The following is a 71,711-nucleotide window of genomic DNA, read 5'->3' as shown; positions in this document are numbered from 1 at the left end:
TCAAGGCCAGTAACAGAAGTACAAGGTAAGTCACTCTGCATAGTGAAGAGTAGCCAAAGCCAGTCAGGAGTCAAAAGCCAGAGAGACAAGCCAATTAGAAGCGGGTCCCTAGGACTGAAGCAGAAGGTGGAGCAGGTGAAGAATGGGAAGTCGGGCAGGGTCCAGAAGCGGAGGCAGGAGCACAGTGACAGGCAGAGTTTCCAGAAACAGGCTCTAGAAGGCACAGAGAGCTCCAACAACATCAAAAATCTTCATTGCTGAAGCAGCATCTGGAGGGACAAGCTGGTTCTTACATAGCTGTTCCTTCAGGGCTCCCAGGTGGTGCTCCTAACAATCCTCATAGCAGCAGTTGACTGTGGGCCCAGTCCCACAACCACCAGGGCTGCTATTCTGGTCTCTGGCCAGAAGAGGGAGCCCTGACACTGCCTTAGAACCTCACAGGGACCCTGGCTGCTGCCCTAGGATGCCTGTTGCTTGCACTGGCCCTGAACACCCCAAGAATCACTGCCAGAGACACCCCCTACTGGTCCAAAGACCTGAAGGGTCTGTTCCTTCTCCTGTGAAATTGCATCCCGATTTGCCTATTGAATTTTGCAGGGAAGGTAGGAAGGTGAATCCTCATGATTCAGGATGTACCAGAAATACCTATAATTGTCCTACTGTATTTTATCAGCAATGCTAGATTATACCTCCAAGCTGCAGTGTGAAGGGACAGGCTGATCAGTACATGACAGAAGTGCACACTTGCACACAAGTGCACTACAGAACATGAGTGCTGGCCCGTGGCATTTTGCTGCTTGAAGCAGAACCCAAATCATGCCCACTGGCTAGAGCAAGCAACTAAAATAAAGCAGCACTGCTCTGTTCAGTTTTCTTCATGGGCTGTTTGTGGCTAATAAGCCATGGCTTGTTAGCGCAGCCAGTTCAGACAACACATTAACCCATGGTTCAACAACAACCCACACTCAACCATACTCAACCATTGGATGCAGGTTATCGTGTTGGCTGTACCCAGTCAATGTGTGTACGTGTGAGGGAGAATTTGTCACCTGCAGCTGCTTGCATGCCAGCTCAAAGGGCCAAACCAGATGCTTCAAGAGGAACATGGGTCTCCCAATCCTGCCTTTCACATTAAAGTCAAGGTGGGGACTTGGAATGCATTTGAAGGACAGAACCATCATGAAGTAGTGGTGGGTTTCACCCTTCCACCACCCACCATTCTGTCCTGAAAATGGTGTCTGGTCTGTTCTGAGGTTTTTCTCTGAAGCGTTTATCTGGAACAGGAAGCGATGATGTTCTGAGGTCTGGGAGCAATGCAACGGGAGAAGGAGCGACCACTGGAATTAAGGAATTTTCCTCCCTTCCCTTCCATCACCCCTCACAACCCTTCATTCCCCAGCATGTTAAGAAATGGAAGTTCATATGTTTCAGCTCACATCTCACATGTGACAATGCAGAAAGAGTCAATATTCAAAAACTGCAGTAGTCACTAATGCAAAATCCACCAGGGGGCAATATTGGACTACTAGATGGTTTATAACTATTTTCTCAGTATCTTTAAAGCACTGTAACTTTCACCTATATGGAGATTAAGACAAGAGGCAGTCCAATTAGGTAGAAGAAAATATTAGATTTCTATGACTTTACATACACGGGTACCTCTTAATTTGTCCGTTGTGTTTTCCTGGTTCAGAATCCCCTGCTGACTGTAGACTTCAGGTCTTTGACTTCACATTCCTGACTGGGTTCAGATGATATGATAATGCACACACATTAGTGTGGGTTCTCTCTGAACTGTGGGTTGGCATGTTGTTTGAACCCAGCCACACTAACAAACTATTGCAAAAAAAAAAAAAAAGACAAAAACAAAACAAAAAACCTCACTGCATACAATCCAACAACAAACCATGGGTTCTTGTTGTGGTTAACAAACCAGAGTTAGCACACCTGAATTCAGACAACACAATAACACATATTTCAACACCCAACCACAGTTCAATGAAAACCTACACACTTTCCTTAAATGTGGGTTATCACATTGAACAAATCCCTGTGTATTCAGCTGGAATTACTGTATTTCATTAAGGTTGCTACCTCTTTACAGGTTCCTCATTTCACATGCTAGCAATCATTTCACACACTAGCAAAGTTATGCTCAAAATCCTACAAGCTAGGCTCCAGCAGTATGTGGACCGCAAACTACCAGAAGTACAGGCAGGAGTTCGAAGAGGGAGAGGAACTAGAGATCAAATTGCCAACATACACTGGATCATGGAGAAAGCTAGGGAGTTCCATAAAAACATCTACTTCTGCTTCATTGACTATGCTAAAGCCTTTGATTGTGTGGATCACAACCAATTGTGGCAAGTTCTTAAAGAGATGGGAATACCAGACCATCTTATTTGTCTCTTGAGAAACCTATATGCAGGTCAAGAAGCAACAGTGAGAACTGGACACGGAATCACTGATTGGTACAAAATTGAGAAATGAGTTTGGCAAGGCTGTATACTATCATCCTGCCTATTTAACTTATATGCAGAGCACATCATGAGAAAGGCAGGGCTGGATGAATCCAAGAAATGAGTGGGAGGAAGGGATCAAGGGAAATGTCTTCCAGTTCCCTTTCGGTAAACTGAAATGGCAAATTCTTTCTGTCCTATTTATGAAGACATTTGCACATTTTGCTAACTCCTTATCAAATGAATGTCATTCTCACCTATCTGCACTAGCTAAATTCATTTGGTACAGCTCTTCCAAGCCTCAAAGCCAGGTCATTTCTTGGATGGCCTGGCTGAGGCAGAGGATAAATTTTCTAACAGGCATGATGCTTTTCTACAATCTTGAAAGAAAGGTACCTCCAAGTTCATTGTGCAAGTCCTGTTCTATTTTCATTCAGCTACCTTGGCAGGCAGGAAACCAGTGAGTGTGGGGAGCAGCATTTACTGGTGAAGCTAAATCATTTTGCAAGGCTGGGAAGTTTTCCAGAGTTGCCACAGGATGTCTTTGCTTCAAATATTTATCATGGGCAGACAGGAGTGCTGTAAAGATTGTCTCTATCCCTCATTCTTACTGGAAGGCTGTTTCAACATGTAGTGTAACTGGAAATGCTCCATGGTCAATGTGTCTGTGACTGTATAAGCCCACCCCTTTCTTTCTTTCTTCCCTTTCTTTCTTTCTTTAATGAGAAACAGCTGAAGGAAGCTCCAAATCTGGGAATGTAAGAAGCTGCCCAACATTGCTTTATGCATCCCTTCCAGTATTGCCTACTGCGGCCACTGCACAGTGCCTGATACTTGGTCTTCTTTTAAAGCTGCAGGGATGCCAAGGGCACGTGCAGAGAGATCATCCCCAGGCTGAGGTCCCTCGTGCCCACATGCTCGCTCACACGTGCTGCTAAACCGAAAAAGACACTGCATACTTTAGAAGGGAGGGCTCAGCCTGGGGATGGGGATGGGGCTCGCTGGAGACGTTGCTGCGTCAGATGAGCCCTTTCTTGTCCCTGCTGTCAGGTTCCTCCCACCGTAGCATCTCTGTTGTCACACCCCACCTTTGGAATTCCCTTCTAAGACACTCTCTTTATCTTGCTTTCAGCCCCAAGTCAAGACTTCTTTATTTAGTACCTGTTTTTAGATTTGACTGTTGGTTTGCTGCTGGTTTGTTGTTTGTTTATTGGTTTTATTATGGTTTTATTGTTGTTTTATTGATTATATTGTGTTTATTTCCTCCTGTTTTATTTATATGGTTGTATTATATCGCATTTTTATTCTTTTATGTTTTATGGTTTTACTTGTTATTGTTATTATTTTTATCTGTATTTTTATTATTGCTCTATGAGCTGTTCAGATAGCCTCTGGCTATGGGGTGGCATACAAATGCAATTAATTAATTAATCGATTGATTGATCTTGCTCATAAACCTACTGTGGACATATGACAAGGAGCTACAGCCAACTCTGGTCCACCCCATAGCTCATAACACAAGGTTCCAGCACAGTGCCTATATAGAGGCCCCTCATGTCGGATCCTGGGCAATTTCCCCCACAGAATACACACACACACTTGCATGAAGTATATTCATCTCTCTAGCAATTATACAAAGACTTCAAAAAAGAAACCAATAAGTGTCCATTAGAAAATGGCACCTCTATGCCCTCCATTCATAACCCGAAAGAGCTGAATGGCTATTCCATTAGAGGAGGTGAGTACTTATCCTTCCAATTTTGCAATATTAGTCTTCAGGCTGCCAAATGGGTGTGGAGAACCTATTCGTGCTGACCATTTGTTAATTTCCCTGAATCAGGTAAATAATTTAAGAGGACATGGACAGCAGTGACTGTTAATGACTGTTCCAGCACAAACTTATAACCTTCCCTACAAAAGAAACAGCTTCTTATACGTGCATATTTTGGACATTGACAAGCCATGTATTAAAAAAGAAGCAGGAGCTGTTAGAGACTGTGGTGTCCAATAGACCTGCAACAATGGTTTTGCTGAACAAGACACAGCCTACGGTCTTTAGACGTGGGAGGAGGGTTGGGCATTTCCCAGTGGTGCCCACAGCCGTTTCTCACATTCCAGAATGTGCCCATGATTACCGAAAGGTTAGAAGCCCTTGCCATAACAGTTGCAAACAGGCAGACTCCATGGCACACTTTGGTGTTTGCTATCACCATCATGGTAAATGTACTTGTGGCATGAAGTGATAATTGACCATCAGTTAATCCATCTTTGCATTTCATGGGGCGGTTGATGCAATCCTAAAATCTTTTGTTCCTGATAAGAAGTATATCTGCAACAGCAATGTGTTAGTACAACAACTGCATCATTTAAAGCCCTACAATATAAACAGTTAAAGATAACTGCATAATCTATGCAGAAATCTAATGCATAAATGCATAAGCCCTCTACAACTATACATGTTAAAAACTCTAACCTACCCACCCCTCTTAAGCTTTTCAAGACATTAATCTTTTATTAAGATGTTATCTTAGTTGCCAAAGCAAATTTCATTACTTGGGTGTTAATGGATGCATCTTTGCCTACAAGCAAAGTACCTATCTGGTTCAGTGGGGGTTTATTTGGCAGGGGCCAAAGAATACAAATAAGAATTATTTGCCTAAGACTCACCCAAGGAACAACTATATAAATAATGGGAAATGTCTTCAACCTCCCCAGAGTTACAAATACAAAGCCTTTGGTGAGCTGGGATGCTACTGATCTCCTTTTCAACAAAGTAGATGGCATATGCTCAGTCATCAAGACTGTGAATTATTTTTTAAAGGAACTCAGTGAAAGAATTATAAAATTATTCTCCAGGCCAAATGTCCTTTTATATAATGGATACCAATTAGAGCAAGACATTTGTGAAATTGAATGTAGATCTCACCACTTAGTGTAGGGATAAATTCTTCCTTCAAGCATCTGTTTATTAGATGGGAAAGTGAGTAAAGCCAGAGGATCAGTCCTGCAGCAATATAAATGGTTTTACCCTGAGTTAATCCAGGATGAAATTTATGGTTGTTTAGTGCAATGTTGCAAGCCCGTGTGCACCTCAGTGGGTCTGGGGTCCTTGTTCTATGCTTAGATCCAGCTGCTGTACCCCCAACAGGGAATCCGTGGCTGGGGGAAAGGGGGGCAGGAGAGCTGTGTGTGGGAATCGGAGGAACCAAGTGACCCAGATTTTGCCCATGGACCTGCTCAGAGGGTCACCTGTGCTTAGGGGCAATTAGGGTAACAATTCTAGGCACATTTAGACAGAAAAGTCCTACAGTTCCCAACTATCTGAACGTGCATATACTTGTACCCTAGATTCATTTAAATATTATGGTCACTCTTTTCAGTTTAGCTGTAGCAGCAATCTTGAATCCTCAAAGTATAATGTGGGAACAACACGCCCTATCATCTCTGCTAAGTATAATGTAAAAGGTTGCTTGTTCCTTATCCTTGGTACATATCCTAGGAACTCCTTCAAGCCTATCAACATCCTCAGTAAAAAATGGCTGGGATAAGAGATTCCCCACCAGTGTCTGCTTCAGATTTTTGCAGGTTTGGGCAAGACACGTTCCTTGGCCCTTTTCCTTCGGTGAGTCCACCATCTCACTGCCATGCCTGTACCTTGCTTTGGCTTCTCATCCTCTTGCTCACCGTTTGCTTGCTGGTTTGAGGTGCCGACTGCCAGTGGGCAACTAGACATTGGCATCTACAGCTTCTCCTTATTTCCAGGACTGTCTGAGCCAAAGCAAGAGGCATGTGGACAAGCAAAGTGCCCGGATGAGGAGAGGGAGCAAGTCCAGGAGTGCCCTGGCGGGGTGCGGCCCCCTTGGCAAGGTTCCACCCCTAGCTAACTGGGATGCCAGCCCTGTTGCCCAGCTTAGCTAGCACCAGGCCAACCAAGACAGATTTAAATAAAATAATAATACGTGCTTCTTCTTTACCTTATACTATAAAAGTCTTAGTTGATTAATGAAGCTAAGGAGCTAGGATTGCTTCTGTTTTTGTCTGAGCTAGAACAGCTGTGATTTGCAAATGCCGACATCATGACCCGAGGGGATGCACAGAGAAAGAAACAAATTTCATGCTTGTTTATTTGAAGGTGGAGAAAAGATACAGACCGTGTTCTATGTTCCTTTTCTGCAGTCTCACAGTTCTTGGATGGTGTTGAGAGTTGGTGTCAACAGCTCTCCATCCCATTGCTGTATAAACATCCAGAGGCCTGCACAACATGTTCCCCACGCTCAATCAAGTAACGGTCTTTCGTGCACAGCCACTGATATGGTTGATTTTATACTAATGAATTATCCCCTTCAGGAAATTAAGTGAGCTCCTGGCCATCTCTCCCTACACCTGTGCAAGAAGTTGGCCCTCATGTTGTCCCAGCACATGTCTCATAGGCCTCACTTGAACATATTGGAGCTCTTTGCTCTGCACTCTAAGATGTACTCTTACCATAAGGACACACGCTCAGGACTCAGGGTTGCCTGGTTCCATATTACTTCATTTAATCCATGCACCAAGCTGTTGTCTGATTGATGGGATGGGGCAGCTGGAGGGGCAGGCAGGGAAAATGTGAAGCTGTTGTGGATGTAACTGTTAGCCTAAGACTGTAAATTAGCCAGAACAAGATGTGATTTGAGACATCTAGGTTAAGTTATCCTTGCATCTTTTGAGTTATTTAAAAAGCAGTGCTGGGTGGGGATTGGGTCCGAGCCATGCATGTGACCACTTTTAGGACCACAACAGCGCTCTGGCCGCATCAGAACCACCCATGTGCGGTGGAGCTGAAAGCCTTGCTCGGTCTTACACTATCCAGGTGCGCCTCGGCTCAGGCATGCTCTCACAGCGTTCCCGACCAGGTATAGTCCACAACTTGTCTTTCAAGGCGAGTTTTTGTGTGTGTGTCTGTGTTTTATGATATATTTTACAAGCTGTCATTGAAACCATTTCTTTGAAGCAATAAGACATGAATTTTAATTACAGGTGGAGACACCATAGTTTTGTGTAATAAAGAAGTGTGAGTGAGAGGCTTGGATTACTGGTCTCTCTCTGTGAAAAGGAGTGTGCCTGTGAGACCACTGAAGGAGGTCAGTTTATGATCCTGTGTGTAGGGCCGGATGAACATGCCAGGTGATGCAGTGCTTCGGACCCTAGCCAAGCTGAGAGTAGCCCTTGGGCTCTGTGAGCAAGCTCAGCTGGGGCGTGATAAATGCACACATTTTGTGCCTGTCTAGAACTGCAAAAACAGGAAAGGCCACCATCCTTGGCTGACAGGCAGCACCTGGCCTTGAGTCTCCGACTTTGTAGGCCTGCCTCACTAGAGTGCTTTGGCCATTGGGTGGTATAGAAATACATACATGCATACATGCAAACATACATAATATACTGATGGGAGAAGCAGCAGCAGCCAGTGCTGAATATGACCTATATCTTTAAACTTGACTTTATGCCAGCGGTACAGAAAGGCAGGCTCAAAAACTTAATTCTAATCTCCTGACAGACCTAAGCCAGACCTTCATAGTTTCCCCCACTGAACACATCTATTTCTCCTAACCACTGACCATTTGGTGGTTCTCTATGTCTTGTGCAGATTTCCTTCACTTCTTGAAGGACAGGACAGGATGCCTCTCCTAAGACTCCTAGTTACTGGCAGCAAAAGTTTTAAGCTAAATTTTGTTGCCATTTTTTTGTATTCTTGTTTCTGCTCCTTTTGCCTTAGGCTCTACCCCTTTTGCCCTGTACACTGGTATACGGCCCCCGAGAGCTTCTTCCGGCCCTTAGGCTGAAAGAGGTCTGGCAGCCCTACTCTGAACTGCAGCTAATCTGAACCTGAGGGAGAAGCTTCTGCTCCTCTCACAGCCACACCAAAGGGAAATGGGGGAGTAAGGGGTGTACAAGTCTGAGGTCTGCTGCCTTTAGAAGGTTTAGTTAGCGGCGAGAAAAGCTTTAGGTTAAAATATGCTGGAATCCTGGCTTTGCCCCTTCTGCTTTTTGGCTCCACTGATCACCAGAATGCTGTCCCAGGAAGCTTTTCTGGAATGGAATGTGGCTCCTGGGCTGAAGAGATGCCAACACGCCTGTTCTGTGTCATAGCCAGGATCCAGGGCCAGGTTTATCCACACCTGTCAGTGCCTCTGGCTTTGTGGCTGCTGCGGTGGCAGCAGCACATACATTTTGTAAGGAATCCTGAAGATAATAATAAGCACATGAGAAGATCCCTGCTGGTCACAGCAAAGGACCATCTGGTCTGCCTTCTGTTGCGCAGTGGCCAACCAGATGCCTATGGGCTTCCCATAGGCAGGACGTGAGAAGTGGCCTTCTCTGGCTGTTGTCTTGGAGCAAGGTCAGTTCGGAGGAAAGCTGCCTCTGGTCATTGGAACAGCATATGGACACCATGTCCTGCAAGGATTAGTCAACCTTCATGTTAGACCCACCCAAGCTGGTGCCCCTCGTCAGCTCTTGTGGTACAAAATTCCTTTGTACTTAGAAGCTGTGTGAAGTAGTACTAACATAGTCTGTCCTGCACAATGGATGTGACGTTCTTTAACAAGTGCCATATGTAAGCTAAGTTTTGCAGTTACACTATTTACAAAAGCACTCGCATGTCTCCTTCTCCACCATGGATTTCTTAAAGCCAGCAGATGAATAACCTGACAGATGACATAATGCGAGGCTGCCAGTTGGCTTTGCTTACTTTTGTTGATCCTGTGTTTCTAATTGGCTACATGATGATGTCGCTAAGGACAAATGAAGGAAAAGCAAGAACAAGTGAGGGCAAAGTACATTAATAGGAGAATAGCACCAAAATACATACATGCATGAATGCATACATAAATTGGGGTGGGGGCACGTTTGCCAAAAATGGTAGGAGTTTCAGTTCAGCTCTATCAGAATCTTGTGCACTGATGAAGAATTAATTCTGACTTCTAACATCTGGCCCATCTGCTCCCAGTGTGTTGGCAACACATTTCGGCAATGTTTAATTTTAGTTTGAATTATAGCCTTTTGTTGTTGCTGCCGAATCTGATGTAAATACCCAGAACAGCTTGATCTGCTCCTGTGGAGCATCCCAGCAATGTCTCTTAACTTCTGCAACAGTGGAGAATTTACAAGTGGGAACCACAGGCCTGTCCTACTGCAAAAACAGCTGTCCATTGGACAAATGAGGCACAGCACACGTAACAGTAAGTGGGAAAGTTGCTGCAGGCTCAGGAACACGGTTTCCTTTCCATTTAGTCATCATCAGCTCTAGGCAAGCAACTGACTGGTAAGCTTGATGTTTCATTTTTAATGGTAGTGATGAGCTGGGGGTGGCACATGGCAGGGCTGAATAGGAAGCAGAACAAAATGTATGTCTATGTCAGATGCCCTCAGAGATGTCGTTAAAGAGTGAGGATCTGGGCCTGCCTCCAACTTCCACCTGCAAGGGAGGCTTGGTGAGTGGTAATGAGGAGGAGACCCTTCTCAGGGGCAGCCCCCCCCGCCCCCAGTTATGGAACATGCTTCCCACTAAGGACCACCTGGTGCCGACTTGACTGTCTCTTTGGCGCCATATTGAGGCTGCCCTCTATGACAGGCGTGAGTGAGCTTTAACAGGAAAAGGGGCTTTATGTCAGCTGCTTAACAGGTCTTGCCATTTAATCTGCATTAGGCAACATAGTGTTTTACATGTTATTTTATTTTTGAACTGTTGTGTCATTTTTATGTTTTTATTGTCATCTGTATTTATACTGTATTTCTGTTTCATTTTATGTGCTGTTGTAAATCAATGAGAGAGCTTTGGGTATTGGGTAGTGTGCAAATAAAATAATAACAATCATCATCATCGGTGATGATAATGATGATGGTGATTATAAACTTGGACATATTTCACCCTAAACGAACCTTGCATTCCCCTGATTTCCATTACAATGGACAGTATATGATGGACAGTATACAACAGACTCATATTTGCCTTTTGGCTTTATGGGATAATTAGTTTAGAAAACTGGATCTGTAAAGATATCACAGAACAGCAATTTTAAGCTCCACTCATTCCTTTAGAGAAGGTTGGTCAAGGGAAATGGAAAAACTGGGATATAAGCTGAGCAATGTCCCCGCTGACAATCAGGTCTGGGCCACCCGTCCAGGGCTGCAGAACAGGATTTACCTTGATGTATCCTAAATTATGCAGAACTGATCCATCCATCCCATGTTAAACATTTAAAAGTCCTGTTGCTTAACTTGTTTGTTTTTATACTAGGAGATTCCATAAGTTACTATCAGAGTGGCAATTTGTGCATTGCCCTCTGAAGGTGCAATGCATCCCACAACATTATCTGAGAGCCATAAAATAGGTTGCAGAGCCCCACTCCGACTCTAGCAGCCAGTTGTCCATACTATCCCCCAACTGTCTTTGGAGCGGCAGGGCAGTAGGGACTGAAGCACCACCATCTTCTGAGCACTCCTGCCAGTGGCTCAGCTGCTGCTCCTCATGAGGAAGGGAAAAACATTTAGATGGCATAAATAAATAAATAAATAAATAAATAAATAAATAAATAAGTATTTTTAAAAGGAACCCATTAGCAACATGTTCTCTGGGCTGCCATTGCAATACAACATTAGTAAAATAAAACAAACAAACCTTGGAGGGTGAGGGGAGAAATTCTTATCTCTGTCTTCTTCCCTGGATGCTTATAATCCTCCTAGTTTGGATTGGTGCCCTAAAGGTGCAATAAAACTAACTTTTATTAAATGAGATCGAGCAAGAGGACCAAAATTGGATCTGTTGTTTATATAGCCTGATGGTCATCTTGGTTGGTGGAGGCCACCCTAGATTCAACTCTTCTTCAGTGCAAACAAATTTTCCACCCCCTAAGATTAAATCCCTAAGACTGCAGTGCCCTTTCTAACCTGCCAGTTAGAAAGGACACTATGCTTATCATTTCATGAATGAATGCCATGCAATTAGCACCTTTCTACACTACAGCTGGATGGGGCACCAGCTGGAGTGATCAATTACACCTCCTTGGTTGATTTCCCAAACAGCCGATTGCATGCAGACAGCTTGCTGGATAGTCATGGATCTCATCCAAGCTAGGAAATGGTGCAACTGACATCAACTGTGGGGGGAAAACAATGTGTGTAATTTTTCACTGATGGTTTTCTAATCTCTCTCACTTGAAAAGAAAAATCCAAAAACAAATCATAATATATTGTGTTACTGCTGTGGAAGCTAGATGATCACAGAAGGTGTTATTAGATTTATGAAACATTACAGCAAATGAAGTTGGGATGATTCCAAGGAAATGGCTGCTTTATTCATCAAGGGGATTTCAAGCTGGGGTAGAATATCAGATCTAGCATTACTGCCTCACAGGAAAGTGATGTCAAATGTCCTTGCATTTTTAAGTACTCAGTTAACAGTGTGCTGTGACTCTGCCTCTTCTTATTAAAGATTATTAGTAAATTTACTTCTTTCTTTTTCAGGGGCAGATGCGGATTTTAATCATGTTTATGAAATCTTCTGGCTGTTTTATGGAAAGCTTGCTGTTGAAAGGTATAATTGATCTGAAATTTGATTCCCCTTCCTCTTTCTTTTGGATAATCCTTACCTTCTTCCTTCCTATTCTGTGGCTTGGTACCTGATAACTTGCTCCCAAGGAGGATGGCTGGAAAACAGGGGGATTCTACAGCTGCAACCTCAACCTGTAGCCCATGGGGGGCGGGGGGGGTGAGTTTAGGAGGACGGCATGAAACTATAGTATTTACCTTTCTCGGGGCTACCCTATTATTGTTGTTATAAGCTGTCAAGTCATCTCCATCTTATGGTGACCCTATAAATCGATGCCATCCTAAATATCTAAGTCTTGACAGCCCTGCTTGGCTGCTGTAAATTCAAAGCTGTGGTTTCCTTGATTGAATTGATCCATCTCATATTTGGCCTTCCCCTTCTTCTTCTGCCTTTGATTTCTCTCTCACAGAATGATAGAATAGTAGAGCTGAAAGTGGCCAGAAGGCCATCAGGTCTAACCGCCATTCAGTGCAGGCTTCCAAGTTAGACCATCCCCCTCAGATGGCTGTCCAGTTGCATCCTGAATGCTTCTAGTGTGGGAGAGCCCACGACCTCCCGAGGTCATTGGTTCCATTGCTGTACTGCACTAACAGTCAGGAAATTTTTCCTGATACCTAGCTGGAATCTGGCTTCCTGTAATTTGAGCCCATTATTCTGTGAAAGCTGTCACAAAGAGGAAGGCCAGGATCTCTTCTCAATCATCCCAGAGGCTAAACATGCCCAGTTCACTCAATTTCTCCTTACAGGGCTTTGTTTCCTTCCTGGAGCATCCTTATTGCCCTCCTCTGAACGCTTTCCAGCTTGTCTGCATCTTTCTTAGACTGTGGTGCCCAGAATGGGCACAGCACTCCTGATGAGGCCTAACCGGTGCTGAGTAAAGGGGAACTAATACTTCACAGGATTTGGAAATGGTACTTCTATTGATGCAGTCTAAAATTGCCTTTGCCCTTTTCGCAGCCACATCACATTGTTGACTCATAATCAGCTTGTGATCTTCGACAATTCCAAGTTCCTTCTCATTTGCAGTATTGTTGAGCCACGTATTCCCCATCTTTAATGATGCATTTGGTTTCTTTTTTCTAGGTGTAGAACTTGGCATTTATCCCTATTGATTTTCATTTTCTTGTTTTAAACCCAGCACACCACCCTATCAAGATCACCTTGAATCTTCTTTCTGTCTTCCAAGATTCTATCTATTCCATCCATTTTTCTGTCATCTGTAAATGCAATAATTGTTCTCTGAACTTCCCTATCCAATCCATTAATAAAAACGTTGAAGAGCCCTGGGTCCAGGACCGAACCCTGTGGTACCCTACTTGTTACCTAGGTTGAGAAGGTACCATTAAAGGTCACTCTTTGAGTCCCATTCTGTATATGTAGATCGTGTAGGAGATTATTGTCTGCTTCGGTCAGTCTTGCCTTTCATGATGTGCCCAAAGTATGGCAGCCTCAGTTCATGTTTTTTGCTTCTAGGGTAAGTTCTGTTTGGCTGATCAAAGACACACTCTTGGTCTTATTGTCAGTCCACGATATTCACAAAGCTCTCTTCCAGCACCACCTGTTGAATGCATTGGTTTTCCTCCTATCGGCTTTCTTCACTGTCCAGCTTTCACACCCATGCATAGTGATCAGGAATACAGCAGGGCAGATGATCTTGGCCTTGGTCCCCATCAATTCCGTGTACGTTTCTAGTTTCCATGTTTCGGTCTTCTAATTTCTTGGAGGCAGTCCCTGTTTAAATTGATGGTTGAGCCAAGTTATGCAAAGTCATTGACACTTGCCATTCCTTCATTGTTGGCATTAACATGGTTTGATTCTTCTGCAGTCATGATTTTTGTTTTCTTAATGTTTTGCTGCATTCCTATTTTCACATTTGTCCCTTTCATTTTAATCAGGAATCAGTAGCATGTGCATATCTTAAATTATTGATGAATCTTCTTCCAGTTTTCATTCCTTTTTCCTCTGAAGCTAATCCAGCATCCATACATCACTCAACCCTACAGTGAGTGTGCAGCGTGCACGTCATCCTGTTGTTTTGTTCTGTTTTGTTCTTTGTTTTGCTTTAGTATAAAGAAAGGGGAAAAATCCCCAATGTTTTGGGTTTCTTTTTGCGGGGTGGGGGTAGTTTTAGGAGGGAAAGCAGCAGGATAGGAAGGTCAATCCCACTACCCACATGCAGCAACCCTGATGCAGATCAGAGCCTGCACATGCTTGCACTGAACACACACACAATGTTAGAATCAGCTGTAGCCTGCGAACTGGATGTGGCGTGGAGAGTGGGAGTCTCTTTTAACTGGAGGGATGAATTCAGTTGCAGAGAACCTGTTAAAAGCCACATTTCGGAGGTGGGTGGGGCAAAGATGAAGTGGTGCGGCCAAACAGCAAATGCATTCCAGCATATTTTAACTTAAAGCACTTACTGCCTGTAACTAAGTCTTAGAAGATGCGTTCTTACTTTTTAGAGTGCAGGAAAGCCACCCAACAGTGAGTGGTTGGCAGGAAAATGTGTGGGGCTGGTGGAAGGGAGAACGGCCTTTGGTGAAATCCCAGAGGGTCTGACTGAAACCATGAACAGGCCAGGTTTGGTCCTCAGCCTGAGGCTCCCCGTGCCTCTCATAGAATGTAGACTAGCCATGAGTCCTCGGCTTGCCTTTGTCACGGATACAAGTTACTGGGAAGTCTATGAGCTGGACAAATAGAATATCACAGCTGTGTGCAATGAAAGATCCTCCAGCCCTTTGGAACATCCAAGCACAGTTGCAAACAGCATTTTGAAACTTCCTACCTCACATCCTTTCAGCAACACACAGGACTTTATCAAAGCCCTTTCAAGCCAATGGAAACTCATCTTTTGCCATCAACAAGCTATGAGTCAGATCTCTGGAAGGAGGGAAAAACTTCTCATTGATGATAACCCTTGTTTCTCTTTCTCGCTCCAGTTAAAAATAATTTATCAGTGTTGTTCCTCTGCTGCATATGGTCTGCTGAAATATCTAACCTGGCATTCTTAACTTGACCTCAGCCCAGCTGCCACTGTATTCTGTCTCCTGCCCTGACATGAAAGCTGCTTTCTCCTGGTTGTGCAATGATTACATGATGGAAGAGGCCACAGGATTCCTGGGATGTGAATAAACAAAGATCTTCATGATGGCTGAACGAGCCCATCTGTTCACCTTTCCGGACATTTAAAACTGACTTGTTCCAGGTGCTCCACATGACGGGAGTTTTGTAAGTCTGAAAAGCAGCTGCCTCCATCTCCTTGCATAAGTTGCCATAATGGCATAAGCTGCTTTAGGTGATGACCCTGCCAAGTATAAGAAGAGAATATACAAAAAGCCTTGCTTTTCGTCTAACCTCGGATTATGGATTGTAGTCTTCCAGTTGCTGTGGGACTCCAGTGCCCTCCATGTCATTGCCATTTATTTGTGGTGCCGGTGGATGGATCATGTGCAAGAGGATCATGGGGATGGGCCTGATGGTCCTATGGGCTCCCTCCAACTCTTCCTCTCCTCTCCTCTCCTCTCCTCCTCTATTCTATTCATTTCCATTCTCCAGCACTGTCTGGACAGATCAGCTTTCTGGATCAACTTACTCAAGTATGAGAAAAAGCGGCATGTCGCCTCCCCCACATTTCACCACTGCAAGACCCACCAGCCTGGGCCACGCTGGCCAGGCCTGATGGAGGTTGAGGTCAGAAACAACTGGAGAGCCACAGGCTCCTTGCCCTGTTCTAGAGGAAGTGAGTGGGGACAGACCACTGTCCACTTCGGAATTGTTTATCGCCCTCGTTGTGCTGCATCAGGTTGCTGAAATACCTGTCCTGTGCTTCTCTCTCTTGCGTCGCTTGGCCTCAGCCCGACTGCCATTGCGTTCTGCACTGCTGTCACTCGGTGCTCACTGAGTGACTTCTTTCACACCTTGTGCTGCAGATACTATTTGCCCTCTGCCTCCCACACACATCTTTTGGGGGGTAATTTGGGGACAGAAAGACCCACTTCAGGTGGGGGGCAATTTGTGGCAGAGAAATCCCAGACATCTCACTTACACATTGCTGAAGAAGAGGAAATGCATCACACATAAAAAGTAGGCATTAATGTGGATAGTTTTTGCATTCAGTAATATTTATATGCAAATTTGGAAATCATAACTATAATTTGACTGGCAATCAATTATATCTCCCCAGGGTGAGGAAGGCTGACCAAGTAACCTGTACCTACTCAATATGCTGTGTGGGTGATCACTCTTGACGAGTGATAGGTATATTCAAGGTTGTTCCCATTTACCTGTTGAGGAACCCCTTCAGTTGAAGCAGACGTGGGAGACAAGACAGTCCATCCAGGGAGATCAGATGCAAATGAGATACCAGGGCCTTTGTTTCCTCATTCTGCAAGTTCACTTGGACAAACAGGTGGTGGGGAACATGACCTCCCAGAGATTCAGGGCCCCAAACGAGGGATTTAGGGATCCAGCCTTATTGGCCCTCCCAAAACACCACCCCTGGTGGGATGGAGATCCAGGCAAATACCTTCATCTTCTTCTCATGACCCTCTCATGTTTTTTTACAAGCTTCTTCCATTTTTCCCTTTAATGCAGAGAATCATTAAGAAAAAAGGCAGAAGAACTTCCTGAGGACTTCTAAGTCTACCAGTAGGAATGGTCCATCTGGATACTCCCTAAAGCTTTGATAGATGGAATGCTAAAAAAAGCTTTTTTAATCCATCATTTCATTGGAAGAGTTTGGTTTACACGTAATGGTTGTGCTTAAGCCCTGCTTGCCATGTCATAGATGGTAATGACTTCAGCACTATAAACCAAGATAACCATGTTTATCAGAAAGGAATGCTGCATGGGACAGATTGTTTAGTCTTCATTCTTGGCAGTGTTAAGAGTCAGCTCATAGGCTGCTGCCTCTAGTAAACTGGGGTGTCTTTCTGGATAATTTTTTACATAGCACATCTGTCTTGCCTGAGCCAGGTCTTCAGTAATTACATGATTGTGCAATTGGGGAAAAACTGTGTAGTTTTTCAGGACTGACAAATAGTAATGCCAGCAGAATGCACAATTTTCCTCTTATAAGTCATGAACTTCAGGGACAGTGATGCTATGCTTCCCAGACAAGGTCTAAGGACCCATAAGATAATTTGGATTAACAGATCTGAGTTCAGAGACAAAACTTGGAGCTGGGAATCCATGATTCAATCCTCTCTTCCACCTTCTTGCAGCCAGCACGGAGAGAATGGCATTGGCCACCCCTCCAGGTCAGAAAATTGACCTCAGAGAGCAGATAAAGGGGCTGTCTCGGGGGGGGGGGGAGAGAACAGGGCACCAGGTATCGTGTCTCCTAGTGGTGCTGCAGCCTCTTTCCCTTCTCCTCTAAGTGCTAATGCCATCTAGCTGAGCCGCAGAGAAGAGGGACGGGGAGCCAGAAGGGGCAGGGAGACTGTTGTTCCTCCCACTTACTCTGGATGCTCTCAAGCCTCTGAATTCTGCAGTTTACAAGCATCAAGGATGCAATCAATAGGGCTGCACCCTAAATAAGGTCTAGAGAATGGACAGCCGATCTGAGTTCTAAGGAGAACAAATTTAGCATTACAGGATTGGGGTTTAAAGGAATAATCCTTTGTGGTTCACTTATAGCCCAGTCCCTCTCACTGCAGTGAGATCCAGATTGCTTTCAACTCCAGTAATCTGGATGCGCTAAGACAATACTCCAAGATCTGGCAAGAGACCATAGGGGAGTGGTAACATTCCAATGGTGTATGCAGTGAAAACTAGGATGTCCCCTGTAGGTGGCAGGGCTAGATCACACATATTGCTTTGTGCTGCTACACAAGGGTAGGAAGTAAGTCAGATCTCTCCATGTGTGTAGTACAGGGCTGGGCCTGCAACTCCCATCATCCCCAACCACAAATCCTCAGTACATCATGACTGGGTTCTGACAACATGATAACCAGCACTCAAGGGCTGCATATGGGTTGACTGTGGGTTGTCACTGAATCTTAGATTGTTCTTGAAGCATGTGTTAGTATGTGCACTGAGCCCAGCCAAGACAAGAAACCATGATGAACAACCTACATGTCACAACTCAACCATGTGTTGTCTTTAACGGTTGTTCATGGTTAAAATGCTATGGCTCGTCAGTGCAGCTAGGTACAGACAGCGTGATAGCCCACATTTCAGCAGCAAACCATGATTCAACAAAAATTCACACTGAACCCATGAGTAGGGTTGGGATGAACCCTTTCAGCATCCATCCGTCCAGAATCCACCAACTTCCTCTTGTGCTCTGCTTGGTCCAGCAAAGCAAGCAGAGCCAAGAGAAAGCCCACAAATGCCTGTGGGTCCCAGTTGCGCAGTCAGCAGCCTTCTACTACAGGAGTGGTTGGAGGACACAAAAGAGGGGAGCTGTGACCAAGCTTCTTCCCACGAGGTGCAGCCAGCAGGCATGCCGACTGCCACTTCCAAAGACCGGGACTTCTTCCCGGTCAAGTTCTTCCGTACTTGATGCTGCCAGTGGCAGTGGTGGACACGGAAGAAGGGCATTCCTTCTCCAACACATGTGGCGCCATTCTTGGCAAGTACCTTATGAGCACTGGACATCCTTGACAGGAACATGGAATGTGGGCTGCTCTGAAGTGGACCAGTGTCCAGGATGCTGGAGCCAGGGAATCCAACAGATTTCGTGCGCAGCCATTTCACAATCTCTTCTCTGTTGGCTCAGCCGCCCATTCCATTCCATTCTGGCCTCCTCAGTATGTTGCAGGAAAACCAACAAAGAGTCTTGTTGCACTTTAAAAGGCTTAAACTTTATCAGATTAACACTCCCTGCAGCAGATGAAGTGGGCAGTGTCCATGCAAACTTATGCCAGGATAAATGTTTTAGTGTTTAGAGTGCCCCCAGACTAAGAAAGCACAACAGAGAAGGGGGAAAGGACCTAGCAGCACTGTAGGTCCAAAGGAACATCATAACCTCCTCCTCCCACTAGTGAACAATAGTTCAACTGGTTTTGCATATTTGAATCCTGCAGTAGCCCACCAGGTACCAGTAGGATGCAGAAATGTGGTGGTACATTTTGCTCTGCTATGTGGGATGGGGTGGGATGAGATACAGTGCCCACCATGACGATTTCCATAGCCACCCCCCAAGGACCACAGGCTGCTATTTTGATCCATCTCAATAGACCTAGCTCGTGAATCTTTGCCAGGAACAGGTCTCTTGCACAGATAATGGGTCTTAATTGCCCATTTAAGAGCAAGCCACCTCAAAGTACTTTGCAGTACAACAAGGAATAATATGTCTGGGGAAATTGTCCCCAGTGCACCCTGCAGGGACTGTGAGGATTGCAGCTCGCATCCTTCCTGCCAATAAAGTGCCAGTTCTGTGTCCCTGCAAGGCTTGGGTCTTGTACATCACCACTGGAACGCCCCCAGGCATGACACAAGGACAGTGGCCCTCTCCAGCCGCGTCCTCAGCAAGCGGCATTAGAGCAATGCTGTCTCTGATGCCGCAAGTTCCGTATAATAATCTTGACTAAGAGGTATGCAATTTGTTTTTTCCCTATGAACATGACTAAGTTTTTTTTTAAAGCTGCCTAAGCTAGGCATGGTTGCTTCTTGTAGCAGCAAGGCCCAAAGCTCTTGCCAAACTGATAGAGGTTACAAAATTATGCTCAGTACAGAGAGAATGGAAGGATGTATTTTCTTCCACTCTCTTACATAGGTCTGAACAGAGCAGCCTTCCCCAAATTTGTGCCTTCTGTGTGCTGTTTTAAACTGTACTACTAATCATTCCTGACTTTTGGGAAGGCTGTCTGGAAGTCTATCATGTCCTCCCATGGCCACACTATTTTCTTTGGCTAGTGTGTGTAAAGTACTTCTTAGCACTGAGTAATCCCAGCCAGAATCCAGATGTCAGGAACCAAGGGGAACATCTCAGCAGGAGAATGCAACTGGATTTCATAGCAAGGATTCTTCCCTTTACATTAAAAGAATCACTGACAAACATTCCCCCGGAGAGACTCATAAGAAATCAGACTACAACAAAGCAAGCTGTGAAGTCTGTTCAGCTGCCCTGTTGGTGTTAGCTACAATTGAGGTAGAAGACTTCATATTCAAGAGATGTGACAGTGGGAAAGGAGCAGGCTGCCTTTCTCATCCACTCCGGAAATGGAAGCCACACATCAGTGGTGCCACCCACTGCTCAGGCACAGAAGGTTCTTAACTCGCCCAATGATGGAATAGTAGAATTGAGAGGGGTCTATAAGGCCACTGCGTCCCATCCCTGGTTCCATGCAGGATTCCAGGTTAAAGCATCCGTGACAGATGGCTGTCCAACTGTATCTTAAATGCCTCCAGTGTGGGAGGACCCATGGTAACTGGTTCCAGTGCAATACTGCTCTGACAGTTGGGAAGTCCTGATGTCCATCTGGAAGCTGGATTCCTGTAGCTTGAGCCTATTATTCTGTGCCTCGTACTCTGGCAAGATTGAGAAGAGATCCTGACCCTCCTCAGTGTGACAGGCTTGCAAGCATTTGAAAAGTGCTCTCATATCTCCCCTCCGTCTTCTCTTTGTCAAGCTAAGCATGCCTACTTCTTTTCATCTCTCTTCACAGGGCTTTGTTTCTAGTCTCCTGATCATCTTTGTTATTCTCCTCTAACTTTGCTAGATTTTCTGCATCTTTCTTAAGTGTGGTGCCTGGAATGGAATGCAGTACTCCAAATGGGGTATAACTAGTGTCCAATACTAAGGAACCAGTTCCTCAGGTGACTGGGAAGCTATACTTCTACTAGCAGCCCAAAATAACATTTGCATTTTTGTAGCCATATCACATTTTTGGCTCATATTCAGCTTGTGATCTGCAACAATTACAAATCAGTCTTGCTTGTGGTATTCTTAAGCCAAGTATTCCTCATCTTGGAACTGTGTATTTGGTTCCCTTTTCTCAGGTGTAGAACTTGGCAGTTGCCCCTATTAAATTTAATTCTGTTGCATTAAGCCCAGTGCTCCAGTCTATCAAGATCAATTTGAATTTTACTTCTGTTTCCCTCAAATATTAGGTATTCCACTCAGTTTTGTGCCATCTGAAAATTTGATCTGAATTACCTACACCTTCTTGTTCACATCATTAACAAAAATGTTGAAGAGCACTGGACCCAGAACTGAGACCTTACTTCTCCCCAGTTTGAGAAGATACCACCGATAAGCACGCCTGTGTCAAAAGCTTTACTGAAATCAAGATTGCTAATGTCATGGAATTTCCACAGTCTACCAGGGATATTATGCAGTGACAAAATAAGATCAAATTAGCCTGGCAAGATTTGTTCTTGATAAATCCACGCTGGCTTTTAGTCATTATGGCATCATCTTCAAAATGCTTACAAACTGACTTCTTTATTATCTGCTCTGGAATTTTCCCAGATATTGATGGCAGACTAACTGGTCTGTAATGCCCAAGATCCTCCTTTTTGCCTTTTTCGTTGCTAGGGGCAACATTTTTTGTAGTTAGGGATGGCCCTTCTCCAATCATCTGGCACCTCCCCTGTCCTCCATGATTTCTCAAAGATAAATCATGTAGTTCTGAGAGTTCTCCCAGATCCTTAATGACTCTAGCATGCAGTTCATCAGGCCCTGGAGATTGCAACTAATTCAAAGATATTAGGTGTTCCCTGACCATTTGTTTATTAATCTTAGGCTCCAATCCCGTTCCTTCATTTTGTACTTCATTTTTGTCACAGGGTTCATAGACTGGCTTTTGGGAGAAAAGTAAGACAAAGCAAGAATTGAGCTCTTCAGTCTTTTCTTTGTCATCTGTTATCAATGTATGCTCCTCGTTGAGAAGCTGAACCACCATTTCTTTCCTCTGTCCTCTACTGTGCATATACCTAAAAAACCGCCAAAACTTTTTTGTTTCTTTTAGCATCCCTTGCTAGTCTCAGAAAATTCTCAGCTTTAGCCTACTTGTTGTCATTCCTGCACTTCTGTGCTACCTGTCTGTATGCTTTGTTTGTAGCCTGGTCTTTCTTCCCTTTCCTATATATGTCCTTTTTGTTCTTAAGTCAACTCAATGCTTTTTGTGGAGCCACATTGCTTTCTCCTGTTGTTTCCTATCTTTTGTTTTCATTGGAACTGGTCATAATTGTGCCTTTAAAATTCCTTTTAAAAACTCCTACCCATCTTGGACTCCTTGTTTCCTTAGGGTCACTTGTCACAGACCTTTATTAAAATCAGCTTTTCCTAAATCTATAGTACAGATATGGCTACATTCAGTTTTTGCTTCCTTTAAAATCATGAACTCAAATATGGTGTGGTCACTTTCCCCAAGAGTTCCCATAACTTCCATTTTATCCACTAAGTCTTCCCTATTTTAGTCAGTATTAAGGATAGCCAATCTTCTAGTTCCTTCGTCTGCTTTCTGTAGAAGAAAGTTAACAGCCATGCATATCAAGAACATTTTGGAGGGTGCACCTTTGGCAGAATTTGTCTCCCAACAGATTGCAGAGTAGCTGGTCCCCCACTACTTCCACATCACAATTCCTTGAAATACTAGCAACTTGCTTACCATAAATTTCATTCTCAACTTCTCTTTGATTGAGTGGTCAGTAGTAGACTCAGACTATCACGTTCCTTGTATTCCTTGGAATATTTATTTTAACTCAGTATTACTCAATGTACTCAACGGGGCTACCAGACTCATCTTCCTGTATTTTTGTGCAGAAATAAGTAATTTAACACAGAATGCAAGTCTGCCTCCCTTCTATTTCCTCTGCTCTTTTTGAACAACTTATATGCTTCAATTGCTAAATTCAAGCCATGGGAGTCATCCCACCGAATTTCAATAATACTGATCAAGTCATATTTGCCTTAATATATTAAGAGTCCAAGTTAATTCTGCTTGTTTCCCAAACTTGGGGCATTAGTGTATTGGTATTGAAGCCCATGTGCTTTATGGTCTGGCTTCTTTCCTACATTATAGTGAAGACCATTTGGGGGCACTACTGGAGATCTTCTCTTTGTTATGGTGCATCAAACTTCATCTGCCGTAGCCTCCAAGTTCACATCTTCTTCCCCAGTCCTCCTGATGGAAGTTCATTATGCAGTGACCAAGACGTTCCCCAAGTCTTGTGAGGTGCAATCTGTCCCTTGCCAGCAGTCCATCTCCCTAAGGGCTTAATCTTTGACCCCGGAATCCAAAACTCTCATGTTGGTACCACCTTCAGAGCCAGTTGCCTACCTGGAACATTTTTCTTTCTCTTTCTATTCCTTTTTCAAAGTTCTTCAGATTCCCTTCCAGAGCTTTTAATCTGGTGTGATTTCTTTGTGACTCCATTTGGCAGTATCATTTGTTCGCATATTGAGAAAAAATATATGACAGTGGGTTCTCCTTCTAAGAATTCATCTGCTTTAAACAGTGAGTCAAACAGTATTGTATAAATAACCCAGCAAGCCATCTGTTCAGTAGTACTCAGTCAAGGCACTGTTTGAAGTGCATTTGTAAAGATGTTTTTGAAGTGTGATGCTAGAAGTTCAATGATGGATGGTATCAAAAAGGGATTTTCAAATGTTCTCAGCTGATTTTTGTACATTGCAAGAAGTTGGCTAGCTTGTTCTTTCAACTTGCTCTTTAGGTATTCCATGTTGATTTAGCAGAAGGGGTGAGCAGAAGTCCAGATGTTTGGACTTGCAACTCAGACAAACATCTGACAGCATGGACAATGGGAAGGAATTCAGGGAGTTGGTGTCCAAAAGATATGGACCCATTCCTGCTTTCTAGGAAACCTAGACAGGCCTTTCTTTGCTCATCTTTTGGGTATGCAGAAACTAGCACTGTCACCAATTCAAAACATTTTATGGCACAATCCTATGCAGGTTTAGAGAAACCTTCTACTCTCATAGCTGAGGAATACTGGGAGCTGAAGCATTTTTCATCTTGCCTAATCCCGTATAGCATTATACCCTTAGTCAAGCAAGTCTCCATAAATTCACACAGGAAAACAGAGCTAAAGAAAAAAAACCTTATTTTAGTTTTTGGATGATGCAGGCATGCTGTAAAAGGCATCATAACAAGAGATATCCTCCCTGCCCCCCATACAGCTCACTTGCCACTTAAAGGTTTTATATTAAATGTAATTAAATGTGTGCTTCCCAGTTAAAACTAGGAATAGCTTTTCAGTTACTTAAAATGTTTTTAATCAGCTATACTAAACAAACAGGGCATTCCCCGTGGGAACTGTAGAAATACAGCAGTTGATACCTGGGTACTAAGGAGCTGAGCCAGGAACCTCCCGGTATGATTGATGGTGGCTGCTTACATTTCAGAACAGCAAGCTCCCTCTTCAAGGGCGGTCTTATCCACTCTCATTCTGACAACAGGCTAAGTCAACTACAGACAAAGCAAGAGTTTCTCTTGCACCGCCAGTGCTGGGCTGCAGGCAACTTTTTCCCAATGACATATCTGGAAACCAGTTTCTTCTTTTGCATCCCTTCTGGCTTTGGTGCCCCACTTTTGTTCTGTGTTTGCTCTCTTGCAGGGTAAACTTCCTGACCCAAAACTTTGGCTGGGCTCACATGGCAAACAACACTTTGCTGTTTCCATGGCATGCAGATTTTTGCCCAAACTTACCGGTCAGACAATCATGTGGCTACCCAGGCAGCTCAGTTTCCATGCTCCCTGCTCTGCCTCCCAAGTTCTCATACATCCTGGCAGCTCCCACAAGTGAAATCCCCGTCCTTTCCCTATTCTTGCCAATGGACTGCAACAGCCTTCTCCTGGTTGGTCTACTGTGGTCTTTAGGCAGGTTCCCCCTTCCCCCTCTTGAGTGTACCTGCATGTAAAATAAATAAATAAAATAAAAAATAAATTCCAAGCCATTTCAATGCCCACAAAGAGTTTTGCAAATAAATAGTTTTGCCATGATTACTCTCCTTCTCCATGCATTTTTGCATCATCTCCCTCTCCCTAAAGATTAACAGGGCGATGGACACATCACTCGGCCAGTGGGAATAAAGGGAGCAACGATGCATCTGTTAATAATGTGCTGTGGACAGTAGAGACTGATGGCTAAACATGGCCACTCTTGGTGGTGTTCTTGCCAGTGGACTCTATGGTGCTTCCGTACTGACAATGGTAAAATGGTGATCCTGGGTCTGGATGACCAGAGAAGCCTCAGGGTAAAGTAGAAGCCTTAGAAGAGGCTGTGGACTCAAGAAACTAATGCTGCCATGCAAGAACCCCAAATGGGTCCAGCTGACACAACAGACCCACAACAGAAAGATTTCATCTTCACTTCTCATGCCATGCAAAGCTACCCTATTATTCTGCTCATACTATGGTAACACAATCCAGTCACACTAGCTTCCGTTCATACTGGCTTATATTTGGTTGCTGAGTCATCTGCGTCCAAAGAATTATTAAATTACAGCTTTACAACAGTGTGCTAGATTCTAATAGCAACTCCAGTTTGGCACTGTGCTCTTTAGTCTGGAAGTGCATTTATTTATGAACTCTTGGTTTATGTTCTGTGTTTGATCAACTACCAAATTTGGTTAAAACAAGCTTTTGCTATCTTACCTTCTTAAGCATTTATAGCACATAAAAATCATGGAGACATAAAATTATTCTGCAGTTTATTTATATCAAGTAACAGAGGCTATGCAGTTTCCAACACTAATTTCTCAGCCAAAGCCATTAAAATGTGTTGGCAGTAAGGTTATTTTCAAACCATACATCTAATTTAGGAGCTGGGGGACGCTGTGATTAACTGTGCTTGAAGAATAAGCAACTCTCTAATCTTGGTTGTCTATTTTTTTATTGTAGTTTCTGATCAAGCTACTCCTTTCTCCCTACAGAGGAGAAACAATCCTACACTGTGTTACAAGCCTACATTCAGGAAAGTGTTATTTCCTAACATCCCCACTTAGTTGTGATAGTCATACCCTGGGCATAGTTGGAAAGAAGTGACCAGCGGAAGCAGGGCACCTGCGTTCAGTGGCTGGATGCATGCGAACGTGGGGTGGGAAAATGTAGGGTGTCGGGGACAACATGCGGGCAGCAGAGCTCACATGCCAGCAGGAGCAGCCGCTAGCATGAGGAGCGTGTGGCCTGCGCCTCTCTCTGGCACAGCCACCCTTTCCCTGCCCCAAGCGCCCGTGATGCTGCGGAAATGGAGCCGTGCTTTGCAATCAGGGTGCGGTCCTTGCAAAGAGGGCTGGCGGTGGGGATGGGTCGAGAGGCAGTGGCAGAATGGGGTGCCCACAGCACAGCCTGGCACTGGGGGGGGGGCGGGTGCCAAGGCGAGCCAGCGCCACATGGGAGAGCATGCATGGTGGGGGAGGGGCTTCTGAGGGTGGCTGTGGCCGCAGCATGGGAGGGGGCGGGGCAGGGCAGGGCCTGTCTGCACTGCTGCCTTCCGTGGGCCAGACAGCAGGGAGAGCTGACCTGTCGTATTGCGTGTGCATCCCGTCACAAGGGAGTGTGGATGGGTCTACGGCGAGAGGACTGGGGAAGTGGTGTGGGCATGGAGCACGGCAGCACAGGAGGGGCAAAAGTGCTACTCTAGGGAGTAAGAGGAGAGCAATACAACAGGCACATCTGGCTGAAGTCATGCCAGGGGGCAGGGGGTGGATCAATGAGGCAATGTAGGCAGGAGCAGTGCACCCTGGGATTGAATTTCAGCCACAAAAACTGATGGGGTATCTGCTGCCACCTGGAGGGTTGAGGGAGGAGTGTGGAAACCGTGCCTGCTTGGAAACCACCTGAGTGTCTGACCACCTTAGGTAGGAAACCACAGGACATGGTCTAGCAGTATGTGTGAACACGGCCTCTGTTGAGCAGATCATGGTTTTAAAAAAAGAGCCATGGTAACCATGCAGAGTTGCTTGTCCTGCGGTGTGAGCACCACCTCTGCCTAAACATGTACAGGACTTTATATTAAGGGAACACTCCTGTTACTCTCAGACATCAACTAGGGGAGATCACATGAAGATTTGAAGCTTTGAGGTCAGAAGCAGAGCATTGACCTTGGAGCTGGGAGTCCACCTTTTGACACTACCCTTCCCCACCCTTCCCTCTGGCATGGAAAGAACACTAGCTGCCTCTCCAAGACTGTGGACATGACCTCAGAGAGGAGGTTCACACACGGTGGGCAGAGAGAGGAAGAAACTATGGCAGGCAGGCAGGCTGGCTTCAATATATCCACTTTCCTTTGCAGCGTCTTTCACTCCTGCACCAAAGTGCCCCAGCTAAATGGCCAAATACATCTGTCGAGCAAAACTGCTGAAGGGAGACACAGGGTGGCAACAATAATCTCTCCCACTCCTCCTGCTCTGCATAGGGTGCCCATAATCATCAGAGTTGGGAGGCTCGTGGTCACCCTGACTAGACTGGGCCCTACCGTTGGTGCTGCCCAATGGCATGTGCTTGATGATACAGGATTGGTTTAATTCCCCTGCCATAGTCCAGTTCTGCTAGGGAATTCTGTGGACAGTGATGCCTAAAGCAACTTGAAGTCTTCCCAAACTGTGGATTCCAATCCTAATGAGCAGACAGGGGCCAAGGGGCCTCTTTGATCTTTAGCTTACACAGCCCTTAAGGATAAGCTGTATCTAAGGAACTGCCACCAAAAACCAACTAAAAAGAAGATTTTCAGACTGAAGTCATATATCTAAATGGACCACTATCACTGCACACATTTTACAGCTCCTTTCAAATTATTTCTAATACATTTGACAATAAATTGCCGTACCTTACAAAATGATGATGTTCATTCCCCAGATGATGTGCATTGTCTGGCAGGAATCCTCCTACATAATTATCATCGAAGGCCTTCTAAGCAATGAGGGAGAAGGCCCTCTTGGGGGTGGCCCTTCAAATATGGAAGGATCCCCCCAGTGAGGCTCACCGGGCACCGGCCTTGTAATCTTTCTGGCACCAGGTTAAGGCCTCCTCCTTCCCTCAGACAGTGGGAAGCAGATCCCAATTAATCAGTTCTTGAATTTTTCTAGGCTTTTAAAGGTGTATGTACATTTCTGTGTTGCATGCCCTAAGGGTTGTATGTTGTATCTTTAAGGTAACCCCCTCTCCTAAGAGCTTTGGCTATTGAGTGGTAAAGAAATCCAATAAATGAAATTAAATTTTCACTATTCATTAGTTGCAATGACATACGGTCACCATACCCATGCTTTCTACACTATAGTGAGACAGCTAACAAGTAAGAACTATTTGAAGTTCTAGAATAGAGAGCTGAAAATTATAAGGAGACAACAAGTAGGTTTGGTACAGGATATTGATAATAGAGAATATACTATTTAACTGGTCCCATATTCAAAAAAGCATCTGGAGTCTAGCTCCTGTTATTTCCATTCACATCTGAAGACCATCTTCTAGACCCTAGAAAGAGCTTATCACCTTTCAAGTGGTCAGATGGTGCTTTTAGTGCACCTTGAAGTTAAGCTGCACCTAAATGCAATTAAATTCTTGTTATAAAAGCATTTCCATTTTCAAACCATCAGAAGTCAAACAGATGTAATGGCCAGGAGTCAAAGAACTGTGCAAAGAGCATCAGCCCCAGAGGGTACTGAAGTTGTTTTTGATCAGTCATTCTCTTTCCCAGAGGACAAATGACCTTAAAACTGAGGGCAATTGCAAAACAGTTGTGCTCTAACAAGGTGTCAGGTGTACAAGGAAAATAATCTGCACAGGTCCATAAAAAGAAACAAAGCAAAACCCATGTTCATTTGTATTTGTTTATTTTTCTTACCTCTGTATTCTGTACCATCTGGCCTTATGAAGAGTTCTGAACAATGCAAAAGCTTACATATACTTTTATGGAATTTTGGTTGGTCTTAATTAAAGGTATTGCCAACTGTAGACAGGTATACAAGGAAATTAAGAACACAGTCACTCTTGCTGCCAGTCACTAAGCTTCAGCAAAGTCAATTCAATGTTTTAGAAGGGAGAAAAACTGTACAAAAGCCAATAAAGCACCAAAGAACTGGGGGAAAGGAAGGAAGTGGGGCTGAAGGAAGGGGGAAAGGCTATCTGGGGAACCACAGAGTTGGCATCAGGACTTAGGCTCTAAATGCCTTGTTTAGGGTGCTATATGTCCCACCCACAAATTAACCTCTCAACTACCATTTGCTGAAACAAGCAGGCTTCATACCCTATGGTCTGAAGACAGAGTGTTTTAATAAATGGTAGTGACCGAGTGGTTGGGAGCAAAAGACACAAGTGAGAGCTTCGAAACACTTGCTTTGTGATTGTGCTGGAGGAGGAAATGCGCAAGCCTGAGGCTTGAAGCTACAGCTCACCCCCATAATGCTGAGCTATGGCTTAGTATGTGTGTGCAGATTCAGTATCTGGGAAACAGCAACCCGGAACAAAGCCATCTTAAAGCATACCCACTTGAAGCAAAGCCACACACACCATTGCCTCTTACCAAAAGATGCCATATCAAGAAGAGGCATGCTTTAGGTTACTACATGGTAAAGATGAAATAGCTCTGACCCATAACCCATACACTTTAGTTCAGGTTATTTAAATCCTATCCTTCTTCCAAAGCTCCCAGCAGTACATATGGGTTCCCATGCCATCCTCCTTGAGAGCAATTCTGTGAACCAATAGTACACTGTTCTAAGTTTAGTGATGTTTTTTGTACTGATTTCCAGCAAGAGCCTGGTTAACAGATCTCAAACGGATAAGGGAAACCCCAGGTTCAAATGCACACTCAGGCATGAAGTGTACCAACAGTGCAATCCTATGCACGCCTACCTAGAAATAGGATGCCCTTAGTTTAGCAGAGCTTACTTTCATTTAAGTGTGTATAGGCTGCAGCTTCAGGGGCACTCTATCTAGGCTAATAATTCAGAAAATCCTTTAAAATCAATGCTCTATATAGGACCGTATTTGCAGTGAATTTGGTGTTTTAGACAAACAACTTCATGTATACAAAAGAAGAAAGAGTGCTGGCCAAAACAAGGCTTCAAAAACGTCATTTTTATATATAAAAATCTTTACAATTTGACATGACCTTTTCACAATTGTTAAATAAGAGAGTCCACTTGGTGACCCTATTAAAAACCTGTTCAGTTATAGTTCATTTTCCTGAGCTAAATGGTACATGTAAAGTAAATGTATTAGTTATAGCAGCAGATCGAAAAAAGTTCTACATTTCAGCCTTGCCAAAAAAACAAAATTACAAAGGAAAGAAAGCACATTCTAGAAAGGGGTGCCAAGAAATCAAACAATGATTGCTCTTACTGAGAATGTGCATTCAGTCCTTCTCTGCAAAGAATTACATTCAGCCACTGTCAGACAACATAATGATGATCCATGGAAGTGTCCAATAGCGTTCCATATCATCTCTCGTTGTCCTGATCCAATCAGATCTCAAACACGTTTTAGTACCTTTTCAATTTTACTGAACTGAACAATCACACAGCTCTAGAGTATTGAACTATTCATGTTTTTCCTTGTAGAATATTCCAACTAACACACACATCCGGGATTTTCATATCCATGGCAACCATTGATTGAATATCAATATATTCTGAAGTTATTTTACATTTTAATGTCACAATTAAGCCCAGAACTACATGCATATTTGCCTCTCTGGTCCTAGGGGCCTTCGTAATTGTCTCCTACATTGCAATCATATTGTTCAGAAGACTTAGAACAGAAAAATAAGCATATCACCAATGCTCTAGCATCTCACTTTAATAAAAGAAGTAATCTGTTTTACAATGCCAGAGGCAAGTTCCATTTCAAACTCCTTAAATAAACGATAGCAAGAGAAACCAGCTCCTCATGGAAGAAGAAAAGTCCCATAGCTTCCCAGTAGATTTTGAAGTTATTTACTGAAAATTTAGATATATCTTTTAGATGAGCAATGGAGTAGAATATTTAAATCTCATACAAGCTAATATACAAATCTATGTTCCAAAAGTTGTTGGAACTGAGAATAGAAAACGTGGAACCTCTAGAAGTTGCAATAATGCATAAATAAAAATAAACTATAGTTACAAACCAAGTTCTTCCCCATAGGGAGTTTAAAACCCAAGGCTGTTCCCATAGAGGTACATATTACTGTAATGTAAGCTTCTTACAAGAAGCAAAACATACTTGCCTTCTTAATTCTAGTTTTAACGCCAAGTTCTGTTAATTTATTCTGGCCAGGAAGGCAACTGTTAGGCTAACACCCTCTAATTAAGTGTGCAAAACCCCCTAGAAATTCAGCATAGGTAAAATCAGTATAGTGAATCATTTGCACTTTTAGTCATACGAAATAAAAATTAGTATGTCAAATTTCTATTGCTTCTGTTGCACTCATTTCCAGTGCAACACTAGCCAAAATTCAAAGCATACTGAAGATTATTAAAATATTTCCAGACTTAAATCTGATCAAGTCTTCCAGGTATAGTTTAAGCTGCATGATGACAAGTTCTTACCAGAGTGGCTGGCATCTCTTTTTCTACTGGGCATTTGTGGTGGAGTAGCACTGTCAACAATGAACCTGAGCAAATTAAATTAATACGATATGAACAGTTTAAAAAAGTTTCACTGAAACCTTGGCTTTGTTCCTTGCAAACTGTGCCACTATTCCTTTGATCCTCTGCTTTCTTGCTTTTGTTTTCCAAAGGAATTTGTATTTTCTTCTTTCCACAGCAGCCAGAAAAGAGGTGGAGCAGGAAGCCACTTTTCATCACAGATTCATTCAGTCCCGAGACTGATAGAAGAGAATATAACCAGACTCTGAGTTTTTTGAGATGTCAGACGTTAACCCGTAGAAGTCTTCAATAGCTTGTGCATCTATTTTCTGTAACAAAATAGAAGGCTATAATTTCCAAAGAAAAAATGCATTGTAATTTATTTTTCAGTAAATTTTAAGCTTGCTCATGAAAGAAGCAAGACTAAGATTGCTATTGCAGCATGTTATGAAGCAAATCTCTCACACATTTAAACCACAACAAGGGACACTAAGAAAAATATGCAAAGAGCAAAATACTTGCACAAGAAGTATTCTTTACTTTTCAGACTTTGTTAATACTTCAGTTGACTCAGAAATCATTAAAACTAGTAAAACAGAACTCTTACCAAAATATTTTATAAGTAACATATCTAGAATGATAGTAACTTTTACCTCTACAATGTCATCATCAAAAAGCAACCAAAAATCATGACTCTTCACTATTGCAATATAGTGTCCTCTGTTTGGTCCACTGTTTGAAGAGAAGGGAGGGGAGGGGAGAAGAGAGAATTTTTAATATTCATCTACAATATTATGAATACATTTTCCACATAAGATGTTGAAAAATGATGCCGATCTTATGAATTAGGGAAGGAAGGAAGGAATGAAGGAAGGAAGGAAGGAAGGAAGGAAGGAAGGAAGGAAGGAAGGAAGGAAGGGAGAGTGAAAGCACCAGGAACACAAGCATCTCCGCAAATGTGGGATCCAAAATTCTACTTTGACACAAATGTACTCATTTGCAAACTTTAATTTATAATGCAGAACATGTTCCAGGATTGCTATTAAACAATTGCACCATCATTACACCAATCTATACAAGGACTCCAATATTCACAATTCTGTAAGAGATACAAGTCAGGACACATACAAGATATGAACGGTCACCAATAACCATCTACCAAACAGTTCAAACTCCAGTGGCATCTAGTTTGGACAAGTTTATTTTATACTTTTTCACAATGCACCTGCAATGTTGCAATTTCCTGTCAGCTGCTGCTGTACAGCATTGTCTCTGTCAGGAAACCGATCTCACCTTTTACTGAAATTATTAGGACACTTCCAATATTTGCAAGGAAGAATGTGATAATGAAACATATCTGACATGCTGAGCTGCCTCTTGGGCCTACTTCTCCAATGCCACTGGCATCTTTGTCCAGGATGCTGGCATCCATAGCCCTTTCCCGCCTTTCCCAGGGAAACCTTTGGAAGATATAGTCAAAGCTGCCCTCTCTTTTAGTTAACATCGTTCTAATTTCATTGACCAGCCCAAAAGGTAAGAAGAGGGATCTTCCTGCTGTATTCCTCACACTGGATTGGTGCAGCTATTCTTAGTACCCACTCCGCTTTTCACTCGTCTCTCTTACTATATTCCATTTCCCTAAAACTGAATAGGAGTCCTGGACTGTGCCTTTCTGACCAAATCCAAGGGATTGCCTTCTTTCCCCCATTTGCCTTGCCATGTGTGCTGACGAGGAAGAAAAAAGCAAGCCACTTGCGTGCAGCAATGTGTGGTCCTAGCCAGTTCCTATCTCATCCCATTCATAAAGGCCACGTTTCTACAGGATTTTGGTGACGGGGCTGCTGCTTCCCATGTTGACACACAAGAAAGGACAGGGATAGGGAACCTTCAGGCAGGGATCCCCCATGTGACCCCTTCATCTTCCCCTAAATTCACGTTTGGGAGTTTGCTGGTTTTGTGCAGTTTCTCTCCCACTATAAAGTGCTGAAGTTTCTATTCTAAGGTTTAGTTTCTTGTAGTAAGAGCTTTAAGCTAAAATAAGCTGGTATGTTTCAATATTTTGGCCACATCCTTTGTGCTGCATCCAGACAGGAAGCATCTCTGAAACTGAAATCAACTCTCAGGCTACAAGATGTTCCCCACTCCTGGCAGAGGAAAACCATGCAGAAGAGCTGTTGGATGTGGTTGCAAAACATGTGATTTCACATTCCAGCATTACCAGATGAACACTGACACAAAGCAAAACCATTCAGGTGAGAGCTGTCCTTTAGATTGCTTAGGACAAGAACAGGGCCCTTTTCCCAGGTCTGGGCATATTTGGCAGTTTGCAAAACTGATCTGGGTAACATTGCAATATGGCTTGTGCCAAGGACAAGCAACCTTCCCAAAGGATTGAGGATGAGGCATGTGATTATTTCACATGAAATAATTCTTGTGAAACCAGCATTTTAAGGACTAACAGAAGTCACAACAATCTCAACTGCCAGTAAGAACATGTGTTAATTGAAAAAATAGAAGTGGGAAGGTGAGAACACCTTAGTAAGCTCTAAAAAAGGTGCTTGGGATTGCTCTGGTGCCCATCGGTACATTGTCTATCCCAGTTTAGGAAGACACAGCTAAATAAGCATGGCATTTCCTCATCTCATCTATATCCCAAACACAACATTGTCAAATGGGCCAAAAGTTATATTTCCAGGATCTTTAACATGTAAACACAGAACTGGGTCCACATAACTCAAGGAAAGTAAAGGATCACTTCATAGTTTATTACCTCCCACAGTGAACCACCACAGCCACGAGATCATACATTCTGTCAGGATTAGTGGCATCCCCTGATGTATTAAATAAACGAAGTTCTAAGGGGAACACCACCCTGTAAGAGAGTTTTGTATATCGATGTAGCTGATCCATATATTTAAATCTCTTCAGATGCAGAGCTAGAATCATAGGAAGCTTTTTCACTTTCATCCTGAAACAAAGCAAAATGGATCACCACACTCATGCCCAAGACTAAGTTACATTTCACCTGTTTTGATGACAGTACACAAAGCCATTTAACATTATTAAAATCAACTGCAATGTCAACATATTCTTGTGGCATTTACCACACCCTGGTAATCATGATGGCATCTTCCAAGCATTAGATTCAAATAATGACCCATCACTAATATAAAACATGTCACAAATTATCACAGAATGCAAATAAAAAGGTTTTAGTAAGGGCTTGAGGCAGAGCTTCAGCAGAGAAGATTCCTAAAAATGCTCAGCTATACCACTGCTTGCAAGAAATGCTGGGCCAAGATCAAGAACAAGTTTGCATTTTGCAAATAGTTTTAAGCCTTTGGGGATTTTAGGGGATTTTCCAGACCCTATTGCTGAAAGGCTGAAATTGTTTTCAAGGAAAAGTGTCTATTCCAACCGGGAGGAGGGAACACCCCTGATGTTGAAGCAACTGGGCAGGTTCTCCCTTCCATTCAAGCCTGACCTCCACAGTTGAACAACTGAGGCAGCACATTTGAAATAAATGCAGTACAAAATGAAAGCATCCTCATGGATTGCCTCCATCTACAGCGCAGTATTTCCAACTTTAGGTGCATCTGGATTGTAAAATCATCACACTGACTTTGTGATCCCCAGTGAACCCTAAGGCACCAAGGAACAGAAAAGTAGAGCTGAGGAGGTTTTTATGAGAAGAGTAAACAAGTGCAGCTTTTGAGGGTTCTTTTGCAACCCTTAAAAGCCCATATCGCATTAAAAATCAGATGCCATGCTTCTCTACTTGCTAATGTGTGTGCTGAACTGGAGCCATTTCGTTGAAGCAAATGTTATGTATTAGTCAAAGGAAAACAAAGCCTGATGCGTAGGCAAAGTACACGGCTATATACAACATTACTCTGAAATTACAGAATATTGCATGATTTCTAGGAGCTTTAGTTAAACACAGGTTTTAACTTAATGCTTCTGGAAATTTTGGATGTGTCCAATTAGTGAACCAAAATGGCTAGAATAATGGGCTTCTCAAGCACATTCCTAGAATAAAGGGTGGGGGAGGAATATAAATAAATAAGGTCTTTGGAACTCATTGCTATCCTGAACCTACAAGTGAGATCCACTTTTTAAATTATACTTTTACTATTTAAGGCATTATCATTCTATTCCCCCCCTTTTTTTTACTCTCCTGCTGTCTGCTCCCAATCGAAAATATTGGTGGTATTGCTGTTGATGCAGCTGCTTGAAATGAGAACCAGTTGTGGTTCCCATCAGCTGAAAACCAAGAAGCTAGGAAAATCTGTCACTTGCAGATCACAGGGTACAGCTAAGAACACCAGAGACAGAACAGTGGGGTATCTAATAATCATTTTCAGGAACTAATTGTTTAATGAATCACAAGTACGGAAAGATGCTCCACAGAAGCTCCTCATTACTTTGACATAGTTAAATTTTATTAGTGACTCGAATTTAAACAGCATAGGCTTGTGCAATTTTAATCTGTCAATCAGCTCACACTCATTTCAGCCATAGGGTCACTGTCATAAAATGCTTCAAGGGAAATAAAGTAAGTACATATAGGAACTACTGCAAACTGAGTTCATAGAATCATGGAATGATAGGGTTGGAAGAAACCTATAAAGCCATAAGTGTTGTTGGGTTGGATTCAGGATCTGCCATCTCTTAAAGGATTTTGCTCACCAAAGGTACAGCTCACTTCACCCCATTCAGCAGGATCCACTGAAAAATAGAGCTTTTTCAGGGAGCTCAAGAAATTGCTTTGAGGAGGAAAGAGCAAAGAAATTTGCTTCTACCAGTCTGGCTGCACACAGGTAAACTGGGATCCTGTGTATTTCTTGGGGCTATTACTAAAACTTCACTCTCAAAATATGATGTAAAGAGAAATATTTGGATGAGCTGTGGACATATCTTGAAACTTAGGCTACACGCTTGAGGTACCTTTTGTGTGCTTCCTGTTTACTGCGACATTCTTCACAATAATATTTATATTCACTGCACAGGGTTTCTGTATTGCTGAAGCCCCTAAAACAGAAAAGCATCTATCAACATGCAAGAGAGACTCCAGTTTCTGAACAAATTATACAAACAACCTAACAATCAATAAATGTCTCATTTAAATGTACTCTGTGCAGGATTGTGCACAATATTACAGTCTTTGGGACATGTGGGTCTGAAAGAATAGAAAATATACATAAGCTATAATGCTATCTAGTGTTAAAAGTTCAGCTAATATGAAGAGTGCTATGAAATACTATAACACCAATGTAAATGGGCCAATTAAAAACACATTTTGCCTACATAATCTCAAGCAATTTTGTTCCTTTACATACACTGACAGAATCGGCAATCAGGCTACTTATTATACCTTAAACAGTGTGTGATTGAAGTATTTTGCTCCACATCAACAGAAAGGTCTAAAAAATCTTCGTCTTTGCTGCTTATCTGCAAATTAAAAAGAAATCCCTAAATTATCCTTTATTCCCAGAGAACAAGCTTTAAAACAGATCTCACAATGACCTTCAAATGATCTAGAAATAAAAATAATTGATCTTGAAAGCCTCTTTAAAAGCTTCAGTAGTATAAAAGGAAGATGGGACTATAATTTGGATAAGAGAAAGCAAATGAAACGATGAACCGGGACTATACTGTCTTTCTTGTGAATTTAGTCTAACAGTACAGTAGCTTTTGTACTGTAACATTCACAAAGTACTAATTGTTTCCAATAAAAGATAGTGCAACTGATAAATTGTCCCTTGGTGGTTGGGACACTGATGGCTTCCTCGCTCACCTCACTGAAATACGTACAGCGTCATAGTGCAAAGGCAACCTTTGCAGAGCTGATAACGGTCTTGAATGTACTGGGCCAAATCATGCTCTAAAATGTTGTTGTTGTTGTTATTATTATAACATTTCTATGCCGCCCCTTGCCGAAGCCTCGGGGCGGCTTACAACACAAAAAAATACATTGAAATACGATAGAACATAATAAATTACCATTAAATACAAAAATACAAAAATACATTGAGTTACAAACATAATAATATAAAATTAAAATTATCAGTATAAAATAAGTAAATAAATAATATAGTGATAGTAATTCCCTTTCAGATATATTTAATATTGCATTTGTCTGTGTTTCAAGGAAAACGGACAGTTGGCACAAAGCAAGAGGATTATTAGAAATAAACTTTTGGATGAACAATGAGATAAAGAGAAGAGCAGAAAGTCTAAGACAAGCATGGAACGGGGTATTGTCAAGGGGAGAAGTAAAATGTAAGGCCCACTGTGGTGCGGTGGTCAGAGTGCTGAACTGGGGACACTTAAATTTGGGCCCCCACTTGATCATGAAGTTCCCTGAGTGACTTCAGCTCAGTTGCTGATTCAGTTCTCCTCCTTCACAGGGTTTTGATGAGGATGACATGGAGAAGGGAAGGATCATACATGTCATCTGGGAGTCCACAGTGAAAAAGACCAAGATATCAGTGTAACAAATGAATAAATGAAGTGACTAGGGATGCCATGGCAAAATACAGAAAGCTTTGAAATATTCTGTATTCCCTCTAATAAGTCACCATCTTGCCATAATCTGAAATACAGCTATCAGCCAGAAGAATGTGCAAAGTTTTGAGGGAGTCGGCAAGGGATCCATTTTCCTCTCTTCTTGTTGTGAAAATGTGTGGAGGCAAGTGCCTGAAAGGGGCTGTTCTGTCCTGAGAACTTGGTGAAGACCCCTCTCGTTCTAGAAAATGAGTGGTGAACCAGCTTTACATGCCTTTTACCAGATGAACAACCGAAGCCTGAGGGAAAGTATTTTATCCAAGACTAGAAGAAACCTTGATTGATTTTTTTTAATCAACCTTGTATTTGAGATAGCAATTCTGAAAGGGAGAGGGCTATGGGAGACCTGAAAAGAGAAATGCCACAGTGCAAGGAGAGTGTTGCCATCAGAAGGAGCTAAACCAAGTCACATCCCAGATAAAAAGACTTGTCACTTTACTTAGTAATTACGTGCCTCTTTGATCCAACCTTCTGCATGTATATCATCCATATTAAAAGCTATACAAGATTCTTTCTTTGAAGTTCCATTTTCCTTCACTTCCATGCAAGATATGCACACAATGGGTCTAGATAGTTTGCTTTCATGTTAATTAATTCATAGGCAACAGCAACAAAATGTTGCAGGGATTGGTATGTCTGCCCCAGAAAATGAAATGAAATGTCAAAATAAATTATGGAACTGGAGTCCTGTGTTCTGTCACTACATGAACTTGTCCTGCCACCATTTCAAAAAGGAAAAACAGAACATAATCCTTTAAAAAAAAAAAATAAGACAGGCTTATTTTTGCACCTCTAAAGTAAGCTTGACATACTCCCCTGAACCTGAGGTTAACTAAGCAGGTTACCCTATACACTGCATTTATTGCCAGGGACTGAATTACAAGCAAATTACTCTTAGTTTTAACCTCAGCTAAATAAGCTGATCTGGTTCTCAGCCTTGCCATGTATGCAGTCCTAGAGCTCTCTCTGCCCCACTCTTGCGCTCATTGTCGGTGGACATTTTCCTGCACTTCCTCCAAGACAAGGGAAAATTGCTAGACAGGTGAAGTTAGTGCAGACTAGCTGCCACTGAGGCTAAGGTAAGAACCTCAGGGATGCTTGTGTCATATTCCCCAGTGCCTTCCCCTTTCTTACACATTTCTGCACTCACATTCTTCAATGGCCCTGTGTTGGTTACAGAGCTGTTGACACTGCAGGAGTCAGTATTATTTACTTGTTACTCTTATATCACACCTTTTCCCTAAGGAGCTCATGGTCCTCCTCTTCCTCCTCGGCTGGTTCCTTGAGCTTTGCCCCATTGGAATGCATCCTGCCTTCCACAGCAGGAAAGAACAGGTCACGGCCCTCTTCCACATGGCATTGCCTCACATATGTATAAGTCGCTAAAAGATCCCCTTGGAGTCTCCTCTTCTCCAGGCTAAAAAGACCCATTTCCCTCAATCTCTGCTCATATGTCCTCCGTCCCAACCTGGCTACCATTCTTGCGATCCTGCACTGAACCCATTCTAACACATTATCTCCTATAATGTGGAGGCCAGAACTGGATGTTGTCCCCCAGTTGTGGGCACCCCAGAGCTGTGCAGAGTGGTATCGACACCTCCCTAGATCTGGAAGCCACGCTTCTGGCTATTCAAGGGTGGCGTCTCCCTTCTTAACTGCTGTGTCACACTGCTGCTCACGTTCAGCCTGCTGTCGGCAAGGTCCCTGAGATCCCTTCCACAAGTGCTGCTCTCCAGCCACTTGTCCCCCATCCTGTACCTGCGACACCTATTCCTGTGTCCCAAGTGCAAGACATTGCACTTACACACAGACGTCTTTTTGTTGGTCTTCCATGAGTGAGTACTTCAGGCTTTATGATAGGTACAAGTCTTGCTTTGGCAATGGCCTTGCAAAAAGATGTGAAAGGGACTTAAATCAGGACTCAGTCGTATTTTCTTTCACAGTCACATTTTCATTCTTTCTTTTCTTTCTTATTTTCCTTTTCTTTCTTTTTTCTTCCTTTTCTCCTTTTCTTTAGTTTTTTGAAAGTGGTTGTTTTATGCTGTGCTTATTATTTAATGTTTAATTATTGTTTTATTGTATTGTTATATTACTATTTTAACCTTTGTGAGCCATCCTGAGGCATGTCTCGCAATGGACAGGATAAAAATGTTTTAAATAATGATAAATAAAATAAATAAATACAATAGATAACATACATGGAAAATGACACGGCCTATAGGCTCATTTGCACACAGTTGCCAGCTATCAATGGCCTAGCCGTCATGTGTAAACTAAAATAAGGAAAGAGCTCAAAGTAGGTTGCACCAACAGGGAGTGGCAACAATGCCATGCCTGCTGGAATGAATGTAATCCTCTGGCTTTTCTGATGGAATGGAGTGTTCTCACTACTCTCTAATATTTCAACACTTTCACAAGGTTCCAGCTATTGCAGAAAAGGGAGCTATTGACTCCCCCCCCCGTTTTTTTGGAATGCTTACGGCTGCAGGTAGTGCAGATCTAAACAGAAAAAAGAAGTCTGAGGAGCCACTGAATGTGAATGAATGAATGGAAAATGTACCACAGTTGCCCAATTTATTGCATCCTGTTTTGCCACTTTTAGTCTTAAAAAATTAAAAAAAAAACCTGTTGCCCATTTTTGGACTCGGAAATACAACTAAATTTAGCAGCTTGAAATCAAATGGAAGGAAAAATTGAATGCCCCTAAAAACTGCTACACTGATGTGAATGTTCAAGTTGCCCCCCACCCCCCATACACTACCCTGCCCTTAAATCTTTAATATACAAAATATAAAACCGATTTGAAGTGGTTAAAGCCGTTACAATAAGATGTATGATGACTGGAAACCATCACTGCAGGACTTTTAAAATATCCAAATATGCACAGGATTGGACCCTAAATGACATACGGGTGATTCTTATGCTTACCGTTTCACAAGTGAGACATCTTGTTTCGTTGGTTAATGTTCCCTGAAAGATTTCATGAACCCATGTTGGGTCTGGTGGGACTTGCGTGTTGTTGTTTTCAGTGCCAATGCTGCCGTTAGGAAGGCGTCCGTTTTGTTTCTCCTGTTTCCTCTCCTCTTGCAAAATATCTGCTACAGTATTCAATAAGTAGTTCAGGAACTCATGTGCATCTTGTTGCATATAGTTGTCAAACAGTTCTAAAGCACAGAAAGAAGAAAAGGTGCGCTACTCACTGGCCGAACAAAAGGCAAATAGTATAAACAGAGATATAAACTGGCTGTTGGGAAGCTACCATGGGAGAGAGAGGGATGTTGACCTCATGGTCAGACTTATAGGCTTCCCATGGGAATCTGGTGAGAAAGGGGATATCCAGCTGGACACGCCCTTGGACCAATTTAATAGGGGTCTTATGCTCAGCATTCTATACATTATTCACCTCACAGTTTGACCAAAAGCCACACTCCAGAATCAAGGATACAGTTAGCATATGGCAACCTCTATTACTGCACTCCTAGGCATCCTCTCTTGTAGTGAATCATTTGTTCCCATGGAACACATAAAGCTATAAGGAAAACTGTGGCAGTAGGATAAAGGCCACTTACTGCCTGAACTGAACCGCCTGACCTCACTGATCGGGTCATCTTGGACAGATTAAACGTATTTTGGGGATTGCTGCTTGGTCTCATGACTTCTTTGCTATTGGATCCTATTGCTTTCTATCATCTATATGAAGCCGCCTGAAGGAGGCACTGGGGATAAGCTGCTATCAGTATGCTACCACCACCTGGCTTGTTTTCTCCTTATCCAAGTCAAACTGGTGCCTGGAAAGAACAGATGAGCTAGATAAAGGCTAATGAACAAGAACCCAATTCCCCCCACCAAAAAAGGTGGGACCTGTGTGCAGATGGAACTGGTTCAAGGGAATGGTGTTTAACCTGTGCAGGGGCTGGATAGCCCTGCATGCTCTGTGAAAGATCAGCTGTGCTGTTTGCAGGGGCTCCTGCATCAGCTTTCCCATTAGACATCCAGAATACCTTGTACCAGCTTAGGCTTGTAAAACAGCTATGGCTTTTGCTTGATGGGAATAGTCTGGCCATGGCTATCCCCATGGCTATCCCCATGCTCTGGAAAGTTCCCTGGTTGACTAATGCAGTGTGATATATATGGGACTAGAGTCTGATCTTGCATAGTGAGCCGAAGTGAAAAGGAGTCCACCAATACTTGTGGAATGAAGGTTGCACAACCAGCATCCTTCTTTCACACCAGGAGCTACAGCACACAGTGGCCATACGGGGCTCCATGCCTAGTGAGCCCCGAGCAACCGAGCTTCTTCAGCATCAGATGCAGCAGCCCAAGCAGTGCAGGAGGAGGATGCTGTTTGCACGGCATTTGGGCACTTGTGCTCACCAGGAATTCGGACTCAGAGCTGCTGCAAAACAGATCAGAGTCCAGGCAGCTGAGCCCTGTGAATCCATCCCCAAACAGATTTCTCACACAGCTGTATATGGGACCACCTTTAAAGACGATTTGGAAATCACAGGTAGCAATATAGTTGCTGTATTTTGTACTAATATTTTGTCCCCATTTAGTAGGTACAGAAGGGTGCCTAGGAGCAACATTTCATAGGTTCAACTCTGGAAGGTCAAGTCAGAGGAAGAATGGTGGGCATTAACAGAAGGAAAATACCCCCAACCCAACATGGTATGATTTAGATGCAAACATTTCACAACAGCAAAATAAAGCATTACCGTTCTCTTTTCGCAGTCTTGTTATAAACTTTTTTGGCGGTATCACTCCAACCTTTTTCTTTTGTGTAGCTATACTGTGAAATAGATCAGCTAAGCAGGTAAGGAGACTCTCTTTTTTTCTGGGCTGATTCTTGTATGCCAAGACTTTCTCTCGGAAAGGACGACAAAAATAAAGCGCTTGAAGAACTGAATTGCAATAGCAAGTATTTCCAAACTAGAATACAAGGAAATGACCTGTTAGGTTAGACTGAAAAGGAACAAGGGAAAAGGGAATGAAACAAAAATCAGGTCTTCTAAGACATGTATTATTGATATTTGGGTTAAGAAATATAACCCAGTCATCAAATAGCGGCAGACTTCACAGACAGCAAAGCAGGCACCTGGTGCTTCTCTGAGGTACGGTTATTACCTAGAAATGTTCCAAAAGTCGGTGGGCATCTCACTGCCATACAAAAATCTCTGTATCATTCATTATTTTGGGAAGTGAGCTTGAAAAACCATCCAGTTTACAACATCTGCAATAATGCTCATGCTGCCCACTTTGAGGTTCACATGACCCTTGTCAAGGAGCTGATTCCTCTCTCCTTCATATAATTATGAAACTGGAAATAGGCTGGAGAAGGGGCAGGTAATGGTAGGTAGGAGACAAAACTGATGTAAGCCAGATGATATCAAGTTTAAGGCTAATAAGTGAAGGCGTGGAGGGGCAACTATGACCAGGGAGAGTAAGAGAGAAGAGCTGCAGCTCAGTGGTAAAGCAAAGGTAAAGCCTGTAGAGGGTCCCATTTTCTGTCTTCAGCATTGTCAGATCGCACAGGGAAGAATCCTGTGTGGATCCCTAGAAAATTGCTACCAGTGAGCATGAACAGTACTGAAATACCTGGGCCAAAAGTCTAGCTCAATATAAGGCAATTTTCAATACACTTTTCAATGGCAATGCATTTGCATGTTGCCAAAATCACTAAATTAGCACTGGGAAGGAGAGGTCTGCATCCAAATATTTCATTGTTTAGATTTCTAATCCCATAATGCCCACCAACTGTTGAAGGCATCTTTTAACAAGCCAACATCCCAGTCAACTTAACACAAGATATTTTAGGACTGCACTTTCACTTTAATGCTTTTCAAACTTAAAACTACTAATTACCAACAAATATTAAGTTGCTTTCTGTCCAATTTAGATGTTAGTTCTTTCAATTTGCTCTTCCGGTACAAGAACAATGTCAATTGTTCTTTCTTTTCAATTTGCTCTTCCAGTAATGTAATCTAGTAATTTTCACCCTTCCACTGAATATCCTAAAGTAGCGGCTTCTCTCTTCAAGGAACCTTCTCAGCATTGGTTCATCTGGAACCACCTGAATAACCTGCCATGGACACACAAGGCACTGCATGGATCCTAGACACGGTCTAGAGTGCACTCAGGTGCAGGCAGGGGTGGAATTTCACAGTGATCTCCTGTGAAGAGGGTGAGATGTAAACATGTGTAACACTCTCCTGAGGCTGCACATGGCATGAGGAAATTGCTAGAGACAGACAGGCTGTTTTTCAGAAACGCGTGTCTGCCTTTATTTATCTTCTCATCAAGGAATCTCTAGTAGGCTTCTCGGGAATCCCAGGGTTCTCCAACACAGATTGAAAATGCCGCTCTTAGTAGCAAAGCACATTGTTTAGTACATCAAGTATAAAAAACCTGGAGTTAAAATCAAGACATTTTAATTCAAGACCACTTGATTTAAAAATGTATTCAATTAACTGTTTTTTCCCCTGTGCCCAGAATCTATATAGCCCTAAGGTACTAGCAAAGTAATACTTGAGCAACCCTATTATTCAGTCTAATCTTTTTTTTTCCCAAAGCAAACAAAATACGCCACTTACATTTACTAATCCAAAATAGTGTTCATTGACTGGAAACTGTTCTGGGCCAATTTCTTTTTCCAAGGCTGAGGCATTAGCGCCCTAGGAGGAAAAAAGTGTAGGTTTTATGAGTAATTGCAGAGAAAATCAACTACAGCGATACAGAATAAAGCCCCCATCTTTGATACACTTAAAAGCATGCTTCCTGCTAAACATGGATATTGAAATTTCTGTTTCCTCACAAGAAGAAAAGGGCAAGAAATAAATGCAAGGTAATAATTATGATGATGAAACTTTTAAGCAGCCTCGGAGATCACGTAATCTAGCCATAAGTTTACAAAAATTGGACTCTTCTTACAGCAGAGAGAGAAAACTTTCCAGTCTGGGTGAACAGCACAACTTGAGTCGGGGTTGCCCTTCCTCTTCCCCAGAAGTTTATCTAGCCATGATTTATTTATATGCATTTATTAAATACATTTTTATCCTGCCCAATAGCCTGAAGGCTCTTTTGTAGAATTATTATTGCTCTTATTAACAACTACAAAAACCAACTACAAAAACCAACAACTGCAAGAGAAAACTTATTCTGCTTGTGTTTAGAATACGAATAAAAAGAAGTTGGACATTGTTGAAGAGTAAGTAAAGAATGATTTAGGGCAGGTACGCCCAACCTTGTTGGGCTGGCAGAAACATTTGGGATGCGGAGGGAGTGTTGCTAGTACCACCAGAAAGAAGATGGCTGCTTTGGTAGCTGTAGTCTGTCAAAAATACCTGTGGAAGCTAAAAGGTAACACTCCCCGGCCCCCCGCAACACTACACACATACCCAAAGGATCCCCCTTGTCCCTGCTGCTCCCCCACCATGCACTGCACAAACGTGCCAGAAAGACTGTGGATCTGCAAGATCCAAAGCCCTTCCGTGTCCCTGACCTGGCTTTGAAAACGGCAGGAACCACCCTATCCCGGAGCAGGTGTAGTCCATTTCTCTCCCATTCATTCCACCAGAAAATTAATGAGAAAAGGAAGGGGGCAAGAAAGGAAAACATAGCTCCCCATCTCCTCCCCTCTGGCTTGCCAGCATAAGTAAGCCCTGGCCTTTGGACAGGATGCCGCCTCTGCATAGCAGGAATGCTCTGCACTTCACATTAGAATCTGGAGAGCAGGCCTTGAGAGGAAACACAGATCCTGTACTGCAAAAAGGATAGCGTCATTTGTTATTACTGCGGTGATGTGGCAGTCAGTGTGCTTCAGCAATCCACTCTATATATTTCACAGCTCTGCTTAATCCATAAATACTTTACAAGCTTAACTTCTTCTCATATTGCAAGCCTCCCATCAGTTCGGCACTCATTCATAGGTTTTGCAGCTTCTCACTTTTGCAGCACCGATTCTACTTTGTATGAGGAGAGTAAGACTCCAAAGTGCTCATTTTCAATACATCTGAAAGGTTTCTCTTCTTTGAGGAATCTGGCCCCACTCCAATCACTGGAGTACTCATCTTCTTTCATGAGAAAAAAGCAGAAAAGACTTTATGTTTATGATAGGGCCATCTCCATTCCTCTAAATACATTTTTAAGTGCTCCCAGCAATGTTGCAAGTCTAGACTTAAGAAAATAGGATGCTAAGGGACATGCCATTCCTGCCCCTGCTCCCAGAAGAGATAGTTTAAAAAGTCCTTGTTCCAAGTGATAACAAGAAAAAATGTTCTATCTATATATACAGTTTCTCAGGCCACCTGTGTTAGAATTCTTCTTTCCCAGTTAAGTTTTGAGAATGTATAATGGTTTGTTTACCTAACCATCATAAATAAAAACAAAGTAACATTGCAAAGTAATAATGAGGCACTTGCATGTGAGGACCTAGGTAGTTACTAGTGTATTCTATTAAAGTGTTTATGCCATTTCTAAAACTGCTTTTAAAGGGTAATCGAGAGTGTAGCAGATCTTGATTGGCAGCTGCATCAAAGGTGCAGCTACCTTGCCTATAGAACACTGCCTTAAAGATTTCTTGCCTTAAAGAAATCACTGTGGTCACTAAGGGTAAGGAAATAATGTTGATGTTCTACTGGATGTTGATTAGCTATTTAATGAAGAACAAAAAGACATGTAAGAGCCAGTTAACAGAATGTACCGGAGGATAGGAAAGAGAGATACACAATCAAAAGGCATAGCAAATTATTCTTACTTGCACATCTTGTAAAAGTGCAGGGAAATTCACTAGAAAATGTAACAGAAAGCTCAGTTTATTTGTAGGCACATAAAGTTCAGAAAGACAGCGTAATTGAAGGCAGAGGGAAATGGAAAGGGAGGGGTGTGTGAATGGTAAACCTTGGGGAAGGAGAGGTCAGCAAACAAATGGAAGTAGTTTGAGCAAACACCACCAGATATGAAAAACCAGCAAGAGTTTAAGCCAGCGTTCTTCGCCTCAAGTCCAGCTCTCCTTTCAGCGCCTCGTTCACACAGGCACTTTGTAGCCTTGCCTTGCTGCTTGCTTTAATGGTGGGCCAGCTGCTGCAATCTCAGCAGCTCTGGAGGTGGGAAATCGGGAGACCTGCCCCTCCCCAGGTACAGAGCGCTAGAAGGGAGGAAACACAACCTTGGTGTGATCAGCTAATTAGCTGTCATGAACAGGGAACCTTAGAAGCAAAGAGCAATGCCACTGGCTGGCTGCAGTCAGGCACTGTTTGGAAGGAAGGCTGGATCTTTCAGCGAGAGAGAGCAATTTGGGCTTGCACTGGGAGATTAGGCAGAACTGAGTAGAGCACAAAGACAAATCCAAAGAACGAATAAGCCGATCAGAATGTGTCCTCCTGGTGATGAAGGGGGCATTAGGCCTTGCTTGGATGAAGGGGCATCAGGGCAGCACTGCCACTTGATGCCCTTGCCCCACAGAGCCTGCGAACAGCTGCAAACTGCCTTCAATGGTGGTGCCTGGAGCCCAAGTGACTCCTGCTTAAAGCCCAGTGGAGATCAATGTTCCAGGCTGCAATTCTTAGAAATGCTCTCCAAAGTGGTACAAGGAATGCTTGTGTAGATTGCAGGGAACCCCCTTTTCTAAACTAGCTTGACGGATTGCTCATCGTGAAGCCCAAGGCTGAGGCACAAACAACGGCTTCTAAGTGCATCTGTACAGAAAGATGCAGCCAACAAGTAACAACTGAAGTGAAGGGTTTAGGTACCTACAAAGTCAAGGCACCTGAGGTTATTTCTGAATTTGAATAATACAGGAAAATGTAAGAGAGAGCAGGTGTGCTATAGTGCATGGGCTCAGTTGAATCCACCCCTGAGGGAATTCGGAGTGTGTAAATCTTAGGTAGCTGTTGAGGGGGTCACAGAAAAAAAGTATTTCCATGATTTAAATACACTTATACATATAAATATTCTATTTGTGTCTGTGACCCTATCTGAACAGAGAACATCTAATGATACTTATTTCCACTGGACCAAAATAGGTCAGTGGGATAAGTAACAGGGACTGGTTACTATGGTGTTATGCTCGTGCTTTATGATCTACACTGCAGAATCTGTTCCTGAGCCCAACTCGAAGTGCTGGCATTAAACTACAAAGTTTGGGGTCAGGTTGCTTGAAGGATTATCTGCTTGCATGCACACTTGCCAAGACCCTAAGATCTTCCTCTGATGCCCTTCTCTAGGTACCCACATCAAAAGAGAGGTGGTATAAGTGACTCCTAAGAAGGCCTTTTCTCTGAAGGTACCCCAAGTGCAGAATGTGTCCCCCAGAGAGACTCACCTGGTGCCTACACTGTGTTTTCTGCACCTGTTTAGAACCTTTTTTATTTTCCCAGGCTCTTCAGGACTTGGGCTTTAAAAAATTATGTTAGTATTTTTAGGGTTGGTTTTTGTTTGGTTTTGTTTGGTTTTGCACCACTGCATTTTTTTTTTTTTTTTTTGCGCCTTGGTTCTTACTCTGGTTTTATTTTGTTTAACATACAGGGGTTATAAATCAGTTTTTCCTGTGTTGTTGTATTTTGTTGTTTTAAGTTGGTTTTGTGAACCCTCCAGAAAGCTAGTAGGTGATACAAAAATTTAACACACACACACAAGCCATTTAAAGGCTGGTTTTCCAATATGTTACTCGGTACCATATCCAAGTGCTCAGACATAATGTAGAATGCCACAAAAGACCTCCAAACAAATAAATGTATAGTTCTTAAATGGCAAAAAAAACTTGTTTGGACCAAGTTATGGTTTTATTAGGAACATTAAGGAACCAGTAGCCTCAGTGATACCCTGCTGCATCACACCAAGTACTGCTCCTTGCAAACTGTTTCCCTCAAGGACATACAATCACCGCAAAGCTGCAGATGGAAAAAAAGAGACCAACAGTTTCACATCTTTACACGGGACCTGTTCTTGGGGCCCGCTTCAGTGTAGCAGGACATACAGAACAGGCTATGCCCATTGGCTTTGCAAGCGCTACCTGTGCAAACCTGGATTGCTCCTTTTACATGTCCTCTATTCATGTACCTTAGAAAACAATCCCCTAAAAGTCTGAGAGGCTACAGGGTACTTCAGATGCTATGACCTCAGGATGGGAGATCAGCTTGCAGCTGATGTGGGAAGAACCAAGCTGGATGTCCTCTGAGGTTGGGAATTCAACCTCTGAGTGGGCGGAGAGGAGAGGAGAGGAGCCCAGAAAGGTCAGGATACAAGTGGTCTCTCCAGACTCCTTTTTTCCCTCTCTAAAGCACCCCAGCTTGACAGACAAGAAAAAGCCCATCAGGGCAGGAAGCTAGAAAGGCAACAATCACCTCCACTGCTCCTCCTACCTTGCACAAGATGATTGTTAAGCCTCTACATTCAGAGGCATATGATCATGGAGGGCGCAACTCACAGGACTGTGCCCTTAATTTGTTCTGTACTAAGAGTATAATTTACATATGTTTAGAAAGAAAAGGTCAGCTGGCTGAGACATGCTGAGAATTACAAGAGCTTTTTCTGTCTAAACATGAATAGAATTGCACCCTAAATGTTTGTATAACATAGTAAATATCTTCATAAATGTATCATTCATTGCATTTTATTTTAAACAGATGAAATCTCAAGTTAGTCTGCAAGTTATCCTTCCCCAGTGTGGTTTGCTGAAAATGTTTCACCGTACAGTCCACTCATGTCATCTCATCAGCCTGTTAGCCAAAGTATCTTCAGAATACCACACTGGAGAAGACTGCTGTAAGGCATGTTAACCAGACATGTTCCTACCACCCCCAAAGGACTCAAATTTCAGCTGATATGATACTGGAATAATACTCTGCCACATCTATGTTTTCAAACAATATAACATTTAATGTATAAGACCACTGAAGAATTAAAAGTATTCCTATACTTGTCTAGAATGCCAAATTAATATCATTAAATCCTAATATTTTATAAAACAAGGCCATCTCACTGGCATGAGTATTTTTTGATGACAGATACCACAGGCTAGTACTCGGCTTGTCATTAAAGAACGAAGAATCAGTGCAAATTTTTAACTCCTCCTTTTTTCCCCCCATTGGTTTGTGGGGTTATGGGACACACAAGTGCTATAAACAATCCTGCATCAGATGAGATGCCACTTACATCATTATTACCCTTTGCAGATGCTTGTATCTTTTTCTAAGCAAGACAGCCTTTGTACCTGACTTCCAGCAGGACTTCTCTATTCCATTCAAGGAGTAATGGTATCATGATTCCTCCACTGTTTACACTAAGCAGCTAAGTATTTCAAAGTAGGATGGAAAGAGCACAATCAGCAAACCTACAGATTATTCATAAAAATCCATATGCCTAAACCACATATCAGAACAGCCTCCCTCCTCCCCCTTTTATTATTCCGGTGGTTCTCTGCAGTAGAGACTCTGATTCATTAGTTTCTTTCATAGTTACTTAAGTCATACGTCAAAGTCAAAGTATGCCAGCGTTGACATCATTATTGCGTCCTTTAAAGAGGATTAACACTAGTTTTGATCCTGTCCTCCTTTTCCAGTAATTATAGCATAAGGGGAAAGCATGTCTAGACAGAAGACACTACAAAATCACAGGAAGACTTCACAGGCATGACAACCAAGTTGAAGTAGGCTCCAGTCCACAATAGTTTATGCCATACTTAGTCTTTAAAGGTAAGCTCTGTTGTTCTGATGCCACCCTATCAGTTACCACACTTTGCATATGAAAAGCACCTTCCTTGTTTGCTTTAAATACAGCTCTTACACACCCTGGTGTGACAGTTCTACCTGAGGCCCACTGTGGTGAGGCCCATCTCCTAACGCTAGCTTCTCAAAATTATTAAGGACATTAATTTGATTCCCTTCATCTCCCTTTGCCATTCCATCCGCCTCTCCAATTCATTATCTAGCCCAGTGGGCAGAAGGTAGATCTCAATCTCCTGGAAGGTTCTCTGGCCGGTTTACAGCAGATCAGCAAGCATTTCTGATTTCCCCCTTTCTATACAAGATGGCAATCAAATTACTCTCCCGACCTTAATTATCCCGCTGAAGAAAGTTTGGGGTAACTGTGAGCTCCTTTCGGTTTCGGTACTCAAACAGAACGGACACCTGGGCTCGAATGCTTCTAAACCAGGCTGCGCCGGGTGGATCTTAAATTTCTAGTCTGCAATGTAGCCTGTGGGAACCTGTACGGTGCCCACCCCGACCTTAGCTCAAACCTCTGTCTCCCTGTTTTAGCCTTGTCTTCCGACCCGGCTCCCAAAGCAGCAATCACGCCGCGCGGGGGCTTCTCCCTCTTCCCCCCTTTTCCCTTTGTACACGGGGAAAGTCAGCCTCATCGAACCCCGCGGGCCTTGCTTCCGAGTCAACCCGCACGGCGGGCTGCAGAGGGCCAAATGCCGGCTGCACACCCGCGTTCCTGCCATACAGGAAGCCCCCCACTTGCACCGCGTCGAGCCCACCCCTTCCCCTCGGCACACGCCCCCAGATCCCTCCCAAGCGGACCTCCAGGCACACCCACACGCAGGCTCCGCCTGGACTTCCCCACCGCCGCTCTGCTCGCCCCAGCATGCGACTGGGTCCCCCATGCACCGGCCTCTGCTCTCCCCCACCCGGGCCCCATAAGCCCCCCACTCACCATGGTACAGATGGAGGCGATTTTGGAGACTGTCATTAGGATTTCCATCCGCGCAGCGCCATCTTCCACCCAATCACAACGTAGAGGCAAACCGGGGGAGTCCCGCTCGTAGAGGAGGCGGAAGGAGGGAGACCGTCGGTGGCGCCTCCTCCAAGCAGCTGCCTGGAGAGCGGCACACGGCGAGGATTCAGCCCGCAGGTCGAAGCGCCCGGAAGCCGCGCCAACCGCCGATGGGGGCTCGCTTGATCGCTCCCTCCGTTCGACGCCCACCTGCCCCCTCCCCACCCGTGCTTGCTGGAGCCACGCCCCCTTTCGGCGCGCGCGCGCTCACAGCTGCGAGAGGCGGCCCTTCTTCCGCCCACACTCTCAAACCCAGAGGCTCCAGCAGCCTGCGTTTCAACTTCGCCCAGGTCCTAGCGCCGTGGGATTCTCTATTGCATCCAATCACGTTGCCAGGAGCAGCGCGGGAGCAGCTCCGATCGCCTCTGCTACTTAATGGGAAAGCGTAGCCGGGCGATGCCTGCTACCGAGAAGATCCTAAAGGACCCCCACGCCCCAATATTGCATGTGCTAATTTACATATGCGTTCTCTCTTTTTAAAGAATACACTTTCCTAAGGATAACCCTATTTGTAAAAAGGCCAGGGAAAAGAAGTGTATTTGATTAGAGGCGATCTGATGGCAACGGAGATCGTCAATGCACCGTAGGTTTATATCAACAAGTGCCCATGAACAGCAGGTGGGGATGGCCGCCCAAACGTCCAAGGTAACACCTTACACCGTTTCTGCACGGCTGGATCCTGGAAGGGCATTTAAATAGGAAGAGGCAGGCGAACTGTTGGGTAGCTCTAGCCTATGGGTGTTTGCTCATACATGGTCTGATTCCCGCTTTGCGGCATTATTACAAGCCCTCAGTATTATGCATGCTTACCTAGCAGTATGTCCCAATGAAATATGGGTTGTTGTAAACCGCCCAGAAAGCTTTGGCTGTAGGGCGGTACAGAAATGAAATAATTGCCTTCTGAGCAAACATTCATGGGATAAGGAATTAACATGGTGTGCTGTATACAAAAGTAAACCCCATAAAGTTCAATGGGGCTCATGTTAGGGTGAGCAGAAATTCCACTGAACCCAATGTGTCTTGCATCTGAGTAGGAGTGCTAGGCCCACTGCATTGTTCAAAGACCTAACATGACCTAGGAGTTACAGCCTTGGAGCCTTCAATGGAAATAAACTACAATATCTAGAAACATGCAAACTACAATAATATAAACTTTATGAATGAAATGGCAGTGTGCAGAAATTCAGGCAACTGTTAAAAATGTGAAACAAATCTAAAAAGCCTGGGAGAATAAAACACAGTTTGCCTAGTGCACAAAGATAACCATTAAAGCCCCAGGTAGGCTTCCCTGGGGATGGAGTTCCATAAGCAGGAATACTCTTTCTGGAAAGTCACTTGCCTTACTCCTACGAACTGGGCATGTGGAAAGCATCCTGGCAGGTTGAGATGAGAGCATAAGTGCCTCTCCACACCTGGGTGTATAAGCCATACAGTTGATCCAGCTTTAGAACATGCAAATAAAAACTATGATAAAAAAGAGTGCTTCTGTCACTGAAGAACCACAAGTCCAGGAGCTGGTAAGGCTTTCCAGGACATGGCTTCCAATCATGCTTTGCCTGTAGAAGGTTCAGGTGGGATACTGCAGCAGGTAGGGCTGAGAAATCCTGGAAATGTTGGCACGACTATAGACAAAGGCTCTGTCTCCTATACAGCAGGCTTGCTGTGTGCTAAATTTTATCGTGTTATACCAAGTTCTGGGTATCACTGATCACAAGTCAGTCTCACTGGATTCAGAGGAACTGATACCTAGGCAAATATATTCCAGGACTGCAGCAGAAAATAATCACCTTTTTGGCTCAGCACCTGGTTATGTATATCCTTCATTAAACAGCCTGAACAAGAAATTCTTACATGTTCTTAATATAGAGAGGCACAAGACTTATGTGGTGATATAGGCATCATGACTAGTAGGCACTGATAGCCTCGAAGAGGCTTCATGAATTCATCCAATCACCTTTAAAGTCATCCAAATCGGTAGGCATCAAGACATCCAATGGATTTGGCCCTCTGCAGCAAATTCCACAGATTAACTGTACATTTGTGCCAAGAGGTACTTTGGAATTTTGGATGCAGTCCTAAGTACTAATATGGCATAAGGTGCAGTCAGTGTGAGATCTTACAATATGTTACAGTGACATGTATATTTGCAGCTAGGCCAAAAGTGCAGAACTGCTTGTAGTAAGACCAAGGGCCAATTTCCATTTTTGGGAGACTCCTTGGGAGCTGCATTCTGGGGTGGGAGGAGCTGAAAGCAAAAGACAAGCTAGCCCCCAGCACCCCGCTCCCAGCATATTTTAGTCTAAAGCTCTTACTGCCAGTAATGAGCTTTAGGAGAGGCATTTCAGCCTTTTGGGGGGGGGGGGTCCTCAAATGATCAGTGCATTGGGGAAGGAGTTGGATGGAACTTCCTGAGATCTCATAGAGAACTGAACTGGGACCCCTGGAGGGGCAGATTTTTCACTCTTGTGCTTGTTCATGCCTCCTGAATATAGTTGAAGGGAAGTGTAGTAGGACATGGTCACCCTAGTATTTACTGTCCCCAGCCGCACAAATAGCAGCCAAGTGTAATGGAGACAGACAGAATCCAAATACAATGAGATGACATATTTTTCAACTGTATATGCAGTGGGAGACCTGACTCAGCCGTGCTCGTGTCTCACCATAACCTGTGGTTTGGACTTTTCTTTTGAGTAAACATGCTTCTGATTGCACTATATATCTAGTACAATTAACACTGAGTACATCAGAATCTAATGTTTGGGGTAATTTTTCCTGTAATAGAAAACATGCCAGTTACTAGCCGCTTGTTCTTTTTGCTGAGTGTTGAGTTATTACTATGTATATGTTGCAATCAATTCTGAAACTATGCTGGCTTTGTTGTTGAGAAAAGTGAAGTATAATAATTTGATTGGCTTCCTTTTTTACAATAGCATTTCCCCTAGAAAAGCTGCAGATGTTTTCCTATGCAGATGGTCAGTTAATTTAAAAAGTTCCAGCTGGCTTTCGTATCTAAGAATAAAATGTTTCCAACTTAACACGTATAATATGACTGTGCTAACACTGACTTTAAAGAAATGTTGTTTGCTTGACAGTCCCTCCATGATAGTTTATACCACACAGGTCAAAAGATGATTACACTAAGGGACATACTAAGGGACATACTAAGTTTCTGTGTGTGCATGTGCGCACATGCATGCACGCCTTTTAATCAACCCCTACCTTTATTAGAAAGTTATTAAACCAACTTGTAAGATCTCAGAATGTTGGGAGTTTCTTAATCCCTATAATTTTTTTATCCAAAAGTGCCATACTATAATGCTGTGGTTAAGTCAACCTGCATGCTCCCTTTTTCACAGCCTCAGGAATTGCTGGGCACCTTTGTTTTGTCCCTTAAAAGCTGCAAGTCGGTAAGTGTACATTACATCGCTAGCCTAAGACCTTGGCTCCTTCAAATGGCATGCTGAGGAATAGCAAAATTGGAAGAAATGAGCATTTCAGAATGTAGAGAATTCTACTGTGTATCACCTGAAGTCTGTTCCTTACTCCCAATGAATAGTCACTTGCATAACTTCCTATAGCATCTGACCCCCTCACCCCTCCAGATTGCAACCAGCACACTTTCCAGGGGTCTTTTCAACAGAAATACCTAAGTCAGTGCCCTTTCTGTAATTGATCCCCTACTCCTCCATCAGATGACAAAAATCAAACAATGTTCTGCACTCCACGTGTGACACACACAATTTTCAGGGTCTTGCACTAGGCCAGGGGTACACTGCCTGGTACTGAGCCCAGCACAGCCAGATACCCCTCTTGTCAGTGACCTTATCAATTTTAGTCTTTCGCTTTGGTGCTTCCAAAGAGAAACACCCTTTTGAATCAGATTGCAAAAAGGGAAGTGTTCCCCTCCCCATCTAATTGTCTTCTGCTCCTCTGGGACTTCCCTTGCTAGCAAATAACTTTTCACTGTTTGTTAATTTAGTAAAAGCTGTTTCTCCAGCTGCCAGCCATTTTCATCTCCCCCCACCAACCTTAACATCTGTTGCTTCCTTCCACTGGTTTCTACTGCTGTCAGATATACACAAAAGTTACAGAACAGTGAGTAGAATTTCTAAGCATGCATAAATGACTTAGCAATGCAGGAAATGGGAGGGGGGATTGCACAAATCCCCAGCAGACAGTGAAGCAGAAGGGGAAGGTCTTCATATTTCATAGCAGAACAGTATAATGGAAGAAAAATTAGCAGCTGCTGTTTACCTCTGCACAAAAAGCCTTACAAATACATTTAGGGCACTTTTTGGTATCCTTTTTCAAGATTCCTACAAAAACATTTTAAAAATTATCTTGAAAAGAAGGCATATATACTTGCCCCAAGTATATATAAATCTGCCAAGTGGAGATTAAATTCCCATGCTAGTATATTATAGTGTAGTGATGGTGAACCTTTTAGAGACCAAGTGCCCAAACTGCAACCCAAAACCCACTTATTTATCACTAAGTGCCAACACTGCAATAAAACCTGAATAATGAGATTTTAGTTTAGAAAAAAACAACAACTCTCAGCCAGTCCAAGCAAATATATATATATATATATATATATATATCTCCTTGGCAGCGCACTGATCAGCCATGTGAAAGCTCGGGTGAGTCGCGTCCAATGAGTTGTGGCTCATGACATCATCACCTGGTGCTGCTACTCCTTTCCAAGCATGCGCATGGCCCATTTGTGCTGTTATTCGATGCTCAGCTGCTGGGGCGATGCTGGGGCGACTTGGCTCTGCGTGCCCATACCCACAGGTTTGCCACCACTGTTATAGTGTGATCCTGTACACAGACAGAAAAAATATTACAACTTTCAGCCTTCTCTAGTCAATGCATTGGAGTTATAGTGTGTCCCCCCCCCCCCATAGAAACATGTGGAAGATTGCATACTTAACCTTAAGAGCCAGTGCAGCGTAGTAGAGTGCTGAACTGGGCTCAATAGATTTAAGTGCTAGTCCACACCTGGCCATAAAGCTCAATGGATAACTTTTTATTTATTTATTTATTATTTTATTTAAAACTTTTATATGCCATCCCCTCATGCCTCAGCATCTCGGGATGGCTTATGGCTATACTGTTTTTAAAAACAGTATAGCATAGTCTAACACTGTGTGGTATTTCTCTTGGGAGCCTCCTTCCTTCCATCTCCAAAGCACACACCCTGGGTTTTCGTGAAAACAAAGTGAAAATTTATTCCAGAAAAAGTAGGGAATGGGGGAATAAACCCACTTGTGATCTAACCATATAAAAATAAGTGGTTTAAAGAACCAGAGCAGATTCAGTGCACACAGCAGTAAGCGGTTTTATGTAACAAATGAATGGCAAAGGACAAAAGGGAAAAACCATCCAGCTAGCACTGTGTTAAGAAGCCTGCCTGGTTCCTTGAAGATCCACGATGTCTACAGCAAAGTTCTTCTGGTCAGGGCTTCTACCCCTTAGCTAGGAAACAACCACATCTCAGAAACCTGTGGAAGTCACTTTATGTGAGTCTTCCTTACTTGCTTCTGACACCTCTTCTGGGAAAGCACTACTCCCCCCCACAACTTCTTTTCTCAGTGGGGCATCTTTCTTCTGGAATTTGAACCCACCCCTTGGATTCAAATTCCACAAAATCAAGAAAACCGGATCAGACCAATGGTGCATCCAGTCCAACACTCTTTTCACATAGTCCATGCAATGCATAATTCTAAATATTTATTTTTTTCGATTTCGATTTTTTTCGATTTCGATCTTGGTAGTTTGCTTTTCAAATCCTTTCCTAATTATACCTGACAAGGAGTTAGCTTTTTTCACAGTAGTTGCATGTAGGTCATCCAGCTCTTCACCACACCCAAGATGCCTTTCTTGATCAGACCTGCTAGCTCAGATCTCATCAGCCTGTACTTGAAACTGGGATTTCTGGCCTAATGTACATTGCTTTACATTAACTTTCACAGAACAGCATTTGCTATTTCGATGCCCTTATTCCAGTTTAGGGAGATCACTTTGAAGCGCCTCACAACCCCTTTTATTTTAATCATCCTAGACCAGGGGTCGGCAACCTTGAACACTCAAAGGGCCATTTGGACCTGTTTCCCACAGGAAAGAAAACACCGGGAGCCACAAAACCCATTTGACATCTAAAATGAAGATAACACTGCATATATCATTTTTTACCTTTATGCTATGTATAAAAAAACTATAGTGTGTTACATTTATGAAATCAATGAATGATTAATTTATATAATCCCCATCTGTGAACGGCTTCCCGTCCTGACTATTTCCTGAGCAGCCACAAAACTAGCACATGTAGTTGAATTTGCAGACTTGATCCACTCTTTGAAATGATTCTTGCTCAGATCAACCTTCTGCATCAGTCCCGAAATGGCTTTTATATCTCATCTCCATCCGGATATTTTTCAGCAACGGCTGTGTGTTTATTCTGGAAATGTCTTGCAACATTTGACTTTTTGTTGTTTGCCAATTTCTCACCACATATTAAGCACACTGGTAAACCAGTCTCGGGCAGATTCATTTACTTTCACTGCTGACATGTACCATTAAACTTTGTTTTCTTCTGAAACTTTTCTCGGATTTATCCATGGTTAGCCTACTGGGGGTCGAAAAGCTCAATAAATCGTGTGCTGGTGGGTGTCACACATTGGCGGTTGTGACACATATTTTGAGTGACAGGAAGCCACAGCAGAGGGATGAAAGAGCCACATGCAGCTCCAGAGCCGCGGGTTGCTGACCCCTGTCCTAGACCTAAACAGTTCAGTGTCACTTGTAAATGTGGCCAATTTACAAGCATTCTCATATAATTTGTGAGTAAGTTGAAAAGCACTGGTCCTAATACAGAACCTTGTGGGACCCCACTGGTTACATCCATTTGGGGGAAATGTCTTGTTTTTATTTTCTGACCATCCAGCAACAGCTGATCCTATTTGTTCAGGTTTTCAGCAACTTAGAATCAATAGGTTTACAAAACAGCAATGCTTAGCCTGTAGATGACCTCAGTCCAGATCATCCGTATTAGAAATGGGGGGCTTCTGTTTCCTAGAACTGAGTAAGCCTGGGACCAGTGTGGGCCTGGCTGAATAGCCTACTCCAGGCCAACACACGGATTCGATTCATTACATTTGTATGCCGCCCCATAGGGCTCTCTCTACCGCTTCCAACAAGACATTGTACAAAATAAATACAATGACACCGAAGCCATGCTCTTTGCGATATGGAATAAAAATAACAAGCCACAATAAGGTACACTGTTTTTGCTACAACAGACCAACACAACTACACTTCTGTAAATTTTTAAAAAACTACCAAGCGAATAACTAACTATAGCGAATAATTAAGAACTAAGACACGAACGAATAAGACATTTCTTGCCGCACAATGAAATCAGAGCTATTCTTCAATTTGCGAGTCGGTAACACAACTTAGCACCACCCACGAGAGCACGTGGCCACAACCAACACACACTGTCCCATTTACACAAAGCTCCCGCTATTAAATTAAGCTCCACCCACTTTTGAGGCTTCGGGCCCTCTCTTAAACCTCTGTCTTGCTCATTGCCTGCCTCTGGTCGTAGCACAATACCTGCAGAAGATATATTTATTTTGGGACAATTTATATTCTGTTTTCCCCCGCATTGTCCATTTTGACTCCTTTTCCTTTATCGCAGGAATATCTATATGTTTTCAGTATGGCACGAAGTGGACAGCCCGACTATGCTAGGCCCGCACTCCGGCAGAAGGAAGCGGAGAGTTTCCGAAACCCCGCCCTCTTTCTTTTCGGCCCTGGACGCCATTTTAGAGGTACACGGGCCGCTCCGCTGTGCTTTCTTCATCACTTGGGAGCTCCCATAGCGGGTCTGTCCGGGCCCTGACGCGGCCGGGCCGAGGATGGGGAAGCGGGAAGGGGGCAGGCGGGTGGGCTGTGCTTGGAGGGTGAGAGCAGCGCTGCAGGGAGCGGATTGGCATGTCATGCGGCGCGGGGTTGCGGGAGGCCCGGCTAGGCTCGCCTCGGCTCGACTCTGAGGTGGCTGGGGAGGCCTGGCAGGTGGGGAGGAGGGTGATGGCTTGTGGGGGAAGAAGGGGCTTCGTTGACGCGGGGAAGCCGAAGGAAGCGGGGTCGATGAGACGCACGTGGCCGCACCGCAGGCTTAGGCTTCTCGTAGAGGAGGTCGCAGCGGCTTCTTGTTACCCGCACTATCTTCTTATTATTATTATTATTATTATTGGTAATATGCTCTATAACCCAATCGCGGCCCACTAATATATGTTTGGCTTTATTTTCGGAGGGCCCTCTTCATTTGTGCCTACCCTGTACAACCACCTCTCCGTAGAGATTTGGCAGGCTTCTTGAGTGGAGTTTTTCCACCCACAGATTCAGGTACATGTGTTTGGACGGCATTTTCTGCCGGCAGTCCTGCTAGTTGTCCCTGATTACCTGCTGAGATACTGTTTTGATGCTTTTTAATCTTAACTTTTATATGATAAGCTTTTTAAATGGCTTGGTAATATGGCTATTAAGAAAAAAATGCATAGAAATTTTCTGCATTAATATTTTGTGTCTTTGAAAGGGTTTTTTCATTTTGAAATCCTATCTGTGTTGAGTAGTAGGGACCTGAAAGACAATGTGCTGAGCACATCTCCATGCCTGGTGTCTCAGGTTCCTTTATTAGGTTCTCCATTTTAAATGAATCCCTGGTGGTAGGCCTAGGGAAGATTCATCTGTGGTGGAAGTCTTGGATTTGATAGATCAATAATTGCCTGATTTTGTAGAAGTCTGTGTCTTTGCCTTAATTAATCTAGACTTTTCTGGTGTGGTACTATCCAGATAGTTTGGAACTGCAGCTTGCACTGTTCCTCAGTTCTGGCTAAATGCGTTGGGCTGATTATATTTGAAGTACAAGACATCTGGCAAGAAGAGCATAGGCTAAGGAAGGTTGATCTTCAGGGTTAAAAACCCCAAACAATCATGGCTGTGTTGTGTGAACTAGCCCTATCACAACTAACAGTTAATATACAATTAGCTCTTAACTATTAGCTATTTACAGTTAACCCACAAGTGTCCAGCTTTGTATGTCACAAAATAATCCCGGAGGAGAGGTTACTTTTTTGAAATTGCAGTGGCATATGATCCAGCAACTTTTGTAGTAATTAAGCCACAATTAACTGCTATGATATCCAAACAAGCCCATTCACTGAGAGAGATTTAAGGCTGTTAACCTAATTCATCAAGGATTTCCTTACTTGCTGAGTTGATTCTTTGAAACATGCTTATTCTTGTAACTTTATGCACAATTGTGCACCATTCTCAAACACTTAAACCATTCAATCTACTTAAGTCAGTAAAGGTGTGATATTTATGTTTATGTTTTTCTGTTGTAGTAATCAGTCAAGATGACCAACACAAAGGGAAAGAGGAGGGGGACACGTTACATGTTCTCACGACCCTTCCGCAAACATGGTAGGTAATATTTCTTGAGCCAATTAAATTTGGTTTGTGAGTTGTTTCCTTTAGCTGACTAAAACATCTTGTTGAGCATCTATCTGAATGAATTTGTGTGACTGCTGAGGAGAGGATTGTATTAGACAGGGAGTCTTCATGTGTAATAATCACTGTTGCCCATATTGGAAAACCTGATGCATGTTCTTAACTCAAGTATATTTCAGTGTCTCCTGCTGGCTGTTACAAGAAAAAAATATATAAAATCCCTCCTCAATAGAATGTAATTTTAAGAAAATATGAGGAAGAAGTGCTTGTCTGTGCAACCTGAGCTTTCACAGACCTGAAATTTGCTTTTAATATTCCAGTGATATGTCAACACACTATGATTGTTAATGTTTATGTTAATGCTAATGTTTGTTAGCAAGTTTTTATGGATTGCTGTGAATATATCCTACATGTTTGCCTGCTATGTATCACATTTGTGTAAGATAATTTAGTGACCGATTGTTACATTTTAATAGGTGTTGTTCCTCTTGCTACATACATGCGCATCTATAAGAAGGGTGACATTGTTGATATAAAGGTAAGTATTAGTCAAAACTGGTTTATGGAGTTCTTGATGCCTTTTTAAAACAGAATTCAAATTAAAGATGAATAAAATGATCTTGATTCTCCTAAAATAATGAGTACTGGGGATTTAACTTCAGGAAAAAATACTGATTTATTTACAACTTTTGTATGCTGTTACATATTTAAATGATAAAATATAAAAATAAACCATGCTAAAACTAAAAAAGCAGTGGTTGATCAACCAAGGAAGGCTTCTGAAATATTTTCTAGTATTACCTATGCACGAACTTATGTATGTATTTGGAACACATTTGGATTGTTCTACTCGTTAAGTTATTGAGGGGATATACAATAAAAGTACCTATATTAAAAAGTTGCAACAGTACAAAAATCTAAAACATTTTAAAACTGGGGGTTAATGATAAAAAGAGTAACATGAATTGTTGAAAGTTTGGTAGAACAATGTTGTCTTCTCCAGCTTTCTGAAGGATGTTGAGGAGCCTAGCCTCCCCTTGGGAAGGATTTGTACAACTGGAACTAAAACTTGCCAGAGTGCTCTCAGTAGATCATGGTACTGCTGATACAAAACACAGCTTGAATGTTCCATGTTGCAGCCTGTAATAGCATTGCCTAGTAAACATTTTGAGCATGAACACTCTGGAGCTTGATGATGACTGTCTCCTATGATTGCTTCTGTAACAGCAAAGTGAGCAAATCATTTCACCGGCACTGAAAGCAAACCAGAGATGTTGTTTGACGTCAGTAATTTAAAATTGATATTTTGAAAGTAGTGAATTGAGCCAGATAAGGTATACTTGAGATTAGATGGGCAGCTGTGTAATTTTTGACATATGAAAGCAGCCTCCAATTCTAGGTTGGTCCATGACATTCCTGATGCATATGAAGTGATCCTTAAAAGGCCCAGTCTGTTGCCTGGATCTGGTATGTGAACAAGGCAGTAGGGTAGTTAATCTAAATGACAGAAGTAGCTTATTGTTTACGACAGAGAGTTTGGTTTAGTTTGGTCTGAGTGGCTTACGTTGGAAGACTTGATTCACAGCAGTTGATATGAAATGCATTTGTTTGCATTTGTTCTTGTCAGTGTCTGATATGGATGGTCTTTTCCCATGAGTTTACTAATTAAAAATGTCAACTTCTTTGATGTGCATTTTGGAATTTATAGTTGTAGATTGATTGTCTACAACACATTTTTCTGACTTTTATTAATAGGGCATGGGCACAGTTCAAAAAGGCATGCCTCACAAATGTTACCATGGCAAGACAGGAAGAGTATACAACATTACTCAGCATGCTGTAGGCATTATTGTGAACAAGAAGGTTAAGTAAGTATATTGCTTGCCATTTGAGCTCTGTTATACAGGTGTCCATCTTTCTCCCCTTCACTTTGCCAAGCAGACATTTCTTGTCTCCATTGGTCATTCAGGTGGAGTACAGAGAATATCCTTTTAAAACCCAGCCAGTTTATATTTAATTGGCTTGGATCCTGTCAGAGGAAACAGATATTCCACAAATGATGCATTCCACAAATCTGAGAACCAGTGTGTTTTGAGCTGGGGCTCGGGAGATCAGAGTCGTAGTCCCTACTCAGCCATGGAACTCAATGGGTGATTTTGGACAAGACACAGACTTTCATCCTAACTTAACTCAGTGTTGATGTGAGGGTAAAATGGAAAGAAAGAGACCTATGTAAGCCACTTTGGGTTCCTTTCAAGAGGAAAAATGTATAAAATAAATGCAGTAATATGTGTGTGTTCCAAAAGCAATGTTTATCCAGTAAGGAAAGAACTTATATTATCTGGTGCTCTTGTTGATTAAAAAATGCATATTGTTGGTATCTTTTTTTAGGGGCAAGATTCTTGCCAAGAGAATTAATGTGCGTATTGAGCATATTAAGCACTCAAAAAGTAGAGACAGCTTCTTGCAGCGTGTGAAGGAAAATGAAAAAAAGAAAAAGGAAGCAAAAGAAAAGGGTACTTGGTTTGAATTAAAACGCCAGGTAATGTATTGGGATGGAGTCAGAGAACACATACACAGAACAGATCTTTCAGTGGTACTAAAGCAAAGAGAAAAAAATAAGCAAGAGTGTTGAACAACTTAATGTGGCTGGACTACAGTGTTAAGCAGTGAATGATGCATTCCTGTGTATGTTCAAATAGAAACCACACAGTCTGGAAGTTAGCATTTTGCTGTCTAAATATGTGTAGGATTGTGCTTTTAAGTTTATCTCAGGAGCAACATGAGGCATATTTGAGGCCACTAACCTGTTTCTAAGTTCTTGCAAAAGCTGCTAATCATAGTCACAGGCATTAGAAAGGGCATTTTCTGTATGTCTCAACTGTACTTTGCTTTTGTATTTAAAGTCCATTTTTAATGGTAAAGTATATCCTGTCGGCATGCAGATATTGAAAGATAGCTGTGCTGTGTTTGGTTAGCTAAAACACTGCAATCAAACAACTGCCTGTTCTCAAATAGCACAGCACACTCAGTCTCAAAAAATGATAAAGAGAACAAAAAGATTTTGTAAAAATGCAGATTTAGAGGACCATTTCAAATTGTGACTGTGTAGCTGATGATACTGTGTCAGCAACCACCTAGCCTGGCACCAGCAATTTCCTGGAAACCCGTCTCACCATCTTGATCCTGTCAGTGTTGCCCTGGAGGGTGCTCACAAGAGTGCTTATGCAGTCCCAGTTGCATTGGATCCTTTGGCTGATTGACATTGTTGTCACTTACCACATTGACTAGGCTGCATGTAACAGTAAATTGAGGGTTGCTTGCAGTTTGCCAGGGTCACATGCTGCCACCTTTTGGGATATGTAGCTTCAGATTTGGCCAATATATGGTTGCTATATAATGTGCAAACCTGAATGCTATGGCCCTGTTCACATGTGATGCATGCCAGCACCATTTGGAACAGGCAAGTTTTGATCAGCCTGATAGGTTATTCCATGTTTGCCAGATTTGGAATAGTGGATTAATCATAGGTTAAAGTAATTGTTATTTGGTTAACCTGCCATTACTCATTTAGTTGATTTTGGGCTTATGATGCACATTTTGCACATCATGAAGCAACTTCCAAAGACAGCAGTTAGCACCATGCCAGTCTTGGGTTAAAGTAATTCTCAGTTTGTTGCTGTTGCATGCAAACACGGTTGTTGCCAGCAGAGAAGTGCCATCATTTCTCTAGAACTTTGAAATTTTAATTTCTACTGTGGAGGCATTGCAAGAAATGCAGCCTTGTATTATGCAATGGTACAAAAAGGGGCAATGCATTATTGATTTCTTGTTATTCCTGAAAGTAGGTGGTAGGTATGGCACTACTTTGCACTGGTATTTAACCTGTATTCCTTATTTTTACCTTCTGGATTGTTTTTACAGCCTGCTCCTCCAAGAGAAGCCCACTTTGTGAGAACCAATGGTAAAGAGCCTGAGCTGCTGGAACCAATTCCATATGAATTCATGGCATAGTGTATATGAATAAAATAAAATTTGTTCCAAAGGACTGAAATATATGTTGGTGTGTTCAGAGTTATTCTTCCTGAGCAGGTGCTGTATCCTTGTAATGAAAATAGTGAGTTACTGCCTATCAGTGTCCCAGTGGCTTTTCTTTATTTTGTTAACTTATTTTGTTAAGTATTACATTCTGTCAATACTTTGTCTCTGTTACGACAAAGTAAATTGGTCCTAAATACACTCTTAGGGATGTACCATTAATTCCAAGTAAGTAATCAGAATGTTGATGTAGCAAATGAAGTACACATATTCATTTGGACTGATTTGCATATCCTCTCAAAGCATAAATTTGGCTTATGTCCATTCACAATTTGAGGTGGGCAAGTCTTTGAAAGATCAATGTTTTTAAAAGGTGTTCAACACCTTGCTAATTACAGTTTATTTTGTTTTGAAGAGCTACCTGTTTGTCCAGTGTATAAAAGGGAACATATCTCTTGCTGGACTTTCAGTTTATACACCTAGCAGACCTTTCCAAAATTTCTGTATTTTTAAGTAAGTCAGGTGCTGATAATTCTGAGATTACTTGCTTCCTGTCCTTGATGGCTTGGTAATTTCATGTGAGTGATATTCCAAAAATGCTTTACACCAAGATTAATTAGGGTGAATTTGCCCAGTTAAATTTGCTCTCCGAAGAGGGAACTCTTTTCCCTGAACTATATTTATTTGTGATAGGAAGGCTTGTGGGAAAATGGAATGATCTTGCTCCTTTTCTCTGGCACATGTGCAAGCATCCATTTTGCTGTAAATAGAACATCTTATATTGCATGTACATTAAAATTGAGGCCTATTGGCATGACAGATGCCAGGAGATCTAGAAGCATGGAACTAGAAATCTTTTTGACAGTTTGATCTTTCTGCATTTCATTTCTTGACAGCTTATGCACTGATACATTACCAAGCCAGAAGTTGAGAGCAGAGGGTTGTTTCTGTACTGTTGCTGTACTCTACCGTTTTTCTCCATGCTATTCAGTGGTTTGGAATTGACTATGTTTTATTACATAAAAGTGGGATTATCTGATGTCTGTTACCACTTGCTGGTAGCTGTCTGATGTGGTTACTGCTCTACAGAGAGGTCTTGGGAAGATTATGGAATGCATGGGTGGGCAGCCTCGTCAGGAAAGGCCTGTTAAAGAGCTGTCTTTAACGGACACACATACCTATCCCATTTGGTAGCTTTTGGATATCGGAAGCATTCCACAGAAAACGGCACCACAAACACCTGTTTACCGTTTTCCATTAATTACAATCTCATCCAGCAAGGCTACCTCCAATTATCTTGGCTATTGCATGGACCAGTGATGGTCTACCAAATAGCAGAACTTTAAGCAACAAGACCTTGAACTTCGCTAAGTAGCCAGTGTTTAGGCCATGTAGTTTCTTCTAATACAGTGTGTCTTCAGAGACATGAGCTGTTTGCATTCAGGGCAGATGCAGAAATTCCATTCCCATGTACTGGCTAGTTGTCAAAATTCAGGTTTTCTTTTTAAATAGTTTCTTTGATGGATTTTTCACATGGATGTAAGACCTCTTTCTGTGCATAAATCTAAAAATGCTGTGTAGTCCTATGAAAAATACTATTTTAAAAGGGAGGGTGCTATCATTGGATTAGCCTTGCTGTGTGCTACCTGTTTTAACAGAGGTGGCATATCTGCATATGGTAGTTGCTGTGGAGCTTGGGCTGGAGGCGGTTTTGCACCCATCCTGTTTGAGGGATCCTGTGGGCGACTGGTTTGCCACTGTACATAGTGCTGCATTAGATGGACCTTTGGCCTGATACAGCATGGCTTTCCTTATATTCTTAAGAAGCCTCTTATGAAGTCAGACCTTTTTCCACTTCAAGCACCTAGAGGCTACCCAAACTACCCACAAAGCTGCAAATATGCCTACAAGCATTCTAAAGGAAATAGTGAAAATATTTGTGCATGTTTGGGATTCAAAAAGGGTCATAGTTCAGTGACATCCCTTTCAACTGCTTGGGCACTTTAAAGAGGTGTCAGTGGCTGTCGACTTACGAGATCATGAAAAGTGATATGTAAAATATTAAGGAAAGGAGTGTGGAGATGCTGGGAGCACAAAAACAAGCCTCATGATTGCAGTGGTAAATGGAGACAAGGTGGCTTTAGCTGCCAAGTTTCTTGGGATACCATGTGGAGGATTGGGGAGAAGGAATATGGGACAACTCATTGTGAAACGAATCATCTGTTCAGTGCACCATAGATTTGTTTCACAAATGTGCCATCCTGTGTTTATTTGAAGGATGTGTTTTGGCACGTAAACCCAGTGAGATAAATACCCTGTTCCTATCTCAATACTCAACATTCTTAAAGTCTTAAATGCTCAAATGTCTGGTTATTTTCAAAGTGCTGACATTTTAGTTATACCTAGGGAATCTGCTAAATATCTGAAAAGCACTCCCTTAAATATTCAAGTAAGTCAGTTTTCCAAATTGAGAGGCACTTAGCCATCTGAGTTTGTCAGCAGAGACAATGACAGCACTTCTATTGAAGCAAACAAGGTCAAATCAGAAAAAGAAATGGGCAATAAAATTATTGGACCTACAGTACAGCCAGAAGAACATAGGAATTGCCTCCTAGTGTGGTATGTTGTTTTAATGGAAAGTTCTCATATGCATTAAACTGTACAGATAATAGTTGCAATGGGAATAAAGATGTGTGGATTCAATCTACAGGTTTTCCTTGCTGATTTTCTTATCAATTCTGGCTGTTGCCAAATTAGTAACAATTAAATGAAACTTGCATCTGGAGGATTTGAACAAGTGAAGTTGGCGTGGACAAGTTGCTGAGAAAAATTGTCTTTTGGACAAGCTGCTAAATTGAACAATGTTCATTTTGGAGCTTGATAGATTTGTTTGGACACCACTTGACAATAACCAACAGCACTGTTTTACAGTAATGCTTGTCTGAATTTAGCAGCAGAATGTATCCGGAAGTAGCTCAGCATCTCTCCATCTAAATTACAGCCATAGACACATTCTTCCCACTTGCTATTATTCAGAAGAGGAACTTGTGGGAGCAGTGCTGTGACGTGAAACAGTGTCACAAGGGACACTTGCAGGAAAACTGAAATCGGATTTTGAATGCCATTTAAGAGTTTATTGGGTTGATCTATGGGTGTTTTCATCTCTCACCTAATCTTTCTTCTGTTTTCTTTTGATTCTCTTTTCCCAAGTATTTAGCTTCCCATTTCTGCATCTTTTGAGGCATTTCTCTTCATTAGTTCTCTTAGTTCTCATTGTCTCCCCCACATCTGTCACTTAACCTTGTCACTTAACTAATTAGACTCTTAGTTCTCATTGTCTCCCCCACATCTGTCACTTAACCTTGGCGTTTTGGAAGTTGAATCACTGTTCTTTTTTATACTCAGCTAGCTAATTTCCGTTGGTTCAAAATACAGTGAAAGAAGCAAAGGCTGTTTACCCCGTGTGGTACACGTTTAAAATTATCATTAAATATATACCTTTACAAAGATGGGAGTCAAAATAGGCTGAAAAGACTTGCCAGATGGAGCAGCTTTTGTCTGGAAACACCAAGCCAAATTCTAAAATAGCAAGAAAAAACTTAGATGGAAAAACAGGCAATTAGTGGAAAAGTATAGCTACATTAGAGAGTCATTCTGTGGAATCCAGGAAGCTATCCTGAAAGCTGAGATCATAATATAAGAGTAAAGTATGGTTTCTACTTCGCTGTTTTATTGGGATACCCAGTTTATACTAGTAAGTGGGTTAAATAGACATGCAATTGAACTATGAGATGTGTTTTTGAGGTGGGGGGGCGGGGTTGCTTGAAATGCAAAACAACTCCAGGCAAAAAGTGTGTGTTAAGCCTACTGATTTCCACCACAGTATTGTAAATACTATTTAGCAACTTCTTATGCACCAAAGATAGTTAAGGGTCCAATCTAATAGGGATGCCCATAACGCTCTAAACTTGAAGCTACTCCAACCCTACACAAGACTGAGGTGGTCAAAGAGCAGAGACTGAGACACTGGGGAGCAGAGGCTGACCATGAGGGAAAGTGTCACAGAAAATACATGTGCAGACCTGGTGGGCTTCTCCAGATAGGTAGTTCCTAGGAACTGTCAAATGCTGCAATGCTGAGACACTGCCTGAATACCTCTGGTCATAGTGCTGCGTGCCTCCTCTTTTCCCTGCTGTCCATGGAAAATCCCCTAAACTCCATTTCCAAGGTCACTCTTGCTGGCACGTTCCTTTCCTCACCATCTGCAAGGAGGAGACAGTGCTGCAGGCAATGATGCTGCAAGCACTGGCTCTCAGTCACAAGGTCCGAACAATGTTCTGACCTGTTAGCTACATCTCTGAAAAATCCTGGGGCATCTAGACATTACTGTGCTGAAAGGCTGATGCTCTTCAGTTGTTATTCCCATATCACAAGTTGGGATGCTCTGGCTTTTGATGCAGTACAGATTTATATTTCCATCTTGTAGGCTGTGGTATTAACAAGCCGTATTAACAATGCACTATTATGCAGGCCTGTTATAGACCATTTTCTCAGCTATAGGTTGCAACATGGATATATAACAGGGATGGACGACCTTTTTCCTTTTGAGGGCTGCATTTCTTTATGAGTAATCTGTTGAGGGCAGGAGGCAGATTGTTCTTGTCAAGTTTTGAACTGAGTGCATCAAGGCTGTATTGGATGGGGCTGGGGTGGGGGGGAGAGCACCCTTATTTTGGAGTGGGCCCTCACGGTTGTCACTGGATCCCTGAAGAAGTCAGAGTCACCACCTCTTCCATACCACCATTCAAGAGACTTACTTTTGCTGGTTGATGGTTGGCAGCTGCCACTGTAGTGGAGTCCTGTATTTAACAGGTTAAGAACAGAGGTGCTTTTTGACAGTTCCTAGGAACTACCTATCTGGAGAGGCCCACCAGGTCTGCACATATATTTTCTGTGACACTTTCCCTCATGGTCAGCCTCTGCTCCCCAGCTTGCCTTTGCCTCTTCAAAAACAACTTCCCATCCTCTCTGCATTCATACCACATACCTGGAACACTTTTATTCCACTTCAAACAGTCATTCCTCCCCCAAAGCTTCTTGGGAACCTTAGTTTGCCAAGGGTACTGAGTACCATTAGTGGACACCTATTCCTCACACACAGGTACAGTTTCCAGAGTTCCTTGGGAAGAGGGATTGACTGATGATCCATTCTGAGAATTATAGCTCTGTGAGGCAAATAGAGCAACTCTTAGCTCAGAATTATTTGGGAGAAATAATTACTAAAGTGGAATAAAAGTATCACAACTGGAGTATATTCAATGAATCAACAATAAAAGATTATTTGATGCTTTGAGAGGCTGGTACTCCCAAACTCTGGACTCTGAAGTCATGGGGAATTTCCCACACATACGAGTGTGCAAAAAGTCAATGGTTGCAGAGTCCACACAAAAAATTAAAAGAAACCATACAGTGATGCTCAATCCAGACTGCTGCTTTTGAGCGAATATAACTACATGTGTTTGTATAAGTGTGGGTAATTAGTGCCTGAGTTTCTTTTTTCCCTCTTACCTCCCTGTCCCTTTCCCCTTGTATGCCATATCTTTAGATAGTAAGTTTGTGAGTAGGAACTGCCTTATTAATTCCACATAAGCCACTCTGGGAACTTTTTCTCTGGGAACTTTTTGACTGGAGAGTGGGGTATGAATGTAATTTTTAAAATTCATTCATTCATTCATTAAAAATCAGATAATGAGAAATAACTTTTAGAAGCTGTCATGGTTTCACTTCAAAAAGAGATACCCTTATCTTGCATTCATTACTCAACAGAAATTCAAATAAAATGCCAAAGTTCATGTTTATTGTATAATCACAGGTTGTACAATCTTGGAAATAGGTGTGGCTCTCACTATCATGAAAGGACCCCCCCCCCTTCTTAATCTGTTACTACACAAAATTGAATTGCATTGATTTGAATTGGATTGGATTGAATGCAGAGGATATTTGAAGTTAGGAAGAGGGCTGCAAGATATAAAGCCCAAAGTGGGCAACTTGTCGTAAACAAACTGTTCACACTGTTTTGTAGCCCACACTACCACAATCCAGTGCATTGGTGACTGGAAGAAAAAAGTCTTTTAAAAGGAAAATTGCTGTTTGTTGCTGATTTTTGAGAAGTGGCAGCCAAAAAGAAGCCATTTTAAGGCTTCTTTAAAGCAGTTGCATAGCTCTATAAACCAAGACCAGTTCCATAGTTCCACTGTTTCCACCAGTGCACAGAATCTTCTAGTTAGTT

General features: G+C 42.6%; 2 protein-coding genes and 2 non-coding genes across 7 annotated transcripts; 3 read left to right on the top strand and 1 right to left on the bottom strand.

Annotated features, from left to right (window-relative positions):
• Nucleotides 1–30,015: 30,015 nt before the first annotated feature.
• USP12 (ubiquitin specific peptidase 12) lies at nt 30,016–52,000 on the bottom strand. The gene is made up of 9 exons (XM_044442457.1): nt 51,746–52,000; nt 44,683–44,763; nt 42,808–43,021; nt 41,021–41,256; nt 36,900–36,976; nt 36,473–36,556; nt 34,296–34,493; nt 32,179–32,257; nt 30,016–31,854 (listed from the first exon to the last, which is right to left on the bottom strand). Exons 1-9 carry the CDS (start codon nt 51,791–51,793, stop codon nt 31,753–31,755), a joined length of 1,119 nt encoding a protein of 372 aa, XP_044298392.1. The 5' UTR covers nt 51,794–52,000; the 3' UTR covers nt 30,016–31,752.
• Nucleotides 52,001–59,659: 7,659 nt separating this feature from the next.
• On the top strand, nt 59,660–65,442 carry RPL21 (ribosomal protein L21). 4 transcript variants are annotated; one of them, XM_044442378.1, is made up of 7 exons: nt 59,672–59,700; nt 60,186–60,277; nt 61,279–61,357; nt 61,861–61,922; nt 63,140–63,252; nt 63,776–63,926; nt 65,309–65,442. In XM_044442378.1, exons 3-7 carry the CDS (start codon nt 61,291–61,293, stop codon nt 65,396–65,398), a joined length of 483 nt encoding a protein of 160 aa, XP_044298313.1. In that variant the 5' UTR covers nt 59,672–59,700; nt 60,186–60,277; nt 61,279–61,290; the 3' UTR covers nt 65,399–65,442. The 4 variants fall into 4 exon arrangements, with proteins under 4 accessions (XP_044298315.1, XP_044298313.1, XP_044298314.1 ...); XM_044442381.1 differs by lacking the exon at nt 59,672–59,700 and adding an exon at nt 59,738–59,754; XM_044442380.1 differs by lacking the exon at nt 60,186–60,277 and having other exon boundaries at nt 59,660–59,700.
• On the top strand, nt 62,571–62,647 carry LOC123029593. The gene has a single exon (XR_006415948.1). It is a non-coding gene; the product is annotated as a small nucleolar RNA SNORD102 (small nucleolar RNA).
• Nucleotides 63,300–63,431, top strand: LOC123029600. Its single transcript, XR_006415955.1, has one exon. It is a non-coding gene; the product is annotated as a small nucleolar RNA SNORA27 (small nucleolar RNA).
• Nucleotides 65,443–71,711: the final 6,269 nt, after the last annotated feature.

Source organism: Varanus komodoensis, unplaced genomic scaffold (assembly GCF_004798865.1).
Source record: "Varanus komodoensis strain SLA01 unplaced genomic scaffold, ASM479886v1 scaffold4, whole genome shotgun sequence".
Taxonomy (NCBI): Eukaryota; Metazoa; Chordata; class Lepidosauria; order Squamata; family Varanidae; genus Varanus; species Varanus komodoensis.
Note: the sequence above shows the minus strand (reverse complement) of the source record. Positions and strands in the feature narration are given on the sequence as shown.

Excerpts from the sequence above, each read along its gene's own strand:
- USP12 (XM_044442457.1), bottom strand. The coding sequence starts at position 51,793 with ATGGAAATCCTAATGACAGTCTCCAAAATCGCCTCCATCTGTACCATG. Across the intron at positions 41,257-42,807 it reads AAGACTGCGAAAAGAGAACG|AACTGTTTGACAACTATATG; the intron begins GTAATGCTTTAT and ends TCTGTGCTTTAG. Across the intron at positions 31,855-32,178 it reads TTGATGATGACATTGTAGAG|AAAATAGATGCACAAGCTAT; the intron begins GTAAAAGTTACT and ends ATTTTGTTACAG.
- RPL21 (XM_044442380.1), top strand. The coding sequence starts at position 61,291 with ATGACCAACACAAAGGGAAAGAGGAGGGGGACACGTTACATGTTCTCA. Across the intron at positions 61,358-61,860 it reads ACGACCCTTCCGCAAACATG|GTGTTGTTCCTCTTGCTACA; the intron begins GTAGGTAATATT and ends ACATTTTAATAG. Across the intron at positions 63,253-63,775 it reads ATTGTGAACAAGAAGGTTAA|GGGCAAGATTCTTGCCAAGA; the intron begins GTAAGTATATTG and ends ATCTTTTTTTAG.